Source organism: Haliaeetus leucocephalus, unplaced genomic scaffold (genome assembly GCF_000737465.1).
Source record: "Haliaeetus leucocephalus isolate CR32 unplaced genomic scaffold, Haliaeetus_leucocephalus-4.0 Scaffold656, whole genome shotgun sequence".
NCBI classification, from domain to species: Eukaryota; Metazoa; Chordata; class Aves; order Accipitriformes; family Accipitridae; genus Haliaeetus; species Haliaeetus leucocephalus.
In genome coordinates this window covers 232,438-293,774 of record NW_010973092.1, presented here as the reverse complement: position 1 = coordinate 293,774, position 61,337 = coordinate 232,438, and the positions used below count along the sequence as shown (strand labels likewise).

Sequence of the window (61,337 nt, the reverse complement as noted above, 5' to 3'; positions counted from 1 at the left end):
CCCGCCCTCCTCATTCACACCGCAGGCGCTCCTTGGTGACACAGGGAGTGCAGCGCTTTGGGGGGGGAAGAGAGCGTAAGCCCGTGTTGCGGACAGTTGCTTGTGGCTGCGCTTGTGCAGCTTCTCTGCAGCGCACGGCTGACCCTGATCCTTGTTTCACAGGGAGAGATGCACAAAGGCAGGTATCGGCACTGCAGAGCATCGCGAGACTGTGAGCAGAGAAAGGGAGATTCTGAGGCCTTTCCTTTTTTTTCGAACTGGGGCAAGAGTCAAATAAGGGTCCCCCCATACACTCTTCTTTCTCCCCAAACTCTAGCAAAAAGAAGGCAGCTGCTTTTTTTTTTTTTTTTTTTTTCTGCACAGGCCTAGCAAAAAACCCAGTAAATTCCAACTTGGGCCCATGCTGAGAAAGCTGCCTGCCTTCCCCTTATCAACAAAGTACTTCAGGATGTCCATTCAAGCTTTTTAATAGATTTACGTTCCAGAGTGTGCTGTGTTACGGCCCAACCTCTCCAGCCGTCCTCTCCTTGGGTGGCAGGCACATCAGAGGGAGAGAGCAGGCAAGGAAGGCGTGTCTCTGTTGCTCAGCTTTAACATGGTTCCTCCAAACAAATTCCAGACAGACACCGGATATATCCATGAACGTAAAGTGAGATTTTTTTTTAAAAATGCTGCTGTTTTATTTTTTATACAAACTAAAACACCAGAGGTCATTGAATCCTATATTAAATACATAAATTAAAAAATAACCATTCATAAAACTTTACATACAATAAGGATTCTCTTCTACACGTTAATACATATAGTACAGATACATGTCCAGTGTTTATCAAAGGGTCATTCTGCCAAGTCCTGTACAATTCTGTTCTGGAATAGACATCAAAAAAAATTGGGAACAAAAAGTATATATAAAAACACACAGGTGCTGATGTGAGGGTGGGCAGGGGAAAAGAAAAAACCCTTTGAATCCCAGCAACTGTGTGGCTGTTCATTGAACCTTGCCCTAGTGAGAAGGAGAGCCTGGCCTATTCAGTCTTCATGGCATGCCATGGAATGGAAAGCTTCAGGGGTTCAGAGGATGTTTCCCACCGAGATGAGGGCAGGGAGTTGGAAAATGAAGCATGTCTACAAAAAAGTCTCCATGGTCCTCCAGGCACATCAACAAGGGAGGATGGAGCTGTGAGCCAGGCTGATAATACTGCAAGAAGCCCTATTTCCTTGCACAACCCCAACTGCCTAAATTCATCTCACCTAACTCGGCCCCCATCTGAAGTGCTTAAACTGAAAGAATAGTCATCAAAATCTCCTGACTTGGGTCAGTGGAGAAAAAGCAGCAAGTCAGATTTTGGTCAAGCTGACTTGCACTACGTTATGTGGCTCATCTACTGCTTTGATGGTATGGATAGCCTGGAGTGCTGGTACTCCTGCTATGGCCTAGGATGGAATGGATGGGAGGAATCCAGGGCTACATTTGCTGTCCTCAAAGGCTGCAATAAATTGATTTTTAGTTTGCTGGTTGGGTTGGGGGGGGGGGGGAGGAGGTTGGCTGCAGTGACTAATTTGAGAGAGGATTCTCAATACTTTGCCTCAATGAGTGTCAGGAACAGCAGAAAGCCTGGATAAACAGCTTCAGGACAGAGAAGGGGGGAGAACCCAGAAAAACAGATCCAAAAACTAGTTGCCCATGAGATGTAAAACTAAATCACGAGGAGCATACCAGTTGTGGCAGCTAAAAAAGTCTAGATTCAGTTCCCCATACCTAGATTGGAAGTATACTTTCATAAGCTATAGCAACGATTTACTATATACAATAGGGAATATATATATGTGTATATATGTATATATGTACATATACATATATAGATACATGTGTATTTATATATACACACAAACATCAAACTTATTTTGATCTAGCTGACAGCAGAAAGTTTGTATTATGTCAGCAAGTGTGTTTTAGGCATGGCTTATGCTGCAAGGGGAGTAAAGCAGCTGTTGTTCAGCTCTCTGCAATCTTTTAAAAGTTTGCAGACCAAGATGAGCTGTGGACTGTCTACCACCTTCCACCCCACCCTGAGCCTTGGAAATGGAGCACCTGCATGCGTATGTATTCAGTAAGAGGAGGAGAAATGATGCAAAAATGACAAATAAGATGTGCATACCATGGCTCAGGGGGCCTAAATGATGAAGCGTGCCACAAGATCAGTCAGGTTATGTTCTGAAACTAGGTACTTCTATCTGTCTGTGAACCTTCCCTATGACTGCCTGAAAGAAACATTTCTAGTCCTCTTTTTTTTTTTAACCAAAGCAGAGGCAGAAGTTACTGCACCATCACAGAAAACAGGTGCTGCTCATTCTTTTGCAAGAAGAGTTCAATGTTTTAATAGCTGGCCCTAATGCTAGGGAAAACAGTTTCCAGCCTGTATTTACTTGCAGGACACTGCAGCCAAGTGGTATGAAATGAACTGGTGCTGTAACAGGGGAAAAAACAGTGAGAGGAGGAAGAGGGAATAACCAGGGAGGAAAACCCCCTTTTTGTAGCTAACAAGATGTTGTAAAGTTGCTTAGTGATCTACAGATGTCACAGGTGTGGGACGAGACTCTCAAAGGGCCTGACTCCAGAGCTTCAGGACTGAACTGCTAGCAGCACTCTTGGAAAGCACACGTAGGTTTGGGCCAACCTTATCCACAGATTCTTCTGCGGGGGAATAAGAATTTGAACAAAGAGCATGCAACGTACCTGCATTCATTTAACATATCTGCCTACAAATCTGTTTTTTAAAAAATGAACCAACAAACATACAGTTGGTGCAGAATTCAGTAAACCCCTTGACTGAAACAGACTGCTTCAAGAAGATGTGGTCATTCTGTAATTTAAATTAATTTTAAGGAGCAGGAAAAAAAAATCACTTACTAATAGCTTCTAACCTTTGATGGAAGGCTTAACACAATCTCATGGCATGCAAGAAATGAGGATATTAGGAGCCTTTGTGGAGAAATGGAGCCCAGCATTGCAATCCAGTTGGGTGAATGGACACTAATGATTAAAAGCTATTCTGGCCAAAAAATATCTGTGAGGGGCAGGCATCCTTGATACTTGAGGAACTTCATCCCTGCTATGGCTGAGGAACTGCTTTTGACCTGCTGAGTTGCTGTGGCAAGTTACTTCATTGGTTTGTGCCTCAGTTGCTTCATCTGTAAAAATAAACAAGCAAACAAAGGAAAGACTCTTTGTAAAGCACTTTTAAAGCTTCTGATGGGCAGAGTCTGTGTGTGTAAGATGCTGGTACACGAGCCCTGTTTTGAAGGTTTAAGTAATGCACAGGCTGTATTCTGGCCCTTAGTTTTCTATTTTGTAATACAGACATCCATTTCTCCCAGTTAAAATTAAGGCTCCATTGGGGAAGACACAGCTCAAATAAGGAGCCTTGCCACAGGAACCTGAAGTCTAAACAGGCATGACTCCATTTCCAGGGAAATGAAAACAGAGGCACAGAGAAGTGCATCGTCATGCCCAGCTCATACAGCACATTGGTGAGAAAAGGGAAGATGGGTGCAGCTGGGCTGCTTTGCCGCCAGCAGGCACAGGACCTTCACAATGTTTGCTGCAGGTGTGGCACTCCTCAGGGTTCTTACTGACTTACTATAGTCTTACTGACTACAGGGGGCATGGACCTGTGATGCCTCAGGGAGGCACCAGGACTGGGTTCCAGGCTTGGTGATTAGAGAGGTAAGTAATGCTTTGAAATGCAAACTACTTCTAGTTATTTTTATGTGTGGAAAAATCTAAACAGGCTAACAATACTTCTTACTTCTAATAAGGATGTGTTCACACAGCTTTTCCCCATTTTTGGTTTATGTGTCATTGATCAGGAAGCCAGCTAACAAAGTCAGTTTGACAAGCCAAACCAAAACATTTGTTCCAAGCTGGGACAAAACAGTTGGAAGCTGATGCTTTGTGGAACATACCACATGGACAAGGGGGTTGGCTTTTTCCCCCTCTGTCCTCCAACATATTTCTTTTCTTTCTCAGAAACTACTCTGTAGGTCCAATCCAGTGATCCTCAGTGTATTATTCAAATAGTAAAACCAAGTATAGTCATTATTATCTCAATGGCAGTCTTTAAAGAGTATGAAAAGTATCTGACAATAGACAGGCTGTTCTTCGTGGAGGGAGGGTGAAGAGAGATAAGGCTACAACTGTCAGAAATCCTCCTTACGCCAGACACCCTCTTCTCCCCTTCCTTTGCCGAGTAGGGTGATGCTTTGTTACGATCTGAAGCGCAAAACATGGTGCCCTGTCTTGCCCATCCTGCAATAAACCAGAATGCGTTTTCCTTTCTTCCCCCCACATTGCAGCTGTCATTTGTTCCTGAGGTTAAAACCAAAGAGGGAGAGGAGGAGTCCCTGCAGTGAGAAAGCCAGACAGTTCAAACTGAATGCTTTGTTGTCAGCATCTCTCCACGGCTTGTAAGTATTTCTCCTGCTCTGTCCTGTTAACTTTTGATCGATTTGTGGGATGACAGTGTCACATTTAAACGATTGCCCTGCACAGCAGGGATAAATTTTTCTGTTTTAACTTTGGTTCCATGCCCAAGACACACTGACTTGATCAGCTGAAAGTGGTTCCTTCCCTTTAAGTTCTTCCTAAGTGATGTAGGTTCACAGTTTATTTTTCTTCCCCTTTTGTAATTTCAACATATAGAATTTCATTAGATGCAGCATATATCATAGCTTGAGACAGGAACTGTCAAGTAACAAATCTTGAGTGATGGCTTTAAAATACAAGGTGGTTGCAGTCTTGGCTACAGGTTGTTCATTTTTATACTTTTTAAAATAGGTGTAAACAATGTTCTCCTCATCGGTGGGGTGGAAGCATTTGCCTTTATAAAGACTTATCTGTGTGGTCGGGCACTCTAAAGATAAAAGAAAAAAAGAACATCTGTATCAGATAAGTGAGAAGTTCCTCTACCTACGTATCCCAGCTAACAAGATGCAGTCTATCAATCAGAAAGTTGAAAAGATCTGTTCTTACAGTTATCAGCATAAACTGTTTCTGTTTGTCCGTATTAAAGGCATTTGTGAAAATTCTGGGTATTTTGCCAAGCCTCTCCATTTAACCCTATGAAGTACAGCCCTCTGGTCCATAAAAGTCCCCATGGGCATCTTCAGATGAATAGTTACACATCAGTTTCAATAACTCTTGAACCAACACTGCAGCAATAAGGCAAACACAGACTGCTCTTGTTCCGAGGAAGCCTACCCTACCTATGGAAAAGGATTGCAGTTCCCAGGTTCAAAAACAGGGGAAAAAAGGGCATATTTTGTCTTTGTTCTCTCAGCATTCAAGCCTATGTGGTAAAATTCACTGAGTGCAAAATCCATGTAGGCCAGACTTCCCTATGTGATCACAAATAAGTGAATGCGTATATTCACAAGCACAGAAAAAATGCAGGTAGGAAAATCCCACATAAACAGGAATTAGAGAGCTTCTGGTCTGGATACTATATATTGCTGCCCATGGTTTCATTCATGCTTGTCCTTCCTTATCTGAAAAGTACAGCAGTGACTGCTGTGCTCACTCTGAGAAAGAAACCAGAAAGTATAATCTGCAATTGCATTGTGGTTTGCTCTCATCCAGTTAAAAGGTTGGTAAAGGATAAACGGCAGCAAGGCACAAATGAAACCAAAGACCTTCCATCATCACATGGCTTCCTATGTACATTTCAAGGATGCATTGTGCTTTTTGTTTGTTTTATCAAGGATCTGTTTGAAGTCTCTTATGATACGGTTAACAAAGTTAACTTGCACCCAGTGGAAGTAAAGCAATTTTGCAAAGATCCCCCTGATGATAAATATCTCAGTAGTTCTAAGAACCAGAAATCCTGATAGCACACTCCCCATGCCATGCTCACTCTTGCTGAGTTAATTCAAATGTCAAAGTCACCTGGGTAGGCAGGTGGTTTTTAAAGTGAATGGGAAACACGTATCAATGTTAGTTATTCTCACTAATTCCATGTATTCCAGCCTCAGAAAATATGACCTTGCTAAAATCCCTCTCAATCTTGCCAACACCATTCCCAAATTGCTTCTGTCTCGAGATTTCCCCTCAGGCATTGAAGGGTAAAGATCCCACGAAGGGAAATAGAGGGGGTGAAGACTAAGATCAGGCAGAGGATAAGGATCTAACAGCTGCTTACCACTGCCTTGTGTTTGAGGAATTGCTACAAGACTTGATACTTTGCACTTGTAGAGTGACTTGCCTTGGTAAAACACTCTACAGATATCATGCTTGCTGTGATGCTGGGCCTGCTGTAGCTGTCTTTACAGTTCAAGGGAGTTGACAGCAACACAGATCCTCTGAAAAAGCATCGAGTTTATATATCCCACACACACATCTCACCCTTCAAGATTTTTCCATTTTCATAGTCAATGTCCCATTCCCTACATCACTATATCTCCACCACTATCATGGCTACTTCCTCTGCCATTCAGCTCACAGGAATCCATCTTCTTGTTCCCTACCTGACATTCATAGCCAAATATGCAAAAGCAGGATGGGAAAGGCAAAAGAACCATTCATCTCCTGGGTGGTCCTAGGAGTGGCACAACACACCAGCAGGCTCTCTGGGGCTGTAAACCACATTTCAGCTGTCTCTGATGCTTCTTGTCCTCTCTAATGGGAGCAGAGACATAAGTCATTCGAACCAGACCCTTGTGCACTCCCAGGGCCAGCCTCTATGGAGCAACAGTGAATCCAGCGAATGAAACTCTTCTCATGTTGGTGCTGTAGTTAGAGCAGCCTTCCTGGGCTCAGTGAAGTTACACCAAAGGGATTTACACCTGCTAAGCCTTAGATGTTGTTTAAAACAAGCAGAAAACCTACTGAAGGAGATTGGACCAGGGAGAGGGTGGGGGTGGAAATGAAGTCTTGACACGATCCCTAAGGGATCTATGTAAAACCCCAGCAATGAAATCGGCCTCAACGCTGCTCTGGTTCTGTTGCAGCTGTGACAGTCCTGCTAGTCCTAAAAGGGGCAGAAAAATGCTTACATTTCTTTTGACTATTAGTCCTACTCAATGAATGTGCCAGTGAAGAGCGCATCAAATTAGCTAGATGTCACCGAGCAGCCACATGCAGGTAGAACAATGACTGCAAGTGAATAATAATAAATCTGCTAGAATTTTAGGAGGAATGTAGAGTTCTGATCTTAAACACCTCATTAGCTTTTCTAACCAGCCAATACCCACCCTCAAATTAGGCCAAAAGGGCACAAGTGTTATCAGCAAATGTGGAGGTTTTGCTGTATTTTTTTGATGGTCCTGATTCTTCTCCTTCTATATATGCGGTTCTCCCTGTCCTGCTTTGAGAAGAGGGAAGGAATGGCTCTTCTGCAAAATTCAGTCTGCCTTTGAATACATTACAGAGTTAATTGTGAGGCTGTTAAAACACATTTTTTCTTAGCATGCAGAGACTGAAATGTTACAGGGCACTTGAGATATCTTCACAGGCTCCAAGACAAAGAGTTAATCAGCACTGCTGGAATTCCAATGTAACAGAATAATGGGGGGGGGAGTGTTTCTATTTTGGGAAATGCTTATTTCAAAAGATACAGGTATATACCTGCAGTTCCTGAAAAGCCAAGTGACTCATCCATGTTATGTTATAATTCTTAGTTCGTCTTCCTTTCTCTTCTGTGCTAGCATACCAAAACCATGCATACAGCCTCAGGAAGCGTACACTGACATTTTTGTCCTGGGACTAGGGATTTCCTACTCTAAGTTCAATTACAGGTGGATTAAATTTTTCATGTGAATCATCTTTTTCTTTTCTAAGGAAAAACATCATATCTATAAACATATAAACAAAAGTTATTTTTATGCATTTTTGTGGATCTTCTTGGCATTTGCATCTACTACTGAGGAGTTTTTTTAAACTTCTGAAAAAATTTATTTCAAAACTAAAAACAATTAAAAAGATCAGGAAGATGAGTTCTAATATTAATGAAAATTTTATTTTTTATTTCTCAGGATGTATGCTCTACTTCAAAGACTTTACTGGGTGCTCCATCTTAAGAGACAGGATTAGGAAAAAATGTTCAGTAGTTTAATGTAATGAATGCATTTTTAATCAAGGTGACCTAAACTGAGCAAGGGATATCTTTTGAGGCACATTTTCAAAGAAATAAGAACCCCTTCCCCATTTCCAACTTTTCTTCCATCATAGCAGACACCAGCATTAGTAAAACTAGGATGTATAAACTTCTTACTAATTCTGTAGCTGTACCAGAAGAGGCAAATATTCAGTAGAAAACCAATTCCATACCCATACAGGTGGAAAATATAGGTGCAAACTGTACATACAGAAAATTCTGAACCTCTTATTGCCCCAGTTTTTTCTCATACACTTCACAAGGACTTTATTGTAGCTGTGATAGAAACTGAAAAAGGACAACAGTATAGGCAAATGGGAAAAACTCATGCAGACAGGTTTTTGCAAATGTATCAGTTCCCTGTGAGTTTTCAAGGCGCACCTTAAATCCAAGACTTTTTTTTTTTTTTTTTTTTTTGACTCTCCCTCTAGGTTGGCTGCTTGTTCTGGACTCATGATTCTGTGGTACAGCAAAAGACAGAGTCATATAAAATTATTTGCTACTACTGTGTACTGTGAATATTTTGGTTTCTTAAAATTAGCCTATATGTAATTTGGCTGTTTTAGAAGACTTCCTGATTTTTTTCCCTACTGTGAATAAGCAAGAAACTGTAAAATCAAATTTTCACCAGTCATGGCCACTCAAAACATCTCACAGCTGCTGTGCTGTGTCATCGTTCCCCAAAATCCTGCGGCAGGAGCATTAGTAAGTATGCAGTCATAACTTAATCTGTTTAATGTTCAGTGGATCAAGGCAGTATGTTTTAAATAGTAGCAACTCTATAATGATATTGGCCATTGTTTACAGAAGCTGTTATCACTGATCTGTCTACATTCCTCTGATTCTTTCTTATGGTTCATTCCCTATTCAGCCCAACCTCCATATATATTGCTGCCTCAGCCCATAAAAACATTCTTTTTGAGGTCTGGCCAGCCAAAGAGGCAGTGGATTCCAGCTGATGTGGCTAATTCTGAGAGCTCTCTCTGCATCAGCATGAAACTGCAAAAGAAATCCTTGATCTAGCTGAAATGAAGCTTCCCTTAGAAGGAAAAGGAAAACTCACCAAACTGGACCCATACGACTTGGTTATAATCAATACCTTGAATTGCACCTGGAAATAAAGGCTGAGCTAATACAAATGGTGGAAGGGCATGACGAAACATCTTTCACACACAACTGTATTCTCAGCTTGCCTCAAGTGCAGGGCAGAAGAATTTACTCATTGACATAGCTCAAGCTAGAGCTAAGACATACAGTGAGAAATTTAATGGTATGGGTCTGTCCCCAAATCAGAAAATTTTGATCTGTCATTACATGTTCTTGAGTCCTTAACATAACATTATCTAGGCTGTGTTCTACTTCTGTTATCTTGGATCCAAAGATCCTCCTAGCCCAGCATCCTGGTTCTGAAAGTGGCTAGACACAGAGGGAAAGATGTGAAGGCCATGCACATTATAGTTCCCCGATTTATTTCCCCATCTTCACATTGCTTTATGAGCTCTGAACTTTCAGCTGCTAAGCATGCTGTGGCAAAGACTTCTTTACAGCCTACATCATTAACTATCAATTTTTGTTTACTTTAAACTTATTACATTATAATTGCTTGTACTGGAGAAGACAGTGAATGATAGCAATCTATCCATCCATCCATCCATTCTATGACAAATTTTCTAGACCTCTCTCATACCTCCTTTTAACACTGTCTTGCTTTCTGAGCAAGAGAAATCCTTCCATCTCTCTGTCTCCCTCTTCCTGTCTCTCAGCAGCTGATCATTCTTCCTTGCCCTCCTCTGTATCTCTCCTATTTCTGGGCACTAAGCTCTACCTGTTATAACCTCCTGATCTATTTCCCGAGTGTCAGTTCAGAGCCCATCATAGTGTGTATATGGTTGAGATTTACAACTGTTTTCCTTCTGCATCGCTTTGCAAACATCACCATTGAGTTTCACCTGTAATTCTCTTGGCTGTTTGATACTGTGAAATTCTTGTTAGCTTTTATTTTTACAATTCTGAATAGCACAGTATCACCAGCAAGCTTTGACAATTCACTTACAAGTACATTGGATAGTGTTGGTCTGACTGCAACTCCCTGTGGCAACTCACTAGTGTGATGATCCTTTGTTGTGAACTATTACAAACTGACAACGACCTGCTGAATTCTCTGACTCCAGACATACACAAGAACACACAAGGATGTGATCCTCAGCTCTGTGCAAGAAGCGCTAGCTTTGAGGAAAGAAACAAAATAGTCTTACCTTTCCAAGAGGCACATTGACATCAAGGCCAAAGAATAAAGGCAAGAGAGAAGAACAAGAATAGAAATAGAAACTGCAGAAGAAAAAGAAGATTGCATAAAAACTAAAGGTCATGGCATTGTAAGCATCAGGATTATTTTTGCGCTCTGTAGGACAATTAGAATAACTATGTGCATTCAGAAAACACTGTATTTCCCTAGTTATTTCTGTAAGTACCATACTACCTCCTAGGCTTAGAAAACAGATCTTATTAATTTTGGTGATGAATTACAATTGGCACCATATTGAAAGCCTGAGGTATAACTGTCACTATGAACCACCACGGGTTGACTGAAGTCACAAAGCTGGTTATCAAAACCAGCATGGGTGATATTTTTAAGTGTGTTAAAAAACAGTACCTGCAATCCATGCTGGAAATAGCCTGGAAATATATATATATATATATATATATACACACACACACGCATAATATCAAACCCTAACCATTAAATGTTTAAGAATCTATTTTTGGATGTCTCATTTGAATCATGAATGTGTTGTCTTTGTTGTTGTCATTGACATCTAAGAGATGAGAATTTTTGTGAGTCAAAAGCTCTTTTGAAAATTGACACTAAGAAGTCTCCTATTCAAGGTCTTCATTTGACCATGGCATAAGTTTTGCTTTGGTTTTTTTTTTATTTTCACCACAGATTATCATCTGTTATTTTTCCAAGTTAATATATTAGAAAGAAAGACACTGAGTCCTTGTAGCACAAAAATATTGAAAGAAAAGTGGAAAGAATTATGTGTATCAAGTTTTGCATTATGCCCACTTGTTTCACTTTAGGAACATACATACAAACTGAAAGGGCTCATTAGCACTGCTGTCACTGTACTAATATAGCCATTATTTCATGTTACAATTTACACATGGACATTGATATTTACTAATGTAAATACACTGGCAAGGCTACCACTAGAGATGCATCTTACACCAGTCTGGCACTTCTAGAAAAGACATTATTGGTAGCAGTACACTGTGCCCATGCTATGATCTTTTTTCAACTATCCTATCTAACCTAGGTACAAGTAGCAAAACTCAATGTGACGGTTGGCCTTATTCACCTAAAAAATGCAGTGCATATTTTGAGAGAGAGAGAGAGTGTGTATATATATATAGTATATATAAAGAATGTGCATATATAGTTCTTTGACAGTTCAGTTTAAGGGGAAGATTCTGGTATCGTATTTATACTGCATAGTCAATTACAAGCTTCAATAAAGATGATAGCATGAGAACCTGAGTTCCCTTGTCTTGCCAGATAAGGACAATCTTCAAATCTTCACTCAGTTTCATTCAGTCCTTCCTGCTTGCTAGCCTCATCTTGCCTTTAGTGGAAGTATTGCCTGTCTACCAACACAGCACTTAACAGTCAAGTAAAGGCTTCTTCATTTGGTACAGTATTATCCACCATAATTAAAAGTGTTTGGCATTTATTTCCTCAAATGAAATGTTGTGGAGGAGACTCTTAAGATTAAAGTCTGTATATACTGAAACACAAATTGAAAAGAAAGCATAGTAGACCACCACCAGCAGGTCCACCTGATTCAGCTAAACAAAAAGGTCATGTAGTTCAAGAGAGCTAGGTCATTACTTTCAAAAAAGTTGATCGGTGTGCTTCAGAAGCATAACAGAACCAACCTTTTCCTCCAGATCCTTAATTTGTCTCTTTTGGATGTCAGTTTTATCTTCCAAATCTCGGATCCTCTGGAAATCAGAAAAGAAAGCATCTAGACTAAATTCTCAGTAAATTTGCTCCGCTGAACAAGTAACTTAATGTTCCAAGTGCCAAAAGCCTACAAATTAACAAATCCATTTCTTTGGCAGGGATAGTCTTGTGTAATACCATGACTCCGTCCACTAACCTGACCTAACCCCAACTTTACCATGTGTACAACTGCTCAAAATATGCTACTGCATATATCTGACTGTATTGTCAAATGCTGGACATTAATATCAATAGTGGATCTGTTTCATATTATCTATTTTATATTAATCCTGTGTTAAATAGGTGGTAAGTGTAAGATCATGGTTATACTTTTAAGAATTATATCATGATTCATTAAGATTTCTCACAGTTTGATGTGTTGAAAGAGGATTAAATTGTTATTCTTAGATCTGAAATGATAAATGTATACAATACTATGGAAACATTGATTTTGTAGTGAGTGGGATATATGTAACTTATAGACAAGGTGTATTTTTTTTTAGTAGAGCTAGGTACTTCTAGAAAAATTACATAACATGAGATAAACTTTTGGCCCCTTGGGAAGAGAGATCCCACAGAACGGGTAACAGAAAATGAGGCCTTGAATCTCAGTATCTTTTCTCTATTTAGTCAGGGCATAAGACAGCTGGCTAGCAAACAGCGGAGATACAGCGAGGCAAACCAGGAGACACCTGGAGGCCCTGGCACCTGGAGAGCAGACAGTGCCCCGTGACCATCTTCCTAATTGTCTGGAGATGAGACAACTAGCTTATGGCAGCTTTCAAACACTATCTCTTCCTTTCCTTGCCTCTCAGCCTTTCCCAAGCCCATCTGCAACTGAGGCTGGCTAAGAGCTGTTCAAAGAAGCCAGAACTGCTGTGGCAGTGTTAATCAGGGCAGCGGTCATGGCTGAAATCAAGAAGCTCCTCACGCTGCAAAGGCCTGGTAAGAAGAAATAAGGGTGGACCAGTCTCAAGTCTCTAACTTGGGATCAAGCAGGACTGTGAAAATAAGTCTTCCTGTGAAGCAGAAACCCAAACCACTGGGCATATGCTTTCTGCCTTTTTCCCATAAACATTTGAGTAAGTTTTGTTTCATTGTGCAGCTGTCACATTAATTAGCATGCTGTGACTGTTTACCATTTTGCTCTAGGACCTCACAGCTTGCGGAGCAGCAAACTTGGTCTTCGAACGCAAAATGTAGTACAATATCTCAGCAGTGAAACGTAACAACTGCTCACTTTGGGGGGCAGAGCATAAGTGTCTGGAAAAACAGCTAACTCTCCTGTGTAATACCAGCCAAAAGCATTCATACAGTTCCTCTTTTGTCCAGTCCAATAACTAAGGATGATCATTTTTATTACAAAGCTAGATTCATGTGTACAGAATTCTGGATGAAAACTGTTGTTTGGAATTGTAAGACTCAAAACATGCCAAAACAATCCTCCACAAGGTAGTATCACATGTGTTTGTGCACGCAGTAAAGAAGCAAAGTATGAAACAACTCAAAAAACTATATGCCAGGCTCTCTCACGACCTGGAGCTTGCCTGCATTTGACCTCAGCTTATGTTCTTATACAGCAAAGCTGAGTAGATATGGATGTGCGTGGCTCCTTTTTCTTACCTGATGAGCCTGCTGGAGCAGCTCCATCCTCTCCTGAAGAATCTGGCAATCATATTCTCTGCTTTTCCTCAGCATCTGACGTCTTAGCTTTTCTACTGCTGTCCTTAGCTCTTCCTGCTGTTTTTCAGTGAGTAGTTCCCCAAACTTTATCACCGTTTCTTGCTGCAAAGCATTGTACAAGGTGGCTTCAAGTTCCTGGATCCTCTGGTTGATGCAATACCAAAAGCCAGTTAGAGATGAAACATTGTTTAAAACACAGTGGGAGCTGGGGGGTCGGTGGCAGATTCAGGCACCTGCATGAGAGGTGGTCCCTGTGCTCAAGTGTGCAAAAATGTGAAAAACAGAACTCATAAAATGGTTCAGTGTTTTGACAAAAGGATATGAACTTTCATTTTTAAAATATTTTAATCTTAATTTTCACTGAAATCCCTCACTTCAACTTTTTAAGCAGTTACAGACATGATTAGGAGTTGGATAAAATTTTCATACCTATTTTGTAAGTGTAAAGATGAATATTTCACCAATTCTAAAATTTTGACCCATTGTGCTAAAAAACAAAAGAGGAAAGATTGGAGGCCACTGGCAGACTACTTTGCTCTTAATCCTGCTAATCAATGAGCATTCTCATTAACTTGACAAAACAAACATGATGAACTTGCACAGCCAGTTATCAGACCTATGTATCAGAATTTGATATAGCAGCGTTTAGAGCAGGAACTCTTGCTTTTTGTGGCATATTGTCTTCTTGCTATGACATGTGCAAAATGGCCAAGATTCCAAATCTGAGTTCCAGTTGGTTGCACTGACTCCAGTCGGACAAGCCAACATTAATGAGCAGTATCTGCCTTTAACTGACAAAAAGAGTTTCAGACTTCAGGAGATCTGCCTTTTTGTGACATGAAAAACCTAGGTGTCATGTTGAAGCTTTGCAGATTGCATGGTAGTACATTAGAAGAATGGGAAAAAAACAAAGAAAAAAAAAGATACTAAGAAAAAATCAAAAACCTCTCTTCCTGATCCAACAAGAGTCTGTGTCCTGTGACAGTGCTGGCCAATATGTGCTGTAGAATTTCCTTTGTACATACCATGTATGCTTGGTCAAGAGCTTGCTTCCTGTAGTCTAATTCTTCCTCCAAATAACCTTTTATCTTGCAAAATTGCTCCTACAATGAAGGATCATTTGGACAGAAAAATGAATTAGCTACTCAAAGTACTTCGGGACGTTGTATTAAATCAACTACAGATATCCGACTCAGGCAGGACTAGGAGACTGGTCTTAAACTGGCTCTCCGCAGAGTAATTAATATCTGACTCAGCTAGAAAAGAAGGAAGGGAAAATAGCTGTGGATTGCTTTTGTATGATAATACATCAGATCTACATGGAACTAAATCCATCATCTCTTTGTTGACTTCAGTGATATTGCTTGGCATTTCAGTAGCGTAGTTTAGGGGTTTCTGTGTGATTTTTCTAAAGTTACCTCCTCTGGCATCATGGACAACTACTTTTCTGCTTTCTCTTGTTTTGGAAGAAGTGTGAAAGTGCAATAAACTAAACAGAAACTAAACAGGCATATTCACATTCACATTATTTGTGGGAAGCTGCTGTGCCTTAACTTCTCAGCCTGCCTTAAGCTATATTGACTCAAGTACAGACATACCATAGGAACAGAATGTAAACCACTACAGCTATTCAACTCTTGTAGTTATGCTTGTTCATCTTGTATGTTACTTCCATTAACTAGAATAAGAACAGAGTAAAGTACTAACTTTACTGGTGCTACAGGAACTTCAGTTCAGCTGTGAATGTTTTGCCTTTAGGATGGTACGCGCTTAAAATGTAATGAAACAAAAGAGCGTGATAATTCTTTAGTTTCCCACATAGTGGTATTGAATACAATGTAATACAACAGCTAATGTTTAGACTGTGAATCTTATGAGAGAAAGAGTGTGGCTATTTACATCTCTGAAAAACACCGAGCAACCTTTGGGTCCTCCATAGTTATTAATAAACAGTCATCCTCATGGAAAGAGAGGGAAAGTTTTCACTATTTCTGTTTCTGTTATTCTGCTGTTGCATTGAACCAGACTAGTAAAAATTTTATGGATTCACCAATAATCAGAGAAAGCCTGCATACTTAATTTGCCAAAAGACCCTTTTAGTTATCTTTTGGCACACCAAGTAAATGTGACACACGCAGTGTCTTGCCCCTAAAATGTGAAATGTGTACTAAAGGAAGTTTGCTTACCATATCACTTTCCAGTTCCATCATCTTCTGATGCAAAGCAGCTTCAGCTCCCTCAATCTGCTGGATCCACTGGAGGGAAGACAATGAGAGCTGTAACCTGCTGTGTTTTCTAGGCACACGGGCAGTGGCAAATGGGACATCTGCAGAATCTTGTTCGTCTATTTGTAGTAACCTATTGCTAGTTCTGGGCCCATCTTGAGGCTGTTCTCCTGTGACGGGGCAGCCACAATGTCTGTAGGTAGCACTTGACAGAGAAGCAGCAAGAGGACCACCATTACCGCATCACTGGAAGATGGAAAAGCACACTTCCTTGGATGGACAGGGAACCCATTTCATCCCATGGACAAGGGCCCACGATGGGGCTCTAGCATCTCAAAAATAGCTTAGCTGGATAGACAGCAATTCTCTTTACAGAGGAGGAATTGTTGAGTAGAATCCTTGGAAGCTGTCACATTGACAAAATTGTGTGCTGCATTTGAGCCACAGAAAGCAATTTTAACCAACCCTCACTTTCTTTTTAATTTCCAAAACAAGGAACTTAAGACACATAGTTTCAGTGGCAATTTTGCATACAGATCCCTTCAGAAGCTTTGGAAATCTCAGGAATATATATATATAAAATATATATATAATCCCATGCTATAACTAATTATGGCTTAAATGTCTGATGGTTTCTCATTCAGTTTACAGTTGCAAGTTTCATTTGACAGTTGTTTTGACTTCACAGCTTGGGCCAGCTGTGTTTAGTATTTTTCCTGCTTAAGCAAGGTGTTTGGGACTGTGCTGGCACAGTTTACTTTACCTGGGGAATCACTTCCTACACTAGAAAGTTTGACAATATTAACAACAACAGAGCAGAAAATTTCCAGTGTTAGATGAGGCCTTAGATAACACATGAGAAAAGCAAATTTACCTTTTCTGCCAAGGACAATACAGTGGAAGCCTGAATTATGGCCACTTGTTCTTCATTTCTTAAATTCTGTGAAGAAAAAGAAAGGGAAGAAAAAAATTGGCAGCAATTTCCTGCATGAATAAAGATAGTCCAGGCTACAGACTAGGTCTATAGTTTTCAGGGGATCCCTGTAGTACGGGTATCCTATTCCCATCCAAACATTCAGAGTCTGTTAACATATTAAAAAGAACACTGCTTTTGCCTTTCTGCATGATATGGACTAACTATATGTTTTCATTCCATTACACCTTATGAGAAATGTAAACTGAGACCCATTTGTCTTCATGCTAGTTCTACAAAGCTGAATTTCCATTAAAGCTTTTGTAAAAATAATGCTCGTTTACACCAGCATGTGAATTGACAATCATGATCCTTCATTTTTATTTCTTATACACTTTCTTAAAACATATCTAAAGTTGGCCAGAGATAGAGGATGATCTCTTTTACACGTGTGACTGAAGTGGGCACCAATGCCCACTTAGCAAGGCACAAGGGATTTAATTCTTGCATGTTTATGAAACTGTTTGCAGAGGAATCCCAGTCCTGATGAAGATGTGGTTGGCTCAGACTGCCAAACTAATTCACATGCTTTCCTGAATGACTGGAGTGCAGTCAGGCCCAGTTCCAAGTATCAGTGGCCTTGGACATTCTTCCCAGTCTGCTAAACCGGATGTTAAAGCTGCTACTTCATTACTAGTTCTCAGACTATTGAAGTCTCACAAATCCTTAACTTACAGACATAAACACTCCTTAAATGAATTGTTCTGATATTACGTAATTTAACAAGCATCTTAGAAAATAGTCATGATAATTACAGATTTCACTTACTCTACTGTACAAAGTGCAGCTTGTAAAGGGAAAATATCTCCCACTTTAACTTACCCCATTATCACCTAGGATGTCTAACTGCTTTATGAGGTCTGGGATGCTGACATCCTGCAAAGAGAGAATAAGGTAAAGGCATGACATGCACATTTTATCACAGCTGCAATATTCGTCCCTCCTACAAAGCATGCTGAAATTGACCATTTTGTTTCATCCCACGGAAATGCATCACACACTGATTTCAGTTGCCTTTGAGCCAGGTTTTATCATTATGGTGAAAATTATGAGTCCAATTCAATTGTGTCAGTCATCGCACACTCTTACATTAGACTGAGTTTAAATGCTTAAAGTTTAGTGGAGTTATTAGCAGAGGTGAATGTAATGTGTTATATGGGCAGCACCCACCACTCCTGTAGTTAGAAGTGCTGCCTTATAAAACTGACCTACCTTAACCCCTTCCTTCATGCAGTAGATCTGCAGAGCACTCACACCATCTGAGAATGGGTGAATCTGGAGATTAAATGGTGGGGACCGTCTCTCTCTTTCCTGAAAATAAATTGAAAAGATACCAGAGAACATATTAGAATGAAGGAGATGCATACACAACTCATTAAAATGCCACAGCTACTGTTTGTATCATGCTTTACAAAGCCAAGCTCTTCAGTTTACAAGTCAAAGAAACCTTTAGACCTAGTCTGAAAAACAGTGTGCCAAGTAGGATAGGATCCTAAACCCAAGCTAATTATTTTACAGGAGATTATTTATTTGATTAATTATGTCAATTCACAAATTGTCTGTGGAAAGGCTGTCACCTGGCTAAGACTCAAGTGATTTGCTTAATGAAGCGTCGAGCAACTATATATTGTTGTAAATACTGCCTTTAGAAACAGGTATTTGACTTAAGACTACTAGGATACTCAGATTACACATTTGCTCATCCTAGTATGTTGTATGTTCTAATATCTGTAGAAAGTAGTAAGTTCCAAAAAGTTGATTAATTTAGCTATCTATACACCTTCATTGCATAGAATCTACAAATATTTGTCCAGTTTTAAAGGACCAAAGACAAAAATAAAAATTTGAAGATGTTATTTCTCATCCCTTTCAGGTATTCAGGCAAGCACAGAAGTGAAGATCAAATTTCACTTTCAAATACATTTTTGGTTTATGAACACATAATTCACTTGATCAGTCCAGTTCCATGTCATATGGAGACACAGCTGTCAGGTAAAACTGTGGGAAATTTCTGTAAATAAGGGACAAATCTGTCACAGCACTGATTCATGAGAGCCAGGAAAGGCTCTGTGTTACCTACAAGCTCTGAATGTCAAATATATAAGGCCTTGGACAGCAACTGAAAAGAACAACTGAGAAATAAACCAGCTTATACTGGACCAAAGACCAGGTGGAAGTTTTTGTCAGTTGGTGCTCATAACAAGAATCTGTAACCAGGAGCAGTCTGGGAAGAGGGAGATCGAGGTCTGACCCAGTCCTCTGGCCACCTGCAGAGGCTTCTGGAGCTTCTCCATCAATCTCCAGTGTTGCCTGTGGGGTCTTTCTTACTTAATACAGGTCATGAGGAGAGCTGCTCAACAGGGAACATGTACAGTGCTTGCAAAAGTGACAGTGCTCACAAGTGGGCAGACAGGCTGTTGCTATTCATTGTGCTAGGGCCCACAGCCTCAAGACACAAATTAGGACAACTCCTGGCCAAGCACTATACGCACATAGGCAGGCACTGTTGGCTTTTCACATGTGCCAGCATTGGCAAGAATGATGATAAAGGCTATAGGAGCAAGACCACATTCACCTGTATGAAATGTCTCTTATCCCCACCACAGTGGCAGGAAACTGAGGTCCAGTGAGATCAAAGTGCCTCAGGAATCAATAGCACAGAAGCTGTTGCAAACCTGTATCCAGGGAGCCTGTGTTCTTGGGCACCTTGGCCCTGTACCCTAGCTGTCCTCAGATACTCACAGCAGGGTGGCAGCACTGGCATCACCAGCCCCGAGCACAGCCCAGCCCACATCAGCAGCCCTGGGGATCCACAGGCATCTCCCAGCAGAGCCAGAGTGCCCTGCGGGCTGTCGCGGACCTGACTTCAGCTCCCTCTGCTGCAGGAGCCAATGTGCCCATTTCTCCTCTGTAACGAAGAGTGCTCTAATCACCCAGTACAGATTGGTTTGGGTAGGACAGTCCCCCTCTCCTCTCACAGCCAAGTCCCTCCAGAGAAAAGAATTCAAGATTTGCTGGGTCAGAAGGGACAAGGTACAACCGTTTCAGCCCTATAGGTGTGGTACTGGAAGACAACAGCCCTGGGTCTGATACTTTCTCTTACAACTGCTTATGCAATTTCATCGATCATTGCTGAATTAAACTTCAAACAGTTTCAGTCCTTCAAGCACTGGGCTAGAGAGGTGCACTTCTCCTCACAGCAGCACTCTCAATGAAACTTGAACTCTTCTCTCATCACCCTTGCTGGAAGAGGGGAAAAGAACAAAGCCAGTATAATTTATAGATCAGCAGTAAGATTTTCATAGGGGGAAACAGGGCTTTGAAGACCTTGAAGAGGGAACTGTACCTGCATCTCTGACTTCTTAGAGGAACACTCTACTCTTCAGCTATTAAAGATAAAAGTACGCTCAACATTTCTTTCTCCTCCTGCTCAGGTTCATGAAAAAAAACCAAAAACAAACAAAAAAACCCCTGGATGCCTACTCTCAGGAGGGATCTTAGCTGTGAACCAGGATGCAGCCCTGAGCAAAGTACATGAGGATGGGGTTTAAGCCTTGCTTATTTGGTTAATTTAAATGTAATTAATTTCTGTTGATTTTAGTAGACTCTAGGCCAGCAATAAGAACAAAGCATGTTGACAACAGACTGCTCCAAAGTACTAGAAAAACCATATCCGCAGGTGTGGTAACTAAAAGCCATGCTGACATTAATCAGCTAAGCTTATCTATGCACACTGGGCACCTAGCTCAGAGAGAGGTGAACCAGTGAAGTATGGAGCTTACTATTTCCAGGATATTAGAGCTGACATACTTCAGCTCACAATTAAAAATGCTGGGCTTGATTTGTTACTCTGTTATATCACTACAATGCTTGTGTAAACACTTGATTAAAGTTGGTGTCCAGTGCAAGTGCATTAGTTTAATTTGCTACCAACTCTACTATAACAAGCTCATCCATCACCTCCAGCTCAAGGTTGCGGAACTCCAGCAGCTCATTCTGGTCTCGGGCATCCTGCAGCTCCTGTTGCAGACGGTTGTTTTCTGCTTCCAGTTTCTCTATCTAAAAGAAATATGTAAATTCAGGATCTGTGCGACTGTTAGAAGAAACACTGAATATTTGGTGAGCAGTAGTTGAGGTAGCATAGGCAGTGCAAAATCCAAACTCTAGAGATGATTCACTACTTGCTGTTTTACCTCAGTGAGTCTTTAGTTTACAAGTGAACTTCTGCTTATCAATTTCCTAAACATCATAAAATGCTTAGGCTGGAGGTTTTCCTAAAAGAATCCAATCCTAGTGAAAATCAGCAGGGAAGTTAACTCTACAGAGGTGTCAGGTTAGCTATTAGATTAGTCTGCATTAGCTATTAAACATACTGCTCTCATGGTAAAGCAGTGGAATAGATTGTCTGGGGAGGGATGTGGAGACATTATTGTTGGATGACTCTGGGAACAGGTTGGATAAGCATCTATCAGGAATGACACAGAAACAGCTGCACCTGCCTTGGAGAAGAGCTTGGTCTAGACCAGAGATTCCCAGTGTGCAGAACATGAAGCACAAATGGCACGCAGGGAGAGCTGTCTTTGTGGAGGCAGTTAACTGAGCAGCCATCCCAGCCATGCAAGCACTTGTGTGAACTGCATGGCAAGCATCTCCACACAAGTAGCTCTGTCAATTAGCAGATAGACTTAAATACCACCCATTGCTTGCTTGTTCTCGACAACTCCACCACTAGCTCCTCAGCCTGCTCTCTTCTGCAAGTCTCCAGCCAGTGCCTGGACATGTGTTTTGCAGTCAGGTTGTCTCAGTACTGCCCAGACAAAGACAGCTAGGGAGCATGGTAAGACTCAGGTCAAAGGAGCTCCCATGGGTCAGTTTGTCTGGATAGCAAAGGATGGCACAGGGCCGGAGATTTATTAGGTGTGTTTATGGAAGGGGAGGAACACAGGCTAAAAGACCTCATCTGGGGAGGTGAAAGACAGCAGGAGAGCTGGAGTTATGGCCTCTTGCTGATGGCAGTCATATGTATGGCCACTGCTGTTACTGTTGGTGATATGCAAGCAACGTTGAGGTCCTTTGTATCCTTATATTCTACGGTTAAAAATATATATACATACATACAAATATATATATACACACAAACAAGTGCTATTCCTAAAGGTACCAAAGGACTGAGCAGTACAAGTTCCACTGGACCTAGGGATGACTTTAAGCCCTTAAAAATATACAGAACACACAGCGACTAGGGAGTATGAAAGGGTCCTAGCATCAGAGGGTGACTGCATTTCTACTGCTGTTTCACACATAAAAGCTAAGCTCAAAACATCCTGCCAGTACAGCAGCAGCAGTAGACTTCACTGCAATGCTACTGGAACACAAAGGTCTGCATGTCAGAGCCAGAACGATGAGCAGAGCTTCCAGCTCTCAGGCTAGAGCTTACCAGCAGAGCTGGTGCATCAGCAACTGCCAGCAACAACAGTGCCTATGCAGAGCTGGAGAGGGCTTGTCTTTCCATATGTTACCCTATCCATATTAATCTATGCTGTTCTATCCTTATACTACACCTATAAGCACCAAACTGCATGTCCAAAAAGTGTATTGTAGGATCCAGATTACCATTCAGAGTGAACACGCAAAACTTGGGAACATACCTTGTCTAAAAGCTCTTGGTTCCTCTTAATGAAAAGCTGTTTGTCTTCCACCCAGTGCGAGTCCTGTCGGATGAAGCAGTACTATTACAGAATAATCAAACTCCATGAAGTTGGGCGTGTTTATTGAAAATTGGAGCCACAATATTCAGGCTTTAAAATCCTACAGGAACGAACTGTCATTTACAGAGTAACAACATATTAGTCTATCAAGCTGTAGCATGGCTTCTGAACTCGCTAGACCTGCCTGTTTACTGAACAGCCACATTATGTCTCATAAAAGTCTATACTGAAATTGTGCTATGTATTTTGTAAGCAGAGCAGGTAAGATCCAAAATAGGAAAAGAAAATACACAAGAAGTGCTTACCTGCCCTTTCTGTGCTAAAGTTTTCTCCAGATCTTCTATTTTGGCTTTATATCTCTGGACTTCAGCTTGGAGCTGCTCCTGAGCCTGTTGAAGTCAAGCACATCGTTAAACAGTAACAAAGACAGCAATGTGACTGGTATTAAAAGGAAACGAAACACAGCAGAGTCTAGGTTTATGCTGTTGCTTCTACTGAGTAAGTAATCGTTACAAAGATTCTGGCTCAGCAGTGTTTTGTGCCATTGGCATACAGATGACACAAGGGAACGGAGTGGTAGATCAGCCCCGTCTCCCCACTCGACTGTTATTACTGTGTATTGCATTAGAGTAGTGAAACACAAGCTCAGGTATTTGGGGTGACAGGCTTTGCTGGAAGACCCTAGTAAGGGGCAGTCCCTGAACTGAAGAAAAGTGCTTAGTAGATGAGAGTGGCAAAAGGTAGTGGAAAGAAGCAATCATAACTGCCTAGGGGGACTTCAAGAGCTGACTCAATAAAGTGCTAAACAACCTATCTCAGAGCTGACACTGCTTTGAGCAGGAATTTGGGCTGGAGATCACCCAAGGTCCCTTCCAGCCTGAATGATTCTATGATTTTATTAGAGGGACAACATTTTTAGCCTTGGAAGGTTTACTGTAGTCTGCATCATGTTCAAATTTGAATGTAATTTGCATTTCTCCATTAGAAACACTGAGGTGAATATTCTTAAAATTGGTGCAATGTGTGCCTTTGTGAAAACCCACAGGCCTCCACTTACCTTTAAAACCCAACCTCTTCACACCCGGGCGGGCAAAAGATGAGAAAACCCTTGTGATTCTGTGCCAAACTGCAGAATTACCTGCTTTGGCATGCCTGCCTAACTACAGAGTTTTCAGGTTCAGGTGGAGGACAGCCCCTTGTAAACTGAGTGATTGCATCCATTCTTAATTGTCACTCTCTTTAAATGTACTCAGCAAATGAGTGAAATGGACAACTCTCAGTTGTATGGATGTTGTATGTAACTCCATTCCCTTGTATGTCACTTTGAGGGGTTTGCATGTCCTGATAGCAATGAAATGCTTTTACCCTCAAACAACTACTGACCTTGGCTTCTCTTTCAGCATCTATGATGCCTCCTGTCTGCTCCTGCAGTAGTGCATACGCTCTCTGCAGGGCCTGGTATTCCTTTGTCAGCTGTCGAAACCGCAGCTCTGATTCTTCCGCTGCTAAACCCTGAGGTATAAGAAAGGACATGTCTAAGCCCCAGACAGTAAAGCACTGCCAAAGCAAAGAATGCAAGTGTGATTTGTTAAGCACAACAGCTGGTTTACAGGTCTTGATTCAAATAACTTTTATGGTGAGCTTGCTGTAATATGAAGTAATAAGAATGTGGAATTTATACAGTGTTTATATGTCTTTAAGCTAAAAGAAATGTGCTAGGTTTATTTCCTTTAAGGGGAGAGGAAAAAAAATCATCTCAGATTGCAATGAAGTCATAGCTGTGGACTCTATGGACTAGATTTTGAAAAAACCTCTCAGCATTTCAGTATATCAGTAGCCAAACTTGAGGCCAAACTTAATGAAGAACTTATCACTCAATATGCACTATAAAAACCTAAGTGGTTTTGAGAGCCTGGCCATTTGTTTTGCAAGTCAGTCTCTTGAAAACCTGTCCTTGCCTATGGAAAGAGTCAGATCTTACCTCATCTAGATCATCATCTGGGGTTGCTGGTGTTCTATCTGTTCTATATGAGGCCACAGAGGATGTTTCAGAGTCCATAGAATCATCATCGTACCCAAAAACTGTATCTACCACATGTCTCTAAAGAAGGGAAAACATGATTTCTGAATCTCCTTGGAAACAGGTAGCATGAGTTTCTGATGGGGAGGGAAAGGTTAGTTCAAAAATCACATTGCTAGTTACTTAAAAAAGGCAGCACGTGAAAAAAGAGCAATGGGCTACCCCTGCAATTACCATCTCCAAACAAACCTGAAGGGAACCATATTGAAGATTAGGTCTTGCGCTGGTGAAGAATGAGTTTGCTGATTAATTTTTCTAAGCTGAGGATCTGGCTCAGTCTAAGACTTGGAAAACATAATGGGAGAAGCAACATGCCAAAGGAAAAGTCTCTGTCCTTGCAGGAAGGCAGGAGAATTGTTTTGTTAATCCCAAAGCTGTTCAGAAGACACCTGTCAACATGCAGACTGGTGTGCAAAGATAACACCATACAGAGCTGGAAACCTGTGCAGAACAGGGAACCCTCCTTGTCTTACGGATACTACCGAAATTTTTAATATCTCAGTGCTTCTCTCACTGACATTGCTGTTGGAGTAAGTGAGTGAAAGCTATGGTAATAAAAAACTAGCGTGAAGGAACTTTTATCTCACACATCTTTCCAGTACTACAGTAACTGCCACATATTGTAAGAGATTGTTCACACTACACTGTTTGTATGTCTGACACCTCACTATCTCCAATCTCAGTAACTGAATTAAATCAAATGAAAACTGTGAGTCCTGTCCTATGAAGGTATAGATGCTTGACCCTGCAGGCTTAGTTTCAGGGTACATATCTAAGCATTTAAATACTTGGCTTATGAATAATTCTGCAGAGAAACTGATCGACGAGCATTTAAGATGCGCTTCTGCTTTGCAACATTTTTCACTTTTGCTGACAGGTTACAACCTTCTAAACCTGGAATTTGAATCACACGAAAAACATGTACCAAAGATGCCAATAGCCTTTTGCATATATTATCTTTTTTTGTTCCTTATATTTCCAAGTGAAGACAATAGCCATATTGTCCCATGTTATAATCTCTGGCTTAGAAATTAAGTTGACTGATGAAAATACTTTTTCGTCCTTGTCTCCCAGTTACGCCTGCTGTGTATTGCTTCAGAACCCATATAGAAACAATGTGATGACACATCTAGGATTTACTGGTCTGAAATTCTCTGTGTGTAGGAGAGAGTTGCATTACTTTTGCTGAACATGACTGACATACTAAGGGATGTCCTTGGAGGACAAAGAGCAACCAAGCTCTGTTTCCTACACAGTATTTCTGCTTTCTGGAGGTGGGACATCGCTGTTGCAAAGTCATTCTTCACATCTAGCTGATAAAGGAGATATTTGAACCACTACTGACTACTCAGCTCTAAAATTGTTGTAAAATATACCAACTTTAGACTTGACCCAATTCAGGGTAATACAAGGGGCAGCCAAAGGCCTGTGGAACTGAGCAGGAGAGACTGACAATTTCTCAGGCAGAAACTTCCACCTGAAGAATAAAGATGTACAAGGATTTTGTTTTAGCCTGTATGTACTGTGAAAAATAAATAGCAGAAGATAGATGGGAAGGTCTCTGGAAATGTAAATACATCTCAGCATAACAGACCTTGAGACCAATATTTACAGAAACCAGATGGAAAGGAGATTTTTACTATTTCAGAGAGAGGGGGGGAAAAGTCCCACTTTGCTGAAAATAAAAGAGTTACACACCCTTAACTGAATTTCAAAGTAGACTTAGAAAGCTCTCCCAAAGTAACTAAGGTATTTATAAACCTGGTCACTAAAGCAATTGTTATAATCCACAAAGCTCTCTTTAATCAGATTGCAAAGTGTGTTTTCCTACAGAGCCTACTAGTATTTTTATAAGCTGAAAACAATTTTTCCTCTTACCTTAATTGGCTTTGAGCTCCTTTTATGCTTTCTGCGACGAATAAGTTTCTCCCTGTCCTGAAAAATAAGATTAAAAAGTTACTCTCTCTTCTCTTTTGCAGCTGTAGAAGGCCAAATCCACAGAGAAAATAAATCACTGGGCTTCCACTGACTCTCTGTTCATACATTCAAACAGGAATCTGATTCCAGGTGGAAGGGATGACTCTCATCCAAGTCTGTACATGTGTCAGCTGAAAACCACTTGAAGAAGGGAAGATGGGATACCTGAACCCCTTGCCCCCCAGCCTTGTTGTGCAGTTGCCTTGACAGGCTGTCAAATGACATGCACTGATGGATTTCCTGTTAAAATGGGAGGCTTGTTGCAGGGGACTAGTCTGGGCTTTGTATGAGAGGCTGTCTGCCTTCCCTGCAGAGATGCTGCCTCTGTCTCAAGTCATTAAATGACGGTAGTGTTGATCTCACCACTCCTAGCAATGATGTCTTAGAAGAGGCAACAGCCTGTTTTGGAGTCTCTTTCTCCTTCCCCTCAACATCATAATGCAAAGTCAGCTGAAAAAGGGATTGTCAGTATTAAATGACAGAAGAACTAGTGAACCACTGTCCAGCAGCACACACTTTCCCAGCACATGGTATCGCGCTGTGTGCCTGCCTCTTGTTAAGGAAACTTTGAATGGTGGCTTAGTTATAATGGTAAACCAGCGTGACACAGCCTTGTGAACATGTAGGTATCTTCCCAAGCTCCACGGTTCTTAGTCTGTGTTCATTTCTAGAGCTCAATTCACACACAAGAGTTATGCTTTTGAGTTGTAGCAGCTGATGCCCCACTAGAAATTCAGTTAAACTGCACCCTTGCATACCTACACCTAAAAATTTGCAGGTGTTAAAAGTAAAATAAGATATTAACCCTCAGACCTCTAGTTATAAGAAGAAATACTATCAGTGGTGAACTGTACACAGGAATCATTCCTAATTTCCTGGTGCTCTGGACATACCCTTGTTAACTCATCAATTATGTTCTGTTGTTCTATGACCTGAAGCTTTAAGAATTCAGTTTCTTGCTCCTCATTAGCCTGATCCAGGTCATTGAGAGATCTTAATTTCTTTAGAGGAGGATGTGATGTCATCTTTTCTCTCTATGGTAAGAAGAAGAAACAGACAAAGTAAGATCCAGCAATTAAAAGACAAAAGACCACCTTTCAGTTAAAAATTAGACTTTATCTTTCATTTAAGCTGTACAGCCCTTTAAATATGCTTCAGCTACACCATTTTTATAACTTTATTAATAGCCATCAGCACTTCTTAACAATAAAGCAGCACAGCAAGGCCAAGTTCTTCAACCAGAATGACAAAGCTTTATCTGTTTACTTATTGTGTGGCAATATAACCTCTACAGCAGCCCTTAAAGGTCATATACGGTAGCTTTTCCTTTGCCATGCATCAAGATGCCCCAAAATGTGGCAAATATAGTTCAGGCCCCTACCTGTCCAGTGGGTATGCAAATAGCATCTATCCCTACAACCCCATGCCCTTACTGATACCCATCATATGACCATATACAGTGAGGAAATGGACATGCTTTAGTCATGTGAAAGACATACATCTAGTCAGAAGAGGAGGAAAGGCAAAAAATGTGGTACCAGATCTATTCTAACTAGAAGTCCACATCCTGCCTGCTCCTGAGTATGTATGGGAGAAGAGATGGCTACGGCCCATGAGAATTACTCTAGCCACCCACAGCTTGCTAATTTCCATAATTTGGAAGTAATATATAATGTAAAAATCAGATGTGAAGGAGCCAAGTTAGAACATATGTGCTGTGTGTGCATATATGCACCAGTGGTGCTGCCCACTAATGTCTAATGCATGCGGATTCCCAAGTCCCTTCTCTTTGCTGTGGCAGATCCTAAGGGGCTGTGATCTGTACTACCACAGCTGTGGAAGAAGAATTCTGATCTGCAACACCTGCAATAAGTTTATCTGTCTTCAGGGCATGGGTGAATTGCAGAGTCTTAAAGTGGATTAACCTTGTAACACTAAAGTCTTTTTTCTACAAGACAAGAAAGTGAATCTGATCATCTCATCCTAATCGGCAGGAAAGCCGCATCCATTGCAGAACAGTCAGCCTGCTCAAGATGAGGACAGTGGCTATTGCAAGCCAGAGACAAGACACACAAACACAGTTAGCAGAGGAAGTCTTCTCAGCCTGCCAACTTACATCTGGCAACCCAAAACTTTCACCTCCTTTTTTTATGAATGCCAAAGCAACATCAGTGCATGTGTAGGGACTGGATTCTGACTGATTCTCAGTGGAATTCCATTTGAATGATACACAGACATAACTGTTTTGACCCTGCTTCACGTAGCCCCGATATGTGAAATTTCTAACTCTAGCCAAATTTACAACACCACTATTCTCCCTTTCCCATATCCTTCTACTCTGTGTATGTTTTATGGAAAGACTGTATGTGCTCAGTGGCAGACCAGAACTTTACTTTGCCATCATCAGCTCTAAGAGGAACATGTACATTCAAAAATGAACATCATGCTGGCTGAAAACATTGGTCTTAGCTTCCTTTTTGAGTTCCAGATGCAAAATAGCACAGTGGAATATGACTCAATGATACAATATTTTTTTTTCTTTTTCCTTTTTAAAAACAACTGAAACTCAATATTCTAATTTTGGGGATAGTATTAAAGACTGAGATTATGCATTCACTTAAATATATTGCACATGTATGGATAATACACAATGTTATAGTATGTAAGTCTATTATATACAGACCTAGGCATGGCTATATATTATCAATATTATTACAAGCTATATACAACACATTTTCTCTAAGTATATACAGGCATACACCATGCAGATGTGGCCACCATAACAGACATAGATCATATAGTAATCCTCATTTTGCTCTTCAGTACCAACCATTTCTATATTTTCTTTAGTGACTGCTTTGAGTTTATCTTCCATGCGCTGCAAAGACTGCATAAGTTCATCATTCCTCTTCGTGAGGCACTTGTTCTTTTCCAGAAGAGGTTTACATTGTTTCTCAGCTTCTCGGACACGCTTCAACTGGATTGATAATAGCAATTAATACTTGTAAATAATCCAAATAAAAGATATTTTTTCTCCCTCCTTTGTTAGAAATATTTTTACTTCCCTGTTGGACTACCGTCCCAGTAAAATGCCAGACAAAGTGATCTAATGGAACTGATGCTTACAGCTTCTGTAACTTTTTCCATATATCTCAAAGCATAATTCTGCATATCTGTTTTTGAAAGATGTCTTTATCTATGGGAAAACGCAGACATAGAGATGAAGCAACCCAACACACAGTCAGGCAACTGCAAAGCTGCTACAAAAGCCCAAAACGACCTGTGCTTTATCTGCAAGAAACCCACTGATTTTCTCATTGAAAGACAGATTTGCATAGGTACATACTCAGTCTGGATCACAGCAATAACAACATAGTTGTAAGTCTGGTCTTTAATGCCACACAGTGAAATACTTGTGCATATGCACAATGAACTTTGTTTTAATCAACAAATCACATAACATTTAAACAACAAATCCCGTAAGATAGGAAGGTATCTTATGGCATGCTTGGAAGTTCCAGTATTGGTACAACTAGAGTTTTAACCAAGATCTCTTCCTCTGAAAAATTAGTTCCATCCAGTAATACTGAGTGTTTTATAGATATAATTTCTTTTCCTAAGGGAGGACAAAGAAGATGGCTTGTGGCTGTGGAAAGACATCATCTTTGTGCCTGGACGATCTACGTAACAAAGGCACTGTCCCAGTTCTGTATTACTATTTGTCACTGGGAGGTTCCTGCTCCCTGCAGTTCTGCTGAGGAAAGGACTGCAAGAGTTTTCTGTAGCTATTAAGAACAGTTAACCACATCTGCTTACATCATCACATCATCTTACTAGGCTATTTAAACTAACCCAGTGATTTTGCCTGAAGCAGGTTACCAAGTACCTGAAGATCCCTTCTGCTAACAGAAAAGGCGGGAGCAGCTAGGAAGCAGTTACATCTTTGATCAGCACAGTTGTGGGCAAAACAACCATTTGTCCTACCCTAAGAATGAAGCTGGTTGTTGCTAGTCTGAATGTATCTTAAAGTGTATGGTATTTTCAGCAGTACTCCTGGTCACATTTAACAAAATGTGTTCATTGTAGTCACATTGTGCAAGATACAGCTTAGAAGCCTTTTAAAATGTTTTTTTGGTTTTTGTCCTGGTGAAGAAGTAGGCTGAATATTTAATGACATGGAACAGCTAATAAAGCTGACTCTTCAGACTCCAAGCTACTCGGTATCACAGAAACTTGGGGGTTGAGAGCTTTTCATATGTTCATGTGTCTGTCTTCAGATATTTGTAATTTGCAATCTTGATAAGACATTATTTTGCAAATATTACATTAAGAACATTGAGGACACCCAAGCCAGCTAAATTGATATGAAAGGAGTGCATTAGGTCTCCTAGCTCAGGAACAAAATAAAAAATATCAAGAGTTGAATTTCACCACCCTCATCCTTAATCAAAGAAGTAGAACTATGGACAAGTTAAAAAGCCAGGGTGCTGACTTCAACACACAGGTACCACCACCTAGGAGTAAATCAGATAAAGGGATCAATTCACCGTTGTCCATTCTCCCTAGATCCAATATTTAACTATTCTCAACCTGGTCAAACACTGGACTACATACATTATTTCATTTACAAGGTAAGTCTCACCATACACTGTAGTATGCTCTAAAGGTCAGGGAGGGAACATAAGCATTTATATAGAAACCTACAAGCCTCTCTGCCTCAACTTTCATTGTGATTTTGTACTCATATAACTTCAATGAAATTACTGTTTAATTCTAGGATTAAAAAAATCATCCTCAGCCTCCTCAGTGACTAGCTTGATGGATGGAAAAGGCATATTCATCACTGTCTACCATCCTTGGATCTTCCTCTTTGCCTTTCCCTAAGGGTCCCAACCTCCTGTGTCAGATAGCACAAAGCTCACACACCAGTTCGTTTCGTTCATCAACAAGCAACGTGTTCCTGTCTTCCAGCTTCCGGATTGTGGCATTCAGCTCTGCTATCCTCTTCTGGTTTCTGCGCAAGTCCTGTTCATTGGCAACAACATAATACAGTTACTGATTCTTTTCAAAATACATGCTTGGGAACAGAATCCTCAAAAACCACACACCAGTCAACTTAGGCTGTCATCATCAACAAATTATATTTACGGATTTTTATAGTATTGAACATGCTGGCAAATACACATTTTTGGAAGAAAGTATCTGGTTTTGGGGACACTTTAATTGAAAATTTTCAACTGTTTAAAAAAATAAAGAGAAAACAACCAAAACAGATGTTGATATTTTTTTATGATGGGAAAGAAAAAGCAAAAAGCTAAGAGATTCTAATTTTAATTGCCTTTTCCTATACATTGCTTCTATTTGCTGAGCCACTATGTCAGGTGAAAAAGTAAGGATATCCCTTTCAGTATCAATTGCAATTACTTTCTTATTCCTCATTCGTATATGTGTAGATATGTGTATATATACACATTTGTTTTGTAAACATCATATATTTAGTCACACAACCAGTGAGTTGCATGCTTTGTGAATGACAGCAAGGGCTATATATGTGGAGAATAAGACAGAGAAAGAGGAGGATCTCCTAAGAATCTCCCAGATTGCCCATCCCAGACTTCTCTCTGCCCATCTTCCCAATTCTATCTGTTTTTTGAGGATGCATGCTATCCAGGTAGTTATATTCATGGAATAATTCTTTCAAAGGGGCACTAATTATTTAAGAACTTTTATATTTGTAAATAGAGCAACTGAGGAAACAGCCTTACAAAGGTTTGTCCCACTAGCATCCTCACTGAAGAATCTATGGACATAGCTTCTCTGTAGTGAATAAGAGTGCAAATGTTTCCCCAGGGCCTGAGAAAATATTTAAGCAAGAGAAACACTGCCGTGTTTCTGTTTTGCAGGGGCCAGTAAAACCTGCGTACAGGGCTGCTGCAGTGCTCTGAACCATCTCCAGCCCTTCCTGGGATCTCTCTCTTGGGACTGCTCATGTTACACTCTGCCTCCTTCACCAAGAAGAGCTGTTCATCCAGAGCTTCCTTCTGCAGCTGCAGCTTCTGCACATAGCCTGTCTGTGTCTCCAGTTCTTTCTCCAAGGAAAATATGATCCTGTCTTTAGCCTTGATCTCGTCCATCTGAATGAGAGAAACACCAGAACAACAATATTACTGTGTAAAGGCAACAGCATTTCAGCCTTCTCCAATCTAGTAGTATACGATTTACTTAATAGCAGTGTTCACCACTTAAATCTACTATATCATACTGCACCAGGCTTGTAAAATGATACACTTTGAGGTTTCAGCCATTACCGTACATTGGCATATTCACCAGCTTTACACAGAGTGAAGCCGAGGAACTGAGCACAGTATGATGTGTTAACAGATAATTGGATGAAGAGTTCAGGCTTTCACACTGCATTTTGTTCAGTTACTTTTACTAGTGAAAAATAAGTATAAACTCTGACAACCCCCAAAAAATTGAGACTAGCTCCTGCTTGTGTAAATGGAGCTACATTAGCTGAGACAGTAGAGGTGACAGTCCAATTCTCACAAACAGAAGATCTGTGCAGACCCAGTATTTCTTAAAGCTGATTGCCATGTTACTAATCTGCTGAGTGCAAACTCAAGGCTATTCATTGTATTATCACCACATTTCTGCCCAGGACTATACAAGACAAAAAGAACTGCCTCTTATTTCACCTCACAGCAACTTCAAGAATGATGGCTGAGAGGAAAATTTTGGATTAAAACTTAGAATAATATCAGCCCATACAAGCCCTGTAACCATAAAAATTGATACAAAGCTGCTAACATCATTGACCTCAAGAAAAACTGGTGAACCAGAATTTGCAAATCACTCTGGCAAAATAAAAATACTATTATCTGGGAATGATACAAATCATTCCCTGAAAACAAGAATATCTACGCTAAATTTTGCCTGAAGCTTCCAGAGATACTTTCTGGTCTTGCAGCTTCCTAGGCTTGCTAAAATTCTCCCCAAAGTATTTTTCAAATGAGTAAGGCTAGATTCTGATCTCCATTAACTAGATGTCACTCTGATGTAACTTCCTCCACTCTGATAGCAATACACAAGTGGTTTCCAAATTCATTGTAAGTCAGATAAAAATAACTCTGGACTTGTTCAAGGTTCTTATGCGAGTAAATAGCCTTCAACAGTTGCTAAAGATAAAATCATACAATACATAGGTGGAACCTGAGCTGATCTTAATGTTACTAAATGGCTCAGTTTTATCCTGAATTTCACTATAGTTCCTTTTTTATATTAAAACCCTGAAAACAGATCCTCAATTTCAGCTGAGAAAAAAAGAAAAGTAGTTTGTCCTCATGGCTACACAGAACTGCAAATGGGGATCAAAGTAACAAGAAAGGTCAAAATTTGGAAGAATCCACCACTACTAGTCTGTGCTATATTGAGCATTTTGGCAACACAAGAGTATACCTCCAGTACACAGACTTTGAATTGGGGGAGGGGAGACCAAAAAAAAAAAAAAAAAAAAAAAAATCTTTCTTGACAGTTTAAATTACTATTTCTTTTACTTAACTGTTGAATCTTGAATTCCAGTTTTCAAGTCAAACCTTTCACTGTTGCAAGCAGGTCCAGCTCCCCAGATGATAGGGAAACATGACAACTTGCACCATTGCTGATGTGGGCCTCATTTTGTTCTCATTTTCCCCAGTAATTACTGAAGGCTATGCCAAGACCAAACCAAAAGATACCCTGCCACGGTTTGATGCATTTAGGATACCATCACAAGGGCTAGAGAAACTAACAAACTGCAAGTGCAGATGCAAACACTCTTTTTCTAACACTTTGCATTGCACATGTATTAGCATCTCAGCAAGCCAAATCCTTATGGATTAAGCCAATCACTCTAAGGTGTTAGCTGCCATCACAGTGGTAGCTCTAGCTGACTCATCGTGATCTATTTACTGCTGAGAAACAACAGTGAGAAGTTTGCAATACTTTTGCAAACTGAAGTACATTGCAGAGTTCTGTTATTCACAAAAGCTAAGAGGCACAAGAGGCAAACTCACTACAGTGTAAGAGTTCACACAAACTGTTTTGGTTACTGACCAGGCGGCGAATATCTCTTTCACTCTCCCATTTGATCTTGGAAATAGCTTCCTGGTGGGACTGATGCTCACTCCGAAGATCTCCTGCCTTGATCTTATCAGCTTGGATCATATTATTAAGGGCCTCATCTACCTGCTTTTTGGCAGACTTCAGTTCAGTAATTTCCTGCAGAAGCTTAAGGCGCTCAGAGTCAAACTGTTTTCTGGCCTCTTCACGAGCCTCAATAGTTAGTGCTGTCCTTACTTTATCACTGCTCCCATCCCGCAGCGCACACAGCGCTGACTTGAGGCGCTGGATTTCGCTGTCTCGGACTTTCACCATCCGCGTCATCTCCTGCTCATGCTGTTTGATGAGGTTCTCCCTCACGGCCTGCAGCTCCTTCATTTTCTCCTCATGGAGTTTGGCTTTTAGCTCTGTGATCTGCACAGTCTGCTTGCGTTGCTCCACCTCGCGGATACGCTTAGTTTCTTGAGTCTTCTCTCTTTCAAGTTTAGCAACCTACATTGAGATAAAATGAAAGTCACCTGCTACCATCATGTTCTCAAAACAAGCCCACCAGACACACAGCCACGTCAAAGTGAGGAAGACCCTGCTGCAGACCCTAGATGATCCTCCACCCTCCTACAACAAAATATGGGCCAACTCCTGGAGCATTCACATAGATTTTACACTGTCTTTACTCAAGCCAAAACAACCCTGTCTTCTCCAGGTGTCTTGCCTCATGCAGTGACACTACATATACTTTCAACACTTCCTCAGGAAATAAGACTCTGTGTACATGCATGCATTTCTCTAATAACTTTTTAACCCATCTGTCAATGTCAGTCAAATTCACCAGAAAATTAGAGGGCTCAGAAATAGCAGGGTTCCCACAACTTCCATGACCATGGGCAGTCAGTCAGATGAGAGACAAGTGCTTGCCTCTGTATGATCCCAATGGAGGTAAGGTGTAAGTCTGAAAGTCCAGAAGACATTTCACCTTTTACAGATGTTGTTACCTGTACATAGAGCTTTAACGGGCATTAACAGTCACTTCTTCGATGCATATCTACAGAAAGGATGCTTCACTGGTTATTATGCTTATAGAACAGCTAGTTTTACTTAAAATACATCCTTTGCTACTCTTCATTCACAACAGTGTTTAAAGTCCTTTGTTCATAGCTTTGGAACCAAAGTTACAGAGCAACCCAGCAGTCCTCAGCGCGCTTACACTAATGTATCTCTAGGTGCAACTTCATACCCCTGAGCAATTCCACAATAGAAACCTGTGTGAACCTACACCAAAGGAAAGCAATGGATAAGGAATGGTTTCAGTTCAAAGCAAACTCAGTAGGTTTGTTATTCACAGTGAAAAAGAATGTGGTTGCAAAGATTGTAAGAACTTCCTTGTTAATTCCTTTTTAAGTAAAGATGACAAAGAATGAGGAAGAGTGAGCAAACCTTTCAGAAAGAAAAACCAGGGGAAAAAACAGTCAATATGAATAAGCATAGTAGTAGGTCATTCCCAAAATAAGCCATCAGAAGAGTTTGAAACCATACTTTTACTTTGGTTTCAATCACCAAAGTCATTCTGACAAGTTACAAAACTCTAAAAAACGAGAGGCATTTTCCTTGGAAGGCTCCATGGAAAACAAATCTGAAAGATTCTCCTAGAACTCCCTCCATGGGGTGCTAGGATGCACAAAAACTTTTCAAAGCAAAGTATTCAATACACATTTTTTTTAAAGGTGGTCTGCACTTGCAACTGCCACTGACTTCTCTGGAGGATTTCAGAGGCTACTGATGCAGTAACTATGTGTAGTAATACACATCATATGCAACAAGAAGATTTTGCAGCCAGGGACTAAAAAGCAGTCTCTTAATCACCTCTGTACGATTCATATGAGATGTTAAAATGCCTTTACTACATAGATCACTTCTGAGAAGAAAGGCACACATCACCTTAGCCCCTCAACCCCCAAGTCCTTAGGACAGGTTTTTGGTTTGCCTTCACTCCTTTTTCATTCTAGGTTCATCTTTGATTTTGAATACTCAGGACTAAAAATGAGCCTGAAGTCCTCTTTCTTTCTTGTAACACATCTCTTCCTGTTTATTAAAAAGGAAATGGAATGCACTGCAAAACAAGGTGCAATTATTGGAAGTGATCCATTCTGGCATGACATAGAAAGATACATCTAAGCTCTCAACAAAGTAGTTTGGGTATCCACAATGGCACAATGCAGACCCAGCAAGGGCCTGAGTACAACCCCAGCTAACCTCTGGCATGCCTGGTTTTATGACTATTAGTTTCCAGGCTGCCTAGCTGATTAAACTGAAACACCATCAGATGTTAGGATGACTTGTAGATGTACCATTCTGATGGGAAGACAGGGAAAGCGAATGAGGGCCTTGCAGGAAAAAGATTATTACATTTGAAGTAATGGAAAAGAGACCTGTTCAATAAAGACCACAATGGCCCAGAGGTTTCTACTCTCTTTGGATTCATTGGCAGAGTGAACTTATTGCTAGCAGAGATGGGAAAAGTTCAAAGATCCTATTTGTTTGACCCCTTTGTGGGATGAACACTTTCTTAAAGCTCTTTCTGACATTGTGGGTGACTGTCCAGTTTGGCATCCTATTTCTAACCTGATTTTACAAATGAGGTTGTGCCAAGTTGTCCAATCTGAACCTGCTTATGTCTAGGGAAAAACGAGGAAAGAGCTAAAATGTGAATTCCAGATTAAAATAAAATTTGCAATGGTGTCTGCTCGTCTCAATCCAAACCACAGAACAATTCAGAAGTGTGATCTACTTCCTGAGACTGTAGTTCTTAGCCCCCCACTGCTTCATGATGACAATTCCTTTAATACTCCGAGCACTCAGTCCCATTTAGTCACAGGAATGGATGAGAGCACCTAAGGATGGGCATCCCGAGAGTTACTGAAGCGTGCCAGCAATTTCATTATTTTCTTCATGTTCTGCTCCCCTCCTTTCCAGCATTACTCAAGCACATTTAAATATATTTCAGATAAGCTTTTTTTGGTTTTGTTTTCAAGACTTTCCTGCTCTTGTAACTCTCATTATTTTGCGCCATCCTTGAAGTGATGTCTAGTAACAAAAAAACAACAACGTACACTGGCAACTTCCATATTGGAATTCCAAGGCTGCAGTGATAACAAAAGCAGCAAGACTCAGAATATAGTGGAAAGCATTAGAGAAGCTCCCTGAGCCACCAGTTTTCTGGCCGCCAGCCTGTGGCTCCTTAAGAGAATACTGAGCCTTGCCTGTGTGCAACACATGAATGCCAAAGCTTGTAGGCAAAACAAAAGAATCAAAAAACATTTTTGCTTTCCAACACTGTCATCAACCATCTATGAAAGAAAAGGATGCAGAATGAGTCTGAAAGAATGATGATGTCCGCTTCGTTGTGGCTTGCAAATCTTCCCTATTTTAAAAGGTTGCAAATTAATGGCCATAAATCTCACTGGTAGGTGAAGGGAGAATGCCCCCAGAGATTCTCAGAACATCAGATAACACCTAACTGGCTATTCTTGCTTTCATTTAGCTTCTCCTAAATTATACAAATGAGCATCCATAGTGGAAGCTAATATTTGTCTGAGATTACCAGTATGATTAACCTTGATATATTGGCATGAACATCTGTCCCTATGTCCTGGTTTTGGCTGGGATAGAGTTAAGTTTCCTCCTAGTGGCTAGTACAGTGTTATGTTTTGGATTTAGTATGAGAATAATGTTGATAACACACTGATGTTTTCAGTTGTTGCTAAGTAGTGTTTAGACTAAAAGTGAAGGATTTTTCAGCTTCTCATGCCCAGCCAGCAAGAAGGCTGGAGGGGCACAAGACGTTGGGAGGGGACACAGCCAGGGCAGCTGACCCAAACTGGCCAAAGGGTATTCCATACCATGTGACATCACTCCCAGTATATAAACTGGGGGGAGTTGGCCTGGGGGGGATCACTGCTTAGGAACTAACTGGGCATCGGTCAGCAAGTGGTGAGCAATTGCATTGTGCATCACTTGTTTTGTACATTCCAATCCTTTTATTATAATTATTGTAATTTTATTATTGTTATTATTATAATTTTTTTTTTTTCCCTTTCTGCCCTATTAAACTGTTCTTATCTCAACCCACGATTTTTACCCCCCCCCCCCCCCCCATTTTCTTCCCCATCCCACTGGGTGGCAGGGGAAGCAAGTGAGTGGCTGCGTGGTGCTTAGCTGCTGGCTGGGGTTAAACCACGACACCCTAAAAGGAAGAAATTATGAAAAAGACCTCTTAGACGCTGAAGCATTTGTGGTTATTCAGGTTTGGAAGCTAGAGGCAAGTCATTCTGAGTTTATTTGCCCAGGATATATGCTTATCTGCAAAGGAATCAAAGACCCAGTTGATAACTTCAATTATATTCCAGCTGGAAAAAGAATGTATCATTAGGCATCATCCTTTGAAAATGTGGCTGCCACCAGACTGCAGGTTGAGGATGCCTGGCTGCAGTTAGCACTGCCTCCAGTCCACCTCAGAAGAATTCACCAGGAGTTATTAAACAGACATTTGTTATCTTCACAGCTCATAACGAACACATTACTAAACCTGAAGACTGCCTTAATCTCACCCATGCTCAGGGAACTTTAGCACTTACCATTTAAGGGTTTATTGCACAAAAGCTTTACTCTGACTATAAAACACAGATGTATTGTGCTTGCCGCTAGAAGCATCTCTAAATGAAGAGAGAATAACACTGTGGAGAGCAAAAAGTACACTTCTTTGCAAAGCCACTTCAGCGTCACCTGTGGGAACATTGACGCTACTTGCAAGGATTTTAACAGAATGCAGGCAGAGTATGCGCAGAGTAGGTATAAAACAACAGCCAGTATTTTATACTTGGATAACATGCAGACCATTACCTTTTTATAGGTTACAAAAGCTGTAGTAGTGTAAAGAGATATTATGTGTTTCACAAGGGCTGCCCTAGCAACAGACAATGCAGGAAAGAGTGAGAAGTTCAGCAGAAGATGGAGGCAAGAGCTGAAGCTGCAGCGCAACAGCCCTGAGGTTGTACCAAAGGCTTCTAAAGTATATGGGAGGCACCTCAAACCTTCACAGGTACATCTATACTATAGGACGATGGCTATACCCTGTGTGCATGATACTCAGCTGGCTTTAGACTAACTTTACATATCTGAAACTGCAACTCTGGCAGACCATTGATACCTGAACAAGCTTTAAACAATGCATACATACCCTAGTGTATACAATACAGTTTGGCTACACTGCAGACTGATTACAAGGGTTGAAATGGATTGTCATGCTATACATTTAAGGAATACTCGCTCAACTTTGAAATAAGGATATGTCTTGCTGAAATATCAGCCATTCAAAAAACTGCAACGCTACAAAATTTCTAAACACTGAGTGGATAGGATGAAACCCACTAACTGGAATATGACCAAAGATGTTACAAAAGACATATTGCTCCATTTGAGGGCCAGAGGCTTCTTAAACTTGTACCTCAGTAAAAAGGAGTCTTTTCCACAGAAGCAACAGGACATCCACAGTAAGAAAATGTTATATGTGGGTAAAGAACCTGATCACTGCTCTAGGAAAGAGTTGCGTTGCATCTGTTGATTTCTGTGATACTATTTTTACCACGTGTTTCTCTCCTTCAGTGTAGACACTGTTATTTAAAATCAAACCCTCACTCACCTTAGATTTCTCCTGATGCAGCTCAATTTGAATGTCTGTTAGCTTGGTCCTGAGTTCCTCATTGGCAGCCTGTAAGGCAACAATCAGTGCCTCAGGCTTTTCGCCCTTGCTACGTCCTTTTTTTGACATGGTTTCTTATCAGCGAGAGTCCACGTGCTTAATTATTTCAAATATGGGCTGCCATCTTTTTCTGTTCCTTTCAGTGCTAGTTAGTTCAGCACCTACTGCGTGGCATTCCTTAAGGTCCTGGACACAGCTGCTTTGGAAGCCCTGTGAGAAATAAGACATACTATTATTTGTCAGTGGACACTGCAGCATGACAGCTCACATGGTTACAGAGCACAAGAGATAGCTCACTTCTCCAAACACTGCAATCTTTGTCTGAAAACCTGCAAGGGAGATCCCAGCACAATCAGGCTTCTGTATGCAAGTTTGGCATACTACTGGAGATTCCATATATGCCCTTTTTCTGTTCTCAGAAAGGCGCACCATGCAATGAAGATAGGAGTTTACCATAAGGATTAGCGCTGTTGAGAGTACAGGACTAGAAAGGACAGGTCATTTAATCCAAGCCTTGCAGTCTGAGGTAACCACAAAGCAGGCAGTTTAGTCTCAAGGATCTACCAACAATATCTTCCTCTTACCCTTCCCAAACCTTGACCCCCCCCCCCCCAAGATCCTATGCCAAACTCAGAGACTTTCCACAACACACCTACAATCTGCCACGGGAGGAAAGGGGAAGTGTTGAAGTCCTCACCAGCATTCTGGGTCTCTGCAGAAGCAGAGAACTAACGACACGCAAAAGCCTGTATCAGACTAGAAATTGTCCCCTTTGCCATTTCGAAGGGAATGCAAAAAAATTCCACCAATGGTTTCCATCAACTGAATTTTTGGGGGAAAATTCTGTCCTAAGCCAAAGTGATGTGGTAAGCTTAAACTCAAGCACATCAGCAAGATATGCAGATCAGGAAGCCAAGGGGTTTTTCCATATCCCTCTGTCTCTATTGGTTTGGGTTTTTTGGGAACAGTGCGGTGGTGGGGTTTTTCAGCATTTGTCTTCGTTACTGGCACTGACTGACAGCCTTGGATAAAGGGGTATTCTGTCTACCTGCACAATAAACGTGGATTTAATAAGCTCCTTAGAAATTTCTGTGTCCATGTGTCCCAGCATTGAGCAGGGATTGAGCTGGTGCCATGTTCATGTTCACACAGTCACTCTGACATTCCTATCACATCCACAAAACCTGCAGAAATGACACACATCCTTTGAGACGATAGCAGAATCCTCAGTAAAGAACGTCACTGTAAACTGAACAAAGCAAACTTACTTCTTGCCATTCTGATCCTCCTATCCTGAAAACACTCCTGTATCACCCAGGGCTTCCAACACTGCTCCCAGTTACAATACCTCTGAAATCTTGGCATTGCATTGTATACCTACAGCTACAAATGAAAGCAGGATCTGATCCATATTTCCCACAGTGCTTCATATTCAGTACTGGTAACATAGGATCTAATCATGCTAGCTACATGAAGACTTTTTCACCAGGAGGGCTGAAACAGTACATTATCAGAGCTAAGCCTGCTGTAGGTGCAGATGACTGAGAAAGAAAATGGGCTTTGGAAAACAGTTAATAAAAATGGCTTGTTCTTGTCATGTGTCGTGTGACACAGCACATACAGATCTGATTTAGTGCTGGGAAAAAAATCAGGCCAAATGGGACAGAAATGGTCAAGAAAGCAGAATCATTGGCTGTCAATGCCAAATGACTACTAATATATGATAACTTGTTGGGTTTGAGCAAAGGATGACACTTTTATCAGATTAACCATGCAAAGGATGGCTTTTTGAGAAAGAAAATCAGACATAAGCAAAGCAATAAAGACAATGGATTAAAAATAATCACAGGATATTATCTCCTGCATAGGGGAAATGCTGCTTTGCTGTGTTGTTTAAGATCCTCAACCACCCTGAAAGCAGAAAGCACTTTCAGAGACTCCTCTGGCCCAGAGGCCTCCTCAGCAGCGAGCAGGAGAGCCTTTGAGCACACACGGCAGCCCTTGCAACCGGCCACTGCAGCTGGCAAGGCAGCACCAAGGGCAGCCCTACAGTCACAGACACCGCATCACATCACATCATGCAACAAGCTGCTGTCAGGTCAGCCTCCCAGAGGCTAGTGGCAGTTCATTATAAGCAATTGTGTTCTCATTCAGGAATGAGATACCTTGGATGTTTAGCCTTGAAAGAATGAAGACAGATAATTACAGATATCATCACCCTGCAGATGGAACGCAGTGGTGCTACCCAAATGGCCACTGCATACGGACAGCGCAGACTGGAACAGAAGCAAAAAAGCTCATGTCAAATGGCAACAGAGCATGCACACTTAGTTAGGAAAAGAACACAGTAAAGGGAAAATCCAGAATGAGGTGCAAAAATCACATTCTCAGTCTTCTACAAAAGGGTAATTTACTCCCTAACAGCTAATCAAACAGACATTTATATTTTTTTTCTCTGCAGATGTAAAACACAGGTTTAGCATTTGTATACAAAGCCATTCTAGAGGCAGCGATGATCTGCTGTAGCGCTGAGATAATAGAAACTTCTACTAATGCACCAGGGCCATATAGCCCAAATGTGACTTGGATGCTATTTACTGGGGAGTTCGTGAGATTACTTCTGCTGCCTCTTTCCAGACACGGAGTCAGCAGTCAGCCACAAATCTAGTGTTGCCAGGCTTTTCCAGTTTTCCCTGAGAGAAATTTAGGCAGGTCATCAAGTAGGGATGGATTAGGGGAAAAATATCCAATGAGAAAAGAAAAAGGAACTGAGGCAAAATTTCTGTTACCTGCAAGATGGGCTCCAGGAAACATTCTGGACAGTGGAAGATGATTTAACAGAAACGGAGAAGTATTTCTGAGCCTAGGAAAGGCACAGTACCACAGAGGAAAAAGAAGTGAGGGGGGCCTAATTGGTCACTTCCATCTTTTAGCACTATTTTTCTTTGATTACTGAAATAAAGTAACTACGTCCCAGGATGCCAGGGGGATGATATTAGGACTGGAATACATTAATAGAGCTGATGTTACAGCAGAAACAACACATATATGAAGCTACACAAACACATACATACTCCATTGAGCAGAAAGAGCAGGCTGCTTCATTTTTATCTCCTCTTCCAGAATAACCCCCAGAAGAGGTAACCCTGCAGTTACTTGGAAAAAAACCACTATTTGCAGAGCTTTACCCTGTCAGCAATGAATGTGGGAGCTGCAGCCTCCAGCATTGACCAAAACATATCTATAAAACTTGGAATGCTGTCAGTTAACTTCATCTTCATTTTTGCTTCCTTATCTATATTTCCCTTCTGAGAAGGGCTTTGCAATTCTGTGTTAGATTCCCTCACTTTTCCAGCTGTCACCTCTCCAAAGACGTTTTTGAAGATCAGTGTCCTACAGGGCTCCTCTCGGCACAGGGCCGAGATGCCCTCACTGGGCACTAAGGGTGTAGCCCTGCTCTCATTTGAGCCCTTGGATGTTCTGTCACTTATAAAGCCTGCACATCAATATTATGCACACTGTGGTCAAACAGAGGACCACACTGTACCTCTAGGATTGCCTTACTGTCACTAGAGTGACTGGCTTATCTAACAGCCATTCCTGCCTTTCTCTGTGCATGCACTGAAGACGACCAACTGATAAACCTCCCACACACAGCTGGAAGCCTCAGGGATAGAGAATGAAGATTCATTACAGGAAGTATGGGTTGCATCCAGAAAAGATAAGGGAAAGAAAGTGGAAAGAAAGGAAAGAAAGTGGGTATATTTGCTATTTTAAAATGTAGGGACAGTTGAACAACAACAAAATGCCCTGCAACTTCTCCCCACTGGAAGAATATCCTGAAGTTGTGAATGTTGGATTTTAAAATCAGAAGCTGGGGAATAAACCCACAAGCATGAAGCTACGAGCATTCCATAAACCTGCCTTTACAGTGCACTGTGTTCAGAATTAAACGGTAACAAGTATCCTTCTTATTTGTAATTCAAGCACCTAACGGCCAAATATGAAGGTTTAGATAGTCTTTGCCTCTGTTCTCATTGCTCTCTGATCTCCCCCTCCTCAGCTCTCTCTGGATCCCAGTGCCCATCCCATTCCCTTCTTTTCCAAACCGTTTGAGGAGTCTTCCAGGCAATCCCTGAGACCACTGAGTGTGGGACCCCGGGACTGACAACAATCAGGGCATTGCTGAGCTGCTGATCATAAGCTCAGCAAACAAGGCTTCAAGGAAAGTAGGAAAGGACAAACAAAGCAGAACATTTTCTGCTCCTGTGAAAGGAAAAGTGGGATATAAAGCATGAAATTACTCCCATTCTCCTGTGACAAAACACCAGCAACTCAATGGTTTAGAAACTGAAGGTGGTTTTTTTTTGCTTATGACTCCCCTTCCTTCCTTACTGCAAGCCTACATGGTTCATTGCTTCCACTAGCACTGACAGGTTTAGTATTACCCTGCAGGCTCTTCCAGCAAAGTCCAGCTCCCACAAACATGCTGCTAACAGTAAATAAATAACAACTTCAAGAGTGCTGTTATTTTGCATGCAATTTGCCCTTTGATAAAACTGATATTTGGTCAAAATATATAGATTTGCTCTGGAAAGCAAAAGGCATCATTTAATAACTAAAGCTGGCATGATAGTCTTTTGACTTGCAAAATACTGAGAACCAGGAGGCACCAGAACCATAAATAAGTCAATGACAAGTGTAGGTATGCACTCTACCTGGCCTGCAAAGAATGAATGTGATAGAGCTGGGAATAATGTCACCAGGAGTTCAGTGTTGTGTGCAACTTTGCTGGTGAATGAAAAGAAAATCTGTATGGCATAAGGATGAAGCTGATGTACACTCATCAATCATTCTGCCATCCTTGACAACTGCTCTTCAGCAGTCAGTGTAAACAGTGCATCCTAAAGGGCCATAATCTTATTCCTGCTGAAATCACTGCAGACTGCCATCTGCCTTTTCTGAACTCTGAGAAACAGACAAAGAAAATCTTTCCTTTTGTCCAAGTTAAAATGGAGCTCGGAAACAGGAATAAGCCCAGGAACAGTACTGTCCCCCTCATCTTCCGATAGCTTCTTAAATTGAAACTAGAAGCAGATGACTCCCTGAGTCTTGATGTAACAGCAGGGAGGCCCTAAACACCTCCGAAGCTCCTGCACACCTTGGAAGATACCAGATGGCAAGTCCTTCAGTTACAGCACATCCACCACCCCATATAAGTTTACTTAACAGTGGAGAATTTGAGCTGGGTTACCAGAGCTGAACAAAGCACTTCAGGTGTTAATGGCAATTAATTTCAAGAAGTCCCAGCTCATGGGACTGACTGCAGTTCTGTTCAGGAATTATCTAGTAATGGGAATGACTGCACAGGAAGTATAACAGCCACAGGTCACATTATCACTTCCCCAACTTAGCTTCCACTGGAAGGAAACGTGCATAGTTTGGAAGAGAACAGCAGCATATTCCTACTGTGTCTCTTGATCTGGACATCAGGCTGGAAACAGACTTCACAGCAAGCTATGGGGCACATTTGCTCTGCAGTCTGAATGTGGTTTTCAGTGCCCAATACCAGACCTTTAAGATTTTTTTTTCTAATTTTTGCTTTAATAAAAGCATTTGGCAGCTGTCTCAAAATGCCTCTGATAATGCCAAGATGATTTGCACTGGTGTAGCTACAGAATAATTGCCCTGAAGTCATGGGAGAGATGCCAGTTATATCATAGAAATTAGAGAAAAAAAATTATGTCCTACATTACAATTTTACCCTTAGCTCCAACAAGAGATTTACTCTGTTATTTAGGGTACTGCTCCACAACCAAACCAAGAAGTACAATGGTGATGGTGATTTTCAGCCATTTTCTTACACCACCCAGTGTAAGTGATGTGTGGAACAAGTTTTACTGATGGAAAATCTTGGGACAGGTGCACAGTACACAAAAACAATTCTTACATTGCTAAATTTTCACCTCTGTCTGGTAGGTAGACAAACCTTCTCTCTTTCCCAAATCACAGTAAAATAGGGTTTGGTTAGACCAGTTATAATTGGACCAAGGATTGACACTGGTTTTAATGCAAAAAGGAGAAGAGATGAGTCACAGAGGCATAAGCTTTTCCTCCTTCTCTTGAAAACTGTTGAAATACTGCTCCCAGGAATTCACCTGTCTTACATCAACACAATGGTACCCATATCCACAGCAAGAGACCAAACAAAGCTGCATCAGGGAAGTTCAGACTGCACATTAGGAAGCATTTCTTTAGAAAGAAGGTGGTCAAACACTGGAATAGACTTCCTAAAGAGGTAGTCGATGCCCCATGCATGTCAGTGTTTAAGAGGCATTTGGATAGTACCCTTAATAACATGCTTTAACTTTTGGTCAGCCCTGAAGTGGTCAGGCAGTTGGACTAGATGATCATTGTAGGTCCCTTCCAACTGAAATAGTCTATTCTATTCTAACACAAAGGATAACAGACTAGACCAACCTTGCAAATTTAGTCTATTGATTTGAATGAGTATTCCATTGAGACATGGGGAGATATGTAATTGTAAAGATATGTTATTACTCTATTTTATGTAGAGCAGCTCTAAATAGGTAAGAGTGAGGTCAGTCAAAAAATGTACCCTGAAACTGCTTTTTCACTGGAAATTCCATTTAATTTGAGTAAATTAATATTTTAGGCAATTACCTTCTTTCTGCGGAATCCTTTTTCACTGAAAGACCGTTGCAATATTCAGATGCCCAAAGTTGCATCTTTTCACCTGTCAAGGCAGCCTACCATTCTTTCAGAGGGAAGGGCCCGGTGAGTTTGTCAGTTCTCCATCATACTGCTTTTAATGCATAAAGCTTGAATTCAAAGCATTTCTAAATATCTGCTTTACCAATGCTTGCTTGCAGACCACAGTGGGGGAGTAACCTTTCATAAAAATCCCTGGTATCTTGCAGTACCACACACTCCCCACAAGGTGCTAATTATATTACTGAAGAGCACTGTCCCTGCAGTCTGCTGTGGAAATCTAGGCAAGTTAGGAGGCTAATTTCACCGGCTGCCATGTCCTTACTACACTGAGCACTCTCAAGTCGAAAGGAGGGAAGGGAGCCAACGAGATGTACTGGTACTCAGCAGTACACATGATCAAATCCTAGATTTTAAGTCTGAGAAGAAGCAGATTAGTTCCCTAGATAAATAAGTTCCCTTGATTTCAGTGGGATGTAGCCTTCAGTATATAGACCTCTCTACGAAGTACATAGGGCACAGTGTTGATGCCATTAGACATATCAACTCAAGGAAATTAAAAACACCATAGCATTCCCAGATTGTGGGAATAACACGACCCTAATAACTGTTTCAAAACTTGGTAGTCTATTTGGCAATTCAACTATTTAGAGATTGCAAGAAGCATCTGTCAGATGTCTGTAAGCAAAAAGACCAGCAGAATTATTTATGATGAATGACTGCCAAGTACAATAGCAGCCGGAGTGTCTCCTATCAGCTTTGCCCTCTACCAGCATGTGTCAGTATAATCTATAGGCACTATTGTTGGAGCCCTTGGAGCCACGAAAACCTCTGGTTAAGCAAAGAAGGGCTTCAAAAAAATTTTTAAAAATCCCACGTGTGGATTTCCATCCAAGATGGCAGGATTAAACCCATTCCTAAAGCATAATAAATTCAGCTCATAAAAATTCTATTTTGCCCCTCTCCCCAGAAAATCCATCCAGTAAATTCTGAACTAACAGCTGCACACATTTCTTTTGAGATGCATCTTGAATGAAAAACCTAAATAAATTCACTGAAGAATTTGTCACACTTTTTATGAGAAGTAGTAACACATTGCTATAGGCTGTGGACTATCAGCAAGAGATCATGGCTACACTTGAACTTAATTAGAACTGCTACTGTATGAAAAGGCACATTTGAATCTCAAGGTTTGTTTGTTAGTTTGCGTTTTGTTTGTTTTGTTTTTAAGATCAATTCAAGCTTAGCTACATGTTATAAGCAGGTAGAAGAAGTTTATTTATATTCACACTCCCAGAGGTCTGAAGCTAATATTTGTCTCATAGCATGACAATCATTGAGTGTGGGGATAACAGTGTGCTGCTTCCCGTGGCAGAACAAGCCATAAAACCCATAAATGCCTCAAGGAAAGCACTCTGTAATCTTTAAGACTGAATGTAAAAAGACAAGTACAACTGGATGCACAATCCCACTAGAAGCTTCTTTCTACCTAGTCTCTTTAATCTTCTGTCTTCCTTCCTTCCTACAAATTTCACCCATTGCTATTACTTTTCTTTTGGCTTCCATGCTTTCCTTTTTAAATTATTTTTTTCTTGTATTTGCTGTTTGCTCTAGTTCTGTCTTTTCCATGGCATTCTAGGTTACCTTCTCATTAATACCTAGGTTTGGTAGTATGCTAGCAAAAGCATAGAGGAAAAGTATACCTACATGTGCTCCCATATAATACTGTTATCCTTTATCTGAAGTGGCAAAGGAATCTGCTCTGAACATTGCTCCCAATGATAATCATGGCTAGTCCATTTTTATTCCTTTCTCCTGGCTGCTTTGTTTTCTTCAAGCCAACTAACAGTTTATTTACAAAAACAGGCTTTGCATATTATAGAAGTGGAAAAATACCTTTCCCTGTCTTTACAAGAGACCTAGCAATAGAAACACCTCATAAAGAAGAAACAAGCGCTTCACCACCACAGCCTCTACCCTATTGAATCACAGTGTTCTGAGCCCTCAGGTATGTGGAGATACCAAAGCATTACAAAGCCCTGTGCCTCTGCTTCAGGGATGTTCAAGATCAGTTAATCATTTTCATCAGTAGCTTTCACACTTTTTTTCTCTGCTAAATTGTCCCTGCACAATATTGTCCAGAGCAGAACAGTCAAGGATGTCTAGCACCTTCACTATAAAGTATATGGGTCTCTGTACGGAGACACAAAGCCTCCACAGGTTACATACACCTAGGTCTCAGAAGCAAAGGACAGTCCAATCCCTCTCCTATCACTCATTTCCCTGATTACACCCTAAAACTGAATTTCAGGCTGAAGGTGAAAAAACAGGGGAACACGGCTGGCTTCGAACACTCTTTTTTCTCTCTCTTGTAGTGTACATCCTGCTGCTGAGGCCTTGGGAATGACTGCTCCATTTCAAGCTTCTTTTTAAGCCAGGCATCCCTTTCCCAGGAAAGCCCAGTTAACCGCCCTCTGAGTGAGCAGTTCCTTAATACAAGACACAGACATGTCCTGTCAGCACACGGGTAGTCAACCAGAATTCTTGGCAGGTGAAGAGGTGGCACTGGTATGGCTGCTGAGAGCTGAACTCTGCCAAGTTCGGCCAAGAGAACCCAAATCCACCTCAGGCAGCCAGCCATGCTTACGGCCGCTGTCAGACCCCAGACTTGCCTCTGCTACTCCAAGTCTGAGCCAGACCTGGACACACTGCAGGCTGCTTCCCCCAAGCTCACACTAAAAGGCTAGCATGATCTTCAGCTAAACAGTCTTCAGCCTCTGAGGGAGCAAGGCCAACCAGGACGGATTAGTAGGGGCAGGATTCATCTGGTAACACAGGTTTCCCACCTGGGCTTGTCCCCTGAAGCTGCCTTTGCAGTCAGTTCAGACACACACTTGCTTGTTCACATCAGGATAAGGTTAAGTCACAGCCCTCATCTAAAAGGATCCAGGACAAAACAATCTCACTAAAGATATCTGAAAGTTTGGGGCAGGGTGGAGTTTAACAGCCTGTATGAAAGCCTTCCCACTGTACTTTTCAAGGCTAGAAGCTCATGCAAACTGCACTCAGACACGTTTCAGTGGACACCCTTATTAGCATTACCACCAGGCAGGCTCAGCCCCAAACAGGGGCAGTGAACAAGAGTCTTATATCCAAGGCGGTCCAGAGGTGAATCTGGGGAAAATGCTCTGTGTTTGTGCTGTGGTTTCTATAGTTATGAGGAAGATGCTTTCTAAAAAAGTATCAGTAGAAAGCCCTCTTTCTGCCTTCCCCTGTAAACACGTAAAAATCACTATTATCATACTGAATGTTAATTTGACAAGTTGGGGTCAGGCTATTTCAAAACAATCTATCTTTAGGGAAGGCCTTTGTCATGAGAGTTGAAGGCTCAAAATTGGCTCCTTTCTCTGTTTTGGTTTGCAATGAATGAGACAAGTTGCAGAAGATGCCTTCCCAGTCTCACTGGAATAACAGCACAAACACAAGAGAAACACACTATTTGCAGGGGAAGCTCAGCGGAGTATGAAGAGGCATGAGCATACCAATCAAACAGCCATAGGCATATATGCTCCAGTTTGCACATGTGACAGATGAGCCTGTATTTATATTACAGAAATTGCCTGGGGCCTTGTCAGGAAAATAGCTGAGACCATCATTCTCTTACAGCACTGCAACAGCTCCCCACTTGACTCTCCCTATTTGTAGTAAGAATCTTAGCCATTTTACCTTGGTTTACTGTAATAAAGTACATCAGAGGAATCTAGCCAGACCACTTTTGTCTTCTGAACCATGGGTTTGCTTTTTCCATGAATTACGTACAAGATCCACTTGAAATGGGATGTCCAAACTGAGCATTCAAAATGAACTTCATGTAGGGGACAAACATACTACACATGGTGGACGTAAGTTGGCTGTGGGTGCAAAGAGGGTCAAGGTCACACACTTAGAAAATAATACGCGTAATGTAAATTTTGCTCCTGCCCCAGTAAACACACTATTTTACACACCTTTTATGTGTGGCTAGACATACAGACCTACGTTCCAGTGTACACATCTAATGACATAACTTCAGACTATGCCTTTTCCACGTAGTAGTTACTTGGTAGTTTTTGTCTATGAATTTCAAAACATTGTCAACAGTGCAACCTACATCAACTCAAAGAAGCCTTTAAAACAGTAGTCCCAAGCTCCTTCTAGGCCCACGGAAATACTCCTGGGCACCTTATCCTCTGTGGGACTAGGAGGTACTTTGGTCTCTCTGTTGACCTCAGGTTTAAACCGTCACACACCCACAGGCAACACAGGAGGGTTTCACTGGCAACTTGTGACTCAGAAGAATTGGACCAGCCTAACAAGCCATTAAAAATAAAGTTGCACTCCCATCACTCTTGCCTACAAGTGTTCTGAAAAACAAGAGAAACAATCCGCAAAACATGATCTCAGAGAAGCCGAAAATCACAACAATGGAAGAATATAACCGATCCCATTTTTAATCTATCAGTACAAAGCTAAGTTTCCACTTGTACAGAATGAAACAAAAAAACGAGACTAACAAATAAGGTACCTCTGGGACTTAGTTTCCTTCTCATCTCACTTGAAAACCTGCTGCTATATTTTGGGAATTCCTCGGGATTCCCAGAAAAACCCGTTTCTTTATGGGGAATCAGTTTCACATAAAAAGAGACACCAGGCCCAGCAGTGCCTCTGCCCCAACCACTTCTACACCCTCATGTGCTCTTCCTCCTCCTCAGTGCCCCAAGGGAGCTGGTTTAGGATGGAGGGAGACACGCAGATAGTTAACTGCTAATCACGTACACCCAGGCATCCAGCCGTGAGAACATGGGCTCTGGCATTCAGCATTTCCAAACGAAGAAAGCTCACACTTGGGAGCACTGCAGCCTTCCCACCAGGCCAAAGGAAAGAACTATCCACAAGGCCATACAGACACACCTCTGCACATCTAGGCCCCTTTGTCTCCTGCCTCTTTCTCAGCTGCCTCCTCTCAGCCATCCACCTCACTATTTTCTTTAATCGACTCTCCAAAATGCTGGGCCTGCCTGACAACCTCTGCAGTTTCTCATGCTGACAGAGCCCTACCTCCTGCCACGAGAGCCCAGCTGACCGCTAAGCGTGAGAGAGGCTGCCAGCCATGGCTGTACCACAGGCTACCAACTGTGCAGGGCTGCTGCATGCACTCGCAAGCGACTGTGGCAATACTCTGACCGCAGGGGCCAGGTTTCAAAAATTACTTATTTCCAGACATCTTTCCTGTATCAGAAATAGATGGTTCTCAAAATAGCAGGTGATTTTGTCTAAAACTTTTGTCACCTCTTAAGGTAAGCATACTGGAACATGAAGAGTCACAGGCAACAGCCTCACTGTGGCACAGCAGGTTCACACCACCAGCAGAGCTGAGGCAAGTTGGTTTTTTTGCAGCTGTGTGCACTTTCTAGGTCATCTCCACACAGCACAGCCAGAGGAGAAATAAGGCCTCAGCATACTTAGAAAAAATGCAGCAAATTGGAATTGATCTGGGTGATATGGTAACAAGAACAATTGAAGACTCTGGATCCAAGAGAGCCCAGAGGAGGCCCTGCAAAGCGTGTTCCTCAGGCACACTTTAGCACTGGAAGCCATGTCTTTGTTTTGGTCACTCTGAAGTTTCTGTTTAGATCTAGGGCTGTAGCTGTGAGCTCCCTTGAAACCCAGCTGGAATTCTTACTCAAAGGTCAAAGAACACAGGGTTTTATGCCTGTATTTAGCAAGCAGGTTCACATGCAAGCCTGAACAGTAGTTTTTCAGAAAAGCAGTAACATGGCAGTTTCCAAAGAATTTAGAGAATCAAAATCCCTTTAAAACATATCCTAAAGCATCACCCTTCCTTACAGCAAAGCAAAGCGTCTCATGAGCTAAATGTGTATCACTCCCAAATAAGTACTGGGCTGTTGTGCCTCCACACACAAAATCCATAAATCTCTACACAGGAATAACCTTGACTATCAGTGAACAAAAACACACACTGCACCTCTTGAGGAACAAGGAAACCTACATTCATTCAAAGTGGTAGAGATCACAGTGCAGGCATCTAACAAAAGGCTAAACTAAAAGCAAACACATGCTCATAATAGCCTTTTGCAAGGGCAGAGAAATCAGCTCATCCCAATGACTCTTTCATCATCTGGCCTTCAAACACACAATAGAAATGGACCCAAAAAATAGACCAAGAATGCCTCCTCCTTCATATTTTTGTGCCCAAATATTGAGTGGAGTTTGGGCCTATAACTCTTTTAGCATTTTCTGAAAATTCCAGCTGTAATATTTTCCATTAAACAAATAAAATCATCATTGGTTGAAAAAACTTTTTTCTCAGCAGTAGTGGGAAAATAGAAAGCATTTAAATTCCCATCCATCAGCGCACTGCTTGCTCTGACAGGCGGCAACAGAGTATAACCCACTGTTCAGTATATATTTTGTTTTCCCCTCTGTGCCTGACCCACAGAGAACAGAAGTCTCCCAAAGCTACCAAAGCAATGACCAGATTTATAAAGATAATAGTGTACCAAAACATTCACAAGGGGTTCTCAGCAGTGCTTGGGCTCTAACTCCCATGTGAAGTGGGGACACTTACCTCACATTTTTAAAAAATAGCACCAGTCCTGTCTTCACTCTAAATGGTCTAAATAGCTTTAAAATAAATAGTTAGGTCCTACATCCCTGGGTTTACACTTTCATGTCTCAAGTTTCAGAACTAGAAACCTCCAGTTGAGGTCCTAGAAATAACCAGGCAGCAACAGATTACCACTACATCCTCTTGTTTGGTGGCTTCTTTTCCAGTCCACATCTGAGAAGAGTTTTAGTAGCTGATGTCTCAGTAATGGGACAGATGCTCAAGTAACAAAAATGCATTGCTTTTGACAATTTAGTCCCATCTATCCTGCCAGATTCTGCACTGGGGATGGAGTAATGCCAGACACAGGTACAAACTGGGAGAGGAGTGGCTGGAGAGCAGCCCTGCAGAAAGGGGTCTTGGGGTGCTGGTTGGCAGCAGGCTCCATAGGAGCCAGCAGCGTGCCCTGGCACCCAAGAGGACAAACTGCATCTGGGGGGGGGGCATCAAACACGGCATGACCAGCTGGTCAAGAGAGGGGACTGTCCCACTGTATTCAGCGTTGGTGCAGCCTCACCTCAAGTACTGTGTGCAGTGCTGGGCCCCTTAATTTGAGAAGAATGTGGAGGCCCTCAAATGTGTCCAGAGGAGGGCAACCAAGCTGGTGACAGGGCTGGAAGGCATGTCCTCTGAGGAGCGGCTGAGGACTCTGGGTTTGTCTCGTTTGGAGAAAAGGAGGCTGAGGGGCGACCGCATCACTCTCTACAGCTTCCTGAGGAGGGGACGTGGAGAGGGAGGGGCTGATCTCTTCTCCCTGGGATCCCGGGACGGGACGCATGGGAATGGTTCAAAGGTGCATCAGGGGAGGTGCAGACTGGACATTAGGAAGCATTTCTTTAGAAAGAAGGTGGTCAAACACTGGAACAGACTTCCTAAAGAGGTGGTCGATGCCCCATGCCTGTCCGTGTTTAAGAGGCATTTGGATAGTACCCTTAATAACGTGCTTTAACTTTTGGTCAGCCCTGAAGCGGTCAGGCAGTTGGACTAGATGATCATTGTAGGTCCCTTCCAACTGAAATAGTCTATTTTATTTATAATTCCAGAAAGCCTCTAAGGCTATCAAGCTTCCAAATAAATTCTGCTTTCTACCTACAGAATAAGGCAAGATACTGGCCACTAAATCTAAGGACCAGGCAATGCAAGATGTTAATCACAAGGATTTATTTTTAGGGTGTAGCATCTTACAATCTGCCACAGGGCAAGAACTGAGTGCCTATGCCTTTAGGGGCATAAGATCCTAGTTTACAAATGCCACAAGGAATGGCAATATCACACAATAGTATAACCACTGGGGTATTAACATCTGGTTGTTAACCATACAAGATAAAATTCTGTATTCACTTTCATTTGATAGCATTATTATTCCCACTTGTGGCTGCTAGCAGAGAGCATATTTGAAGATCTGGTTTCAATGTTGGAAAAGATCTAGTTTATCTTTTTGGAGATGGGCGAAGTGCTGAAAAATGAAGACTGTAAAGAAGGGGGTAGTCCATACTGCAGCGGCAGTGGTGAAGCTTTGCAGGAACAACAATCAGTGCTCTGATGCTAGATTGCAGGCAAGCTTTCCTGTATTATTGTCAGGCTGCACATTAATTTTCATTTTCTACTTATTTCAACTATGAAACAGAATCACTAACTCCTGTGCTCAAATAGAAGTAAATAGACCTCCAAATATAAAAGTCTGTTTAACTCAACAAAAACTTGCATGCATCAGTAGGAAGAAGGGAAAGAAAGGAACTTCATTTCCCTGTGCTTTAACCCAAGAAGGAATTTCAAGGCTGTTTCAGTGAACCTGACCAAACCCTCATTTGAAGGTACAGCATTTCTTGTGGTCTTTTGCTCATCCCTGTTCTTCTCTAGAGTGCTACAATGACAGCATCAGGACATTATGACAGCAGCTTAATACTAAGGCTGACAGAGAAAAGTCACCTGCAAACTGTAGACCACATTCCCTGGCATGCTCCAGCTGTGGAGTGCTGTTTGTATAACCTGAGAGCAACCACAGACCTTGTTTAGCCAGAAAATCAAGTGGGACTTACATCAATATCACAGAGCAAAGCAGGCAAACTACAGTAACAAATCTCCTTTTAATGGATGGAGACGGATATGACCTACAGAATTCAAACCTGTGTTTCAGAACAAAAGGGCCTATTTCAGAAATAATACTTCAGTTAAAATCCAGAGCAGCAATCTTACACACTAATGAATACTCAGAATTAAGGCTTCCTCAGTTAGTTATTACGTAGCATAGGGATAAGACAGAGGAAAAATTAAGATGTAGTCTGTGCCTCAAAGATCTTACAACTTGTTCAAAAATCCTACTGCAATTACTGTGAACAAAGTACTTTTCAAAAGACAGAAAAAAATACCCCTTTTCTAACCCCAGATGCTGCTGTCCACTTTGACTGGACAGCATGCATCTGTACAACAGTCATCATGGCCACTTAGTCTGCCATTAACGCATCTCCCAGAAGGCCTCATTACAGAAGAATATACGTATAGCTGTACGTTTATAGCAAGAAGAAAGACTCTGCTAATTATGCAACAGCTGCCTAATATGAAGGCCACCAAATACAAGAGGTATCTGAAATAGCAAAACTCTGAGAAACACCTGCGTGAAATAACTTTACAGAGAACCATTGAAAAACTGTTGGACTGAGCTCTCCATTTTCTCTCCCTATAACAAGAAGTTCCAATCAAATAGTTACCCACTTGTCTACGAAACTGCAGTTAAAAAAATCTTGCCTGAAATATGAAAAAGCACCTTCAGTTTAAAACTGCTTTACCGGTACATCTGTACAGTGCTAAAGTAAAAGGGAACTTTGCCATTGACTGCAACAGAAGCAGAAAGTAGACCAGTATGTCTGCCAGGGTAAATGAATTCATAAGATGCACTTACAGCTGAGCCTCGGGACTTAGGAAAAAATAAGGAAACCGGATTCTATTTACTCTTAGAATCTTAATCAGCCATACTGCCTTTCATCTTGACAAATGAATAAATTAATGTACTGATGTTTTTTCTCGCTCTTTGAACAATGCCACACACGTACTAGAATGCTGTAGTGATGGATGGGTAATGAGAGGCTAAGAATTCATAGCTCTGGTTCGACTAAGAACACTTCAGCAGTGTTAACCAGCATTCAGATTATTAAAAATAGCACATCTTAATTTCCTCTCCCAAGAGAGATCCAGAGAAGCATCATTTAGCCCAATTAGAGTTTAAACATGAAACTGGGTTTAAGGTAAAACATAACTGAACAGCGCCCTTTGCTGTATAGGTATTGTCTGGTCTAGATGTATAATGAAGATGGGCACAAGTACCCAACTCATCTCTGCTGAGTAACCTCTCCAATGGATGCTTGGGCTCTTTTCAGTATCACTGCAACTTTCTTTACCATAGACTTGAATGCTAGACAACATATACTGTAATCATAGATGTGTTTGGCATACTAGATTGGGATTCAAATGAAAATAACTTGGAACAAAGTAAAGAAAACTGCAGGGCAAGCTGGAGAGAAGAATAGAAAATATTCACTAACATGTGCTGCATTCTTTAAGGGATATGACTACACAATTCAAAGTGGTGATTTATCAGACCCAGCCATAGGAGTCCTAAACCACCTTGGGTTATTGTGAAAAGCAAGAACAGACTCAGCAGTCTCCTCTCAAAATAGAAATTCCTTGTTCCAGACAGGAAAAAGGTATCTGAGCTAAGAGATCTATGAAGTATCTTTGGATTGAAAGCAAAAGAAGTGAAACAAATGCTGCCCTACGAAGTTAAGTGTAGCTTTGGCTGAATTGCTAGTGCAGGCTATAGCTGGTACACAGTAGCTGAACTTTGCTTTTGAGAAATCCTATGTTTCTATTTGTGTGATAGAAGTTTATCAAGGGAAAAAAAAAGAAAACCAATCATGATTACAATTTACATTTAAAAGAAGTATCTGTTTTAAATAAAAACATATATCTACACATAAAATATATAGTGAAGTATTTTGGATAATTGTATCACCCCAGGTTTCTGTTTTATGAGGCACATCAAGCTACGGTAGGCATATTGTACAGATTTCTGGAGTTAAACATGGTATGTGCAATACTGCTTTATCAAGAAGCAGCAAGTCAAAACATTGCAGAATAAACTGTGCTCAGGCATAGTTTTATGATCTCATTCCACATGGTGGAATTTCATATACTTAATACGTTTTCTGCCTTTCCAATGCAGGAAGTAAATCATGCCAATTATTTCACCACTTCTGTAGTAAAATAAAGCGTTGGGGGGGGGGGTTGTGAAGTGTTAGCCATATTGCCAGCTATTACATTTGCTCCCAGTTACTAACAGGATAAAATGAAGTGTATGCATAATTGTGAGGAAGTGGTATTCATGGACTTTGAGCCCCACACAGGGATGTGCCCCATGTAATTTTATCATATCCCACAATGCTAAGATGCAACTGCAGTAATAAGATAGGAAAGGTGTATGGTTTTAAAGTGAAAGAGGGTTGGTTTAGATTGGACATAAGGAAGAATTTTTTTTTTTTTTTTTTTTTTTTTTTTACAATGAGAGTGGTGAGACTCTGGAACAGGTTGCCCAGAGCAGCTGTGGATGCCTCATCATCAGAATTGTTTAAGGTCAGGTGGGATGGAGCTTTAAGCAACCTGACCTAGTTAAAGATGTCCCTGCCCATGGCAGGGAGGTTGGAACTAGATGATCTTTAAAGGTCCCCTACAACCCAAACCATTCTATGACCTGAAGATGGTGGCTTTTTCCTGGCTAGATGTTAAAAGATTGCCTGAAGTTTCCATGTTTCCTAGATCACTCTTTGGTAGTGCTGCATTTTTCACTAGTAGAATCACTGAGTTTGCAGAATTCTAATTTGGGCAATAGTTTGGCACTTCCCATATATACATAGGGGATTTGATGTCATTTTCTTTACACTACAGAGATTATTTCTGTTAAGTCTTAAGGGACAGAGGACAATGTTTCACTAGAACTGGATGAAATGTTTCAGTTACTTGCTAATACCTTGACTGTTCCCTGCCATCCATACCTCTTTTTTCCAGGTCCTTGAAAAAAGATATTTTAATAATGAACACATTAAAAACTATTATTTTACTTTCTGTCTCTCCTACCTGCAAAGGATGTCACAGAAGATTTTTTTTTTTCCCAAATGGCATCTCCACCTTAAGCCTATGCACATCCCTAACGAATTATTCTGGTTAAGATTTTAAGTTCTTTTAAGTGATCCGAATCTTCACTAAGAAATATAAAATTGCACTTCATGGAGGAAATTTTCATTATTAGCCATCTAAGAGACTTATTTGACATCTCATATGTACTGTTTATACAGTTGTGAAATAGATGGCCTCCATTTGCCAGTAAACATTCTCTTCAGGCATCCACTTTTAAAGACCCAAAGGAAAATTTATTGTGCTTTTGGCAAGCTGCGTCCTCCAGGAGCTCTAAGTGCATATGCTGTTTTTAAAAACACATGTGACTGTATAGAAATCAAAAATAAGTAGCTTCAGCAGCCACTAACCGTGCTTCCTTGGCATCTCTCAACGGTTAATATATCTCAAATACAAGCGTAACATAAATGACTTGATGGCAAATGCCCTTCTCCTAAGACTTCTCAGAGGCCTGTGTTTTCATGGGAAATAGAAATGTATTCCCAATTGATGAGAAAGTGCACCCAGCTACCATGAGGGCAAAAGAGGATTAGACATCTGTGTACTTTCGCACATGTCAGAAAAATTGAGCAGTTCTTCAATGTATGATAGCTCCTTTTAGATAGGAGGTATTCTTAGTCACTTTTGGAAGCAATAGTTTAGATATGGGCAATGGCATTGGTACAATAAACAAAGAGAGAAGTCATCCTTAGCATAGATTAGGCTAGAATTAGGAATACAAAATGTTGACCAAGAGACAAGCATGTATTTATGCATTAAAAAGCCACATGGAAGTCCACCATCATAAGAATATTTACTGACATGCAGTAGAAAAAGTATAATATTTTGTCATATTGCTAAAAGTAATGAGAAACATTAGGCTTGTATTTTTGTTTCCAAACCTAAGAACTGTGCTTTGTTTTCTTGGTAAACATTATTTACTTATTTGTCCCCCCGAAGACCCCAGCATCATCAATAAAGAAAATACAATTATCTGCACAATAGATCGAGATCTTCAGAGCCCCATAAGTTCACAATACGACCCTATTAACCAAAGGGCTGCATCTGTCCCTAAAATTGTACTGACCCTATTGGGTCTGAAGGCATGAAATTCTAGACCAGATCATGATTAATACTGCAAGACAAATCCGCTCTGTGTAATTTCTAAATCCCTCCCCTTCTCAGCATTAAAAAAATTAGAAAGTCCTGCAGGATGGGGGGAGGGAAGAAAAGGGGTCAAATCTAAGTAGATTTCAATATAGTCTCAAAATCTATAGCTGGTTTAAAACAAATTCATAGTTTATGTAGTATGGAAAATCCTGAAAATTAAGAATTTCCCTGCCTAACAGAAAAGAAATGGAAACTTTGATATTTCTCTCTTGGAAATATTGAAACTGTCTTATTAAATTGCCCTGCTATTGTGAAATCAATGCATCATTGTTGAGAATACTATTTTGATCTATATACTGTCACACTTAAAAATGAAACAGCTGTGTCAAAATCAAGCAACTCCATCAAACCAAGTTGCTTCAGTTTACAACACCTGTGAGTTTTGTGAAGATTTATTTACTAAATCTGACATCAACTAGTTGTTTGGCAGAACAGCTTTTACAGCATAAAGAAAAAAATCCTAACAGAGAGCAGCCACTCCTCCCCAACTTACATTCTCAAGCTAATCTAGAGAGTTGCAAGAAAGACTTGCTTCTTCCATCACACATTAAGGAAAGCAGACTGAAGAAGCTGCAAACACTTGTCAGATTGGATTCTAATATGCAGTATCACCAAACACACATTTGATAACCAAATCATCATCGCATGCTAATTCTGGAAAGGAATCTGCCTCCATAAGTTATTGTCAGGCCAGCCTCTTGACAAATTTGGATTTTGTGGTCTCACTGAATCTAGGCTGCACTCGAGAACCTCAGCGGCATTTGTCTAAGTGCTGATGTTCTCCTTGTAGCAACAGTAAGGTGCTTAATGCAAATCTGCTCACTATTCATACTAGTATACTTGATTCTGTGAGGCTTATCAAAAAGGAAGACATGTCAATGGACTCAGGATTTCCAGCGCGGGGGGGGGGGGGGGGGGGGCTTTTCTTCCCCACTTTTGAGGGATAAACAC

The 61,337-nt window shown here is 41.1% G+C and overlaps 1 protein-coding gene across 2 annotated transcripts; it reads right to left on the bottom strand.

Annotated features, from left to right (window-relative positions):
• Positions 1–5,529: 5,529 nt before the first annotated feature.
• Positions 5,530–40,723, bottom strand: JAKMIP2 (janus kinase and microtubule interacting protein 2). 2 transcript variants are annotated; one of them, XM_010578763.1, is made up of 21 exons: positions 40,595–40,723; positions 34,894–35,391; positions 32,724–32,933; positions 31,726–31,824; positions 29,630–29,776; positions 27,693–27,833; positions 26,701–26,757; positions 24,724–24,843; positions 24,126–24,254; positions 23,048–23,131; positions 22,683–22,745; positions 20,995–21,093; positions 18,247–18,345; positions 17,857–17,910; positions 16,936–17,001; positions 16,023–16,091; positions 14,862–14,939; positions 13,777–13,980; positions 12,087–12,152; positions 10,406–10,478; positions 5,530–5,580 (listed from the first exon to the last, which is right to left on the bottom strand). In XM_010578763.1, exons 1-20 carry the CDS (start codon positions 40,721–40,723, stop codon positions 10,428–10,430), a joined length of 2,463 nt encoding a protein of 820 aa, XP_010577065.1. In that variant the 3' UTR covers positions 5,530–5,580; positions 10,406–10,427. The 2 variants fall into 2 exon arrangements, with proteins under 2 accessions (XP_010577065.1, XP_010577066.1); XM_010578764.1 differs by lacking the exons at positions 5,530–5,580; positions 22,683–22,745 and having other exon boundaries at positions 10,428–10,478.
• Positions 40,724–61,337: the final 20,614 nt, after the last annotated feature.

Excerpts from the sequence above, each read along its gene's own strand:
- JAKMIP2 (XM_010578763.1), bottom strand. The coding sequence starts at position 40,723 with ATGTCAAAAAAAGGACGTAGCAAGGGCGAAAAGCCTGAGGCACTGATT. Across the intron at positions 24,844-26,700 it reads GGAGCTCAAAGCCAATTAAG|AGACATGTGGTAGATACAGT; the intron begins GTAAGAGGAAAA and ends TCCCTTCTTTAG. Across the intron at positions 23,132-24,125 it reads ATGCTGAAAGAGAAGCCAAG|GCTCAGGAGCAGCTCCAAGC; the intron begins GTCAGTAGTTGT and ends TGACTTCAACAG.